At 41.8% G+C, this 72,089-nt stretch overlaps 1 protein-coding gene and 1 non-coding gene across 5 annotated transcripts; both read left to right on the forward strand.

Moving 5' to 3' along the window:
* The first annotated feature begins 2,966 nt into the window (after positions 1-2,966).
* KDR (kinase insert domain receptor) lies at positions 2,967-43,781 on the forward strand. Of its 4 annotated transcripts, XM_059670994.1 has the most exons (30): positions 2,967-3,338; positions 6,870-6,963; positions 9,129-9,325; positions 12,210-12,340; positions 12,578-12,746; positions 13,345-13,484; positions 14,117-14,294; positions 15,915-16,029; positions 16,121-16,284; positions 17,651-17,807; positions 18,731-18,854; positions 19,358-19,466; positions 20,124-20,444; positions 22,567-22,713; positions 23,051-23,182; positions 25,473-25,579; positions 26,001-26,136; positions 26,509-26,613; positions 27,991-28,104; positions 28,660-28,748; positions 29,349-29,502; positions 31,412-31,509; positions 33,753-33,875; positions 34,031-34,142; positions 34,391-34,490; positions 34,899-35,004; positions 36,067-36,218; positions 41,058-41,157; positions 41,660-41,745; positions 43,445-43,781. In XM_059670994.1, the coding sequence occupies exons 1-30, from the start codon at positions 3,272-3,274 to the stop codon at positions 43,665-43,667; spliced, it is 4,050 nt and encodes a 1,349-aa protein (XP_059526977.1). In that variant the 5' UTR covers positions 2,967-3,271; the 3' UTR covers positions 43,668-43,781. The 4 variants fall into 4 exon arrangements, with proteins under 4 accessions (XP_059526977.1, XP_059526952.1, XP_059526968.1 ...); XM_059670969.1 differs by lacking the exon at positions 33,753-33,875 and having other exon boundaries at positions 3,128-3,338; XM_059670985.1 differs by lacking the exon at positions 41,660-41,745 and having other exon boundaries at positions 3,128-3,338; positions 43,445-43,627.
* A 25,848-nt stretch (positions 43,782-69,629) lies between these two features.
* LOC132223446 (U6 spliceosomal RNA) lies at positions 69,630-69,736 on the forward strand. Its single transcript, XR_009450476.1, has one exon. It is a non-coding gene; the product is annotated as a U6 spliceosomal RNA (small nuclear RNA).
* The last annotated feature ends 2,353 nt before the right edge of the window (positions 69,737-72,089 follow it).

Here is a 72,089-nt window from a genome sequence, read left to right on the forward strand (position 1 = left end):
ACTGACCAATTAACTCATAAGATCACTCCTTTGCAGTGGTGCCCAATAATGGAAGGGTGTTGCACATGGAATCGACATTTAAAAACAGTAAATAACATACTTTGCCATCTTTCATGAATGCAAGGCATTTCTGAGTGTTGTGTGGGAGGGAATGTGGTAGACTGATTTCACTGAGACCCTGCCAAATTCTGGTCTTGCGGCCATCAAAGGCGCATCATTTCCTTCCAAGACTTCTAAAGGGGCTATTACCATGGCCTGCAGGTTCTGGATTGCATTCAGAGGAGACACTATCTTCTTAAGTGAGATGTGGAAAAGGAAGTGTCATGCATTGTAAATAAGGCAGAGAGAGAAGAACTGCTTGGAGATAGAGATGGCGAAAAACTGCCTTCTGCAACTCATGTTTCATCTCCTCCCCCTTATCCAACTTTGCCAGAGCCCATCCTGTTTTCTTTGCTAAGTTTACTAGCAGGAAGCAAGGAGTTTCTCTAGGGATACTCCTGCCTCTAACAAATAACTCCTAGGTTAAATATTAGTCCATGTATATGATGGGGCACCATGGCACTATTAAAAAGAACAAGATGGAGCCCTGAGGGTTGATGTAGAATGATCTCCAAGTTATATTTTAAAGTGAAAAAGCCAACGCTCAAACAGTATTAATACCCAGGCTACTCTTTGTGGATGGAGGAGGGTGATATAACTATACTGACACGTGCATAGAATTTGCTTGGGGAAAAAAGGAAGGTAGAAATGCTTGCCTCTGCCAAAGGAAGGGCTTCTCATTTATGGATAATAAAGAACATTATAAACTGATGAACAATAATAGATACAGAGGCAGAGCAGCATCGAACAGGCTGTCAAACTACAACGGGAAGGCTGGGGAGGGTTGCGGGGGTGGGAGTGGGTGGGGGGGGGGGGCTAGAGATCAACCGAAGGACTTGTATGCATGCATATAAGCATAACCAATGAATGCAAGATACTGGGGGTAGGGGAGGCCGGGGGAAGGTCAATGGGGAAAAAAAGGAAACATATGTACTACTCTTTGTAATACTTTAAGCAATAAAATAAAATAAAATAAAATAAAATAAAATAAAATAAAATAAAATAAAATAAAAAACCCATTTCACATTAAAATATTTTAAAACCAAATACATGCATTATGTTTCAGAATTAAAGTATTTCAATTGTTGCCCTAGCGGCCCCATGGTCGGCAAATTGCGGCTCGCGAGCCACATGCAGTTCTTTGGCCGTGTGAGTGTGGCTCTTCTTAAGCCTTAGGAGTACCCTAATTAAGTTAATAACAATGTACCTAACTATATAGTTTAAGTTTAAAATTTGGCTCCCAAAGGAAATTTCAATCATTGTACTGTTGATATTTGGCTCTGTTGACTAATGAGTCTGCTGACCACTGCCTAGCCGATTTGGCTCAGTGAATAGAGCCTTGGCCTGCAGACTGAAGGGTCCTGGGTTCGATTCTGGCCACAGTCACATGCCGGGGTTGTGGGTTTGATCCCCAGTAGGAGCGTGCAGGAGGTAGCCAATCAATGATTCTCTCTCATCACTGATGTTTCTCTCCCTCCCTCCCTCTCTGAAATCAATAAAAATATATTTTAAAAAAGGTATTTCAATTGTTAACCTGGAGTAAGTACAGAAAAAATTCTTTAAAATACTGATAGTATAACAAAAGCAGCAGTTTACATTAATTGTGTATTTCAGGAGGAAGGGTTTGGACTAGATGTAGAAGTAATTTTTCCTCTTCATTTTCCTTAAGGATGGTCCTTTAAGTTGTCATTGAAAAGCACCTGAGAAGTAGGAGACAGGAATCTGGAAGATCCCCACTGAATGATGTTAGGAGATATCTGATATCAGCCCCCCTCTCCCCCCATGTGGGGAGATACGGAAGGAAAAGAAGAAATAAATGTGTTCAGAAAGAAATCAGAGTTCTCCCAAGCTCCACAAAGAGCCCACATATGTGGAGAGAGTTGTGGGGTTTGGTGCAGTGTTCTGGGTGCCCAGGGTCTGGGAGCTTCGGCTTCACTGCTTCTCCAGGGTATCTTGGCTGGAAGCTGTGCTCTGTAAAGGGGCCTGGCCTAAGGCCCAAGAGGAGTCACACTAGGGGCCCCTGTGAGGAACACTGAGAGCCCCACTGGCCGGTGGGTGACCCTCACTCCCACTCCCGTGGTGGGTGTGCCAAAGCCCTGGGTACCTCCAGCTCTCTGGAGGCCTGAGGTAGGTTTTCGGTGAAAGCCAGATTGCAGGGGGAGGGGGGGGGGGGCATGTGTCTCAAATTTAAATGCGTTTGGGTGCTTGACAGGTAACTTTAAAACACATGAAGCCGCCAGGTAGAAGAGAAAATACCGGGAACTTTGGAGAACTGGGGAAGGGCATATTATGACTATTTCAGATTCAGATTTGTAAACTACAGCTGTGCTGGCAGAGCAGCACACCGTACTGGCTGGAGCCCAGGCCAGTTTGCGATCCCCGGAGCCCCGGCCAGTTGGCGATCCTGCGTTTCAGCTGAGGACCCGGCTCTCCCCAGTTGCTTTAACCTGCTGCTGATCCCCAACCTGTCTCCCAGCCACTGAGGCTCGCGTGGCACGGAAGACCTTCCCAAACTTTGGCGCGCATCCTGAGGGCGCAGTGCCCCTCGCTGAGCTCCCAGTACTGCTCCCCAGCACCTCGGCGGTCCAGCAGCCGACTGAACCTCCGAGTGGCTCAGAACCTGTCAGCGGCCACATTTTATTTCTGCCAGAAACTGGATTGTTGCGGCTGAGACGTCTGGGGACTCGGGTCAGGCGGGGTTCCGGGCCAAGGGAGAGATACGGAGATGTAATGGGCGATGGGAGCCCGGGACCCAGGCGGGGTACCGGGCTGAGGGGCGGGGCCGGCACAGGGTGGGGGGAGCCCTGCCCCGGGTCCCGCCCCGCCTCGCCCCGCCCCCGCGCTCTAGAGTTTCTGCCACAGGCTCTCTCTCCGCACTAGGTCCCGGGACCCCGGAGCGCAGGCCGTGCATCGTCGGGTTTCCTCTGCCCGCGCGCACAGCACCCGCGCGCTGCAGCAAGTCCGGAGTTGTCCCGCAGCCGGGACATCCTCTGCTACCGGCGCCCGCGGGCGACCCTGCAGCCGAGGCCGGAGCCGAGGCACCCTCGCCCTGCGCACCCCGGGGTCCTGCGCTGCAGCGCGCGGTCCACCTCCACGCCCTCTTGGCGGGGCGGGCCGGGGAGACAGGACCGGCGCCCCAATTCTGGGCACTGCGCCCGGCGCGGGGTGCGGGATGGAGAGCAAGGCGCTGCTGGCCATCGCGCTGTGGCTCTGCGTGGAGACTCGGGCTGCCTTTGTGGGTAAGGAGCCCGCTCCCCAGGAGGAAGGCTGAGAGGCCGGGTGCGGGCGGGGAGATGGGGATGCGGAGAGGACGCGGAGGCCAGACCTCCCTGGGACCTTAGAGCTGGAGAGTTGAAAGTGACCGGACGCTCTGTGTTCCTTCATTGATCAACGAGGCTCAGCGACTGGCCCAAGATTCCCTAGCAAGTTGGTGGGCTCCTGAGCCCGGTTCCTTTTCCACGACTCTGGTCTCGGACAGGGGCCTCGGCTGGAGGGAGGCGGGGTGGGAAGGCGCCCGAGGCTGGCCGGCAGGAGATGCTCCCGTAGGCGCAGGCGGGGAAAGCGGTGGAGAGAGGGCCCCTGCTCGCACCATCCTTGCTCCCGCGCAGGGAAGGGGCCTTGCAGGGAGCACCTTGCACTCAGCTCTGCCTCTCAAAGAGTCAAGCGGTGACGGGGGCTGCTCTTCCCTTTTGGCTCGAACTCGCTCACACACTCACTGTATGAGATGGGGGCGGGGGGGGGGGAGAGGGGGGGCATTTGTCCCGTCTTGGTGCAGGACGCCGTTTTCCTCGCAGAGAGAAGGGGGGAAATTGGGGCTTGGACTCGGGACTTTGACAGGTTCCCAAAGTGTCTTCAAGTAACAGTCACTTCCTATGAAAAACAATTTCAGATCTTTTAAAGCGCTTTGGTCCTTGCGGTAAGCGCATGGTCATTAGTTCACGTTCTGCAAACTGACTCTAGGGGACTTGGTACCTAGATTAAGCACACTCTCGCTCTCCTTGCCACCAAATATTTAGCTCCTTCCAGATTAGGAACACATATACTCTTGATGCAATAAATTCTCTTGCTTTTTTTTTCTTTCTTTCTTTCTCTCCCCACCCCTTGCCCCTATCTGTTTTCTGTAGCCACAGTTTACTGATTTCCAGATTTGCACTCTTTGGAGGGTGAGAAAGGGGACAGGGTGGAGAAAGCGGGGGTGGGTGGCGGTGGAGAGAGATATCAAATAATTCAGGGAAAAATTCCTTATATAAAAAGAAAAGCCTCGGGTGTTTTTTTTTAAAGACATATAAAGTAACAGATCATTTGTCTATAGTTATTGATTTTTTAAAATGATTTGGTTCATCAGGGCCAGCTCCACCATGGACACTCCTATGTCCATGACAAGCCCTCCCTCTCCCCCTTTATTGGGAGAGAATGAAGGTCTGGAACATGTGGTTTGTTCTGCATCTCACAAAGAAGTGAGTTCCTTTTAAGCCTGGGGTGTTTCATAGTGTAGCAGTAGTCAACTGGTAATCAGGTTGCCCTGAATACAATGATGAGGTTGCCCTTTCAGAGTGTGTGAGTTGCTTAATTGGATTGGACTATAATTGGTGCCATCAAGTTCTAGAGACAGAGGCACTGTTGTTTTTCCTTCCTGTCTTTGGAAGGGTAACAGTGCACAAATTAATTAATTTTGGTTATGGGATTTGAACATAGAAGGGCTTTTTATTGAGCAGTAGCATATGTACTGCTTATAGTTATTTCTTTAGAACTTTCTGAAGAGTAGAACTCAAAATTGCCAATGAAGATGAATGAAGCTTAATAGAGAAAAAAATTGAGTGTTGGTCTACAGATATGAGTTGAACGTTATCATTACTGATAGCCTTGTTGCATAGTTTTTTGTTGTTGTTGTTGATGTGTCCCTAGGAAAGTATAGTGTTGTTTTGGCTTCCCATGAAGAGTACTTTAAAAATGTTTTTAACACAGGGAAGTACATCTAGCGTGTGAGATAATCTGTTGAAATAATTAATGAAGATCTTCAAGAATCTCTCATTTTGGTGGTGGGGTGAGCAGAGCTTAGTCTTTACTACCATTGTGTTTTCTCTCATATGCATGAGCCTAAATAACGGGTTCTTTCCCATTTGGATAATTGTGCAAATTATATTAAGTTACTGTTTTTGATATGTTTCTCAACCTAGTGTTTATTTATCCAAGTAAATTGTTTTCATGTTCCTTCTTAGACAAAGTGGGACTCCATTATTAGAAGGTTTTCCTTTTACTTTTAAACATTTTGCTTTATTATTTGTCTTTCATAGTGTAAAGTGCTGTGCAAATTAACTGAACATGACCATCCAAGACCAACAGTTGTCCAAGAGTGACCCATAGACCATGTATGATTGAGTCACCTCATGTGCTTATTAAAATGCAGACTTGTAGGGCCAGGGACATTCTGACACAATGTAAAGTTCAACAAGCATTGTCTGAAACACAAGTTGGTACCAATGCCAAGTAGTTTATAAGATTTGTTGATATAAGTTGATTTTCAGATTTTTAAAGCTTTTTAAAATTATTTTTTAAGTATGTTACTTGTCAACAAATCTACAGTTATGTTAGCAGCCTATTTTGCACATTTGGGTGAGTGTGTGAAAACATGTGTGATCAGTTGCTCATTTTGCCTGCAGCTATTCACACTGGGATCCATAGATTCAATGCATTGGATATTTGCACTGAATATTTGCTCATACTCTGTTTGCTCATACTCTCTCATATTTGCTTATACCCTCTTATTTGCCCAACGAGGTCAATGCCAGTTTAGGCCTAGAGGTCATTTGTACTTAGTTGATGTGAGTTAACAATCATATTAAGCTTGGGTACTTAGCAAGCATTGATCTCTTGTTAAGATGGTGTTCTGAAGATCTGGATATTAGTTAAGACCATAGCATCATGGTCAGTTTTTTTTTTTTCTGATACTCTTCCAAAATCTGGTAGCTGTTTGCATTTAGTTGACAGAGAACTCAGTTTTCTTACGGTGGAGTAACCTAACCCACGGTGAGGAATATATCCTATGGTATTTTTAAGTAAAGTCAGATTTCTTGTGTTCCAAACTCGGTTTCAGGAGGAACTCAGAACTTTGATTGTTAAGCTGAGATTCCCCAAGTGCAATTCATTAACATTACACTTTTTCTAGTCCTATTCTCGGAGGAAAAGTATACTAATGGGCATATTATGCGACATTTTACTCAGTTTCTCTCAACTGGTTTTAATGTAATCTTTCAACTTTGCCAGTTTAGTTACCAGAAACCTGACAAAGGAAAGTGAGACAAGGTCATGGATATTCCTACCCCCTTCAGGGTACAGATGAACTATATAGAAATCTCTCTAAGCAGTATTTGTTAATCAGCAATTTAGGTGAATGTGTGCATCCTATGTTTTATAAGAAATGTCAGTGGGTCCTTTCCTCAGGGAGTGAGATCATCAGATGAAGGTTCATTGGGTTTCAATGCCCCATATCCTTTTGTAAGACCTTGAAGTTGGCAATGCAGGAAAACAGGAACTCCACCCTAGCTCTATGAATTGCAGAACTGTTGTGTTGGTTTATGACCATCTGCCCATTCTTCCTGTTATGACACAGCTTGTGAACTTTTACTGGGAATGGTGAAAAGTAAATTCACAGTTTAATGAATTGCTGAAGAGGTCTTTTAAAGTTATGGAGTATGCATTGTTTATGGAAGGTGTTTCCTATTGGGCCTGACTCAGTGGCAACTACATTCATTAATTTAATTTGTTTCTAGGTTTGCCTAGTGTTTCTCTTGACCCACCCAGGCTCAGCATACAAAAAGACATCCTTACAATTATGGCTAATACAACTCTTCAGATTACTTGCAGGTAAGGATTGATTTTAGATATGTAGATAAGTATTTCCTGTATTAAGTAACTCATTATTGAGCAAAAAATAATTTCCATACAGCATAATTGTAATAGATTTATAGTGATTGTTTATAAGTAGTGAGGTTTCTAAGAAATGACATAATAATGAAAAAATGAGAAAGGTTTTCTCCCCAAAATTCTTCATTATTTTGCTGGCATATTTTCTGTTGCCCTCTGCCAACACATTCCCCCCAATAACTAGTATAGAACCAGGCATTATATAGTTGACACTCAATAAATATTGAATGAATAAATGAAGTTGAGGACTTACCCTTAAGGGATAGGGTTGAAGAAGTTTTGGGCCATATTTATAACACAGCTTGTGAGCGGCTCTTGGGCATCTTTTTAGCTCTTTTCAAGAACTTTATGTCATGATAAAATTCTGACTGTGGTTGCAATTTAATATTCATCCATTAATATTACCTACTCTGCATAGGTAATGAACTTCATACTCTGGCTCAATATTCTGGAATGCCCCTCTTCTCACTTGCTAGCAAGAAGCCATACTATTATTGAGTTTTGTTAACTAGGAAAACAGGCCTCTATGACAAGAAGAAGAGGCCTTTAATTTTTGCCTTTTAGCCACTAACCCAGGAGGAGAAGGAGAAGGCCCTGGGGTTCAATGTAGTGATTATGCAGAAGCTTGTCAAGAACAGTGTGTTTTGGCGGAATGATGGGTAGAGGCAAAGTTGCCCTCTGAGAAGAGTGCTGGGGGTCCACCAACAACCTTGGGCAACTTATTGCCATTGTTTATGATTGCTGAATACCAAGTGTTCAACACAGTGACACAGATCTACTTTAAATTGCAGAGTGTAAAGGATACCCTAGTCCGTTATCAAGGGTAGGTCATCGATACCTAGGGGGAAAAATTACATTAACAGGTGCTATTTCTCTAACTTTGCTATTTCAATACACATTTCTCACTAGATTTGCCTCTTACCCTCAGCAACAAAGAATATTTAAAATCCTCAAAAAATTCATACTCCTTTTTAAAATTCCTAATAAACATTTCTTATGTTCTGAGAAAGCTATGAAGTTCCATGAATGTAACTGCAACTTCATGAAATTTCAAGTTCTTTGAAACAAGGATCAGTATGTAACCGTCTTCTTGACATTGACTATCCTCCTTGGAACTTTGTAGAGAAATGCTGCAATAAAAGTAATCTATGTTTTGCCGGGCTGCTGTGGCTCAGTGGTTGAGTGTTGACCTATCAGCCAAGAGGTCACAGTTTGATTCCCAGTCAGGGCACATGCCCCGGTTGCAGGCTCCATCTCCATTAGAGGGCGTGCAGGAGGCAGCCGATCAATGATTCTCTCTCATCATTGATGTTTCTAGCTCCTTCTCCCTCTCCCTTCCTCTCTCTGACATCAATAAAAACATGTTTTTAAAAAAGTAATCTATATCTTAATGTACTCCTTACAGGTCCTGCGAGGCTCTTAGACAGTTGACCCCTCCCTAACCTCACTTCTTACTCTCCTGCTCGCTCACTCTTATCTGGCCATTCTGGCTTCCTTATTATTCCCTTAACACTCCAGATATGTACCCACTCCAAGGCCTTTACATTTGTGTGCCCTCTGCTGAGAATACTGTTTCTTCTGATATTCATTTAGCCCACTTCATAAAGACTCTTCCCTCCAGAACTCTTCACTCTTTTCTTCGTATCATCTATATTTTGTTTGTAGTACTTATCACCACTGTGTAAAGAATACATTGTAATTTTTTTAAAAATGTCTGCTATTTTGAGGTTTATTTACTTTTTTATTGCCTGTCTCCTCCAATGTGACTGAGATTCCATAATGGCATTGATTTTTGTCTGATTTTTTGTCTGATTTTCACGGCTGTATCTCCAGTTGGACGTATAGCACATACTTAATAAATATTTGTTGAATGAGTAAATTAATAAAAAACTCAGGAATCCCTATAAGTGATTTCTGAAGCTGAGTCTATGGCTTTTTTTGTCATTTGTTGAAATCACCTGTCTTTGTCGGTAGAAGTCTGTGTGACTCTGTTGAGAAGTCTATATAAGTTTGAGAACCGGAACTTCTATTGATTTGTTTTTATTTAGAAACAGCTTCATAATGTGGCAGTTCACATTAATACTTTCCTGGAATTAATTTTTCAGGGGACAGAGGGACTTGGACTGGCTCTGGCCCAACAATCAGAGTGGCTCTGAGAAAAGAGTAGAGGTGACCGACTGCAGTGACGGCTTTTTCTGTAAGACGCTCACAATTCCAAAAGTGATCGGAAATGATACTGGAGCCTACAAGTGCTTCTACCAGGACACTGATGTGGCCTCGATTGTTTATGTCTACGTTCAAGGTAAGTGGTTAAAAGGAGTTCATTTCCCACATTGATTTGCCAGCTATAAAACACAATAGGCGCAAGAAAGAATCAGTACAACAAAAGGCTCGCCCTAAAGGCTCTTGGCCAACAGGAATATACAAAATTCTTCTCTCCCAAGGCTTCCTCTGAGCATAAGACTCATTGATTTGTTCTGGAGCTTGGGGCTCGGTTACATCTCTTTCGCCAGTTAGTTTCGTTCTGATCTTTGTTTCTAAGGGAAATCTGTGTTCACAATTGGCTATGGAGATTTATAAAAAGCCTTCTGATGTTTGAGAGAAAAAACACACACACCAGAAATACTTGAAAAGGAAGATTCAGTGTGAATTATGGAATGGTTTCTGTGGAGAGATAGGTTATCTACAGCAGTAAGAGATTTCCCCAAGAATGCACAGGGAAACAGCCAAGGAATCTGGCGCTCTTTTGTTCATAGGAACTTTTCCCTCTTAAACTTTATAGTCAATTATTCCCATACTTTGGTGCAAATGGAGATGCTGCCTCAAAGGGCCTTTGAGGACAGTGTTTCTCTCCTTTGTGTGGTCTGAGATGGTGGGTGATATGCTACATCATTCTAGATTGACACCATGGTGGCCAATTAACACCCCTGCAGGATAAAATACAATGTTACATGTATTCAGTATTTATAATATGAATTCTTTCTTTGCATTTCAAAACTCTTCTACTACCTGAATTTCCCTGTGAAAACCTGACTTTACTAATGAGATACTTATCATATAATTTGGAAGAATGTAACTATTATATAGTATTTTGCTTGGATGTACTAATTTTTTTTCAGTGTAGATGACTTTTGTAGACATTTTATTTCTACATTTGTACATCTCTTTAAATACCAGAGGACTTGAGGTAGGTGAAGATGGCTTCAACTTTTTTTCCAGAAGCATCTTTTATAGCACAAGAATTTTGTCAGCTTGAAAAATGTATTTAGAATATATCCACTTGCATTTTGATAATGCAGTTTAGTCGGTGCAATGGAAAAGTGGAGAACACATCAAAATAACATGTCCTCCTGGATTGTATAGTATTTGAGAATTATTTTTTTGTCCAGGTTAAGCATGACCCAAGGTAGAATTCTGTGCCTCCTCTCTGCAGAATGTGAAAGAGACAAAGCTCAGATCTTTGAGAATTTCTGGCTCCTTTTGATCCGGCAGTCTTGGGAGACCAGGCTTTCTCAGAAGATTGTGAGGATTTCCTGCTTTCAGCCTGTCTGGAAATAGACTACACGATGAACCTCTCCCATAATATCTCCTTATTTCCTTCTCCCTGGAGTCAGGAAACCTGGAGACATGTGAAAACGCATTTCATGAGTTTCAGTAAATATTTTATTTTGAGAGGATGGGTGGTTGTTTGGGTTTCTTTTGTTTATTTCCCTTTTCATGGGATACTGAAATACAATTGATTTACCGAATAGCTTTAGTCTGACGTCAAGGGGTTAATTTAGTTTCCAAAGGCTTCTGTAAGCAAGCTCTATAACATTTCCTACCATATGGATGAATGGTAGGCAATGTTAAGAAGTAGCAAGCCCTAGCACTGTTTATTTGTATATTGCTCATCTTTTGTATATCATCAAATTCGGCTTCCTGTTGACGAGGTAAGCTGTTCGAGATCGTGGTCATGAAGCTTAACAATGGGAAAGAAAATGCTGGACAGCCCTTTAATGTCCCCTCTGGTCTCCACCTTACTTCCCTACTCTTCTGACCCCATTCCCTCCAGCAATGGATGGAGCCAGGAAGTGGGCCCCGGCCTGGCAAGATAATGGCTATGGCATGTGGTGGGCTGGATTGGCTGCCTTTCTGTGCTTTCCAGCTGGGAAGGAAATCTGATTTCTGCTGTTGAGAGAATTAGTTGCCTTTGTCCCCTTTGGTTTAATTAACTCTTCCTTCCCTTGGACCAACCATCTTGAAGAGCTCTGACAATGCTAAGTCGGGTGTGTGGGGCATAGCAGCTTGAACGATTATCTTTCCGAGGGTTCAGGCATGATTTCACTCCACATCAACTCTATCTCTGGGGAACAGAGGAGTTTCCCACCAGCGTATGAACATTGTATGAACAATGTTTGAACGGCATTAAAATCTCTTTTATTTTCTTCTCACTCTTTGCTATGGTGGCTTTTCAAGTTTTGTCATTGAAGATATTAATGACTGCTGAATCTTAAACTAGACACAATAACTATTAAACATTATTTTATAAAGAATCTCACACTGAGTCTTCACAATTTTAAAATACCCATATAAAACAATTCAAAAATTATTAATTATTTCTTGCTTATTTTAAAGTTCCTTTGGGATTTGTTCATTTATTTTCATGGCATTTACATTATTTGCCTAAAGAAAGAGAGCATGAATTTTTTTTTAACATCAATAAAACTCAGTAGGTAAAGTGTAAAGATTTAAATTTACTTTAAAATTTATATATGAAAAATGTAATGTATATGAAAAATCTATATGTGAATATGAAAATGCATATGAAAAGTGAAGAAGTATACTCATTCCTTTTGAAAAAATTGTAATGATTGGTCTATTTAAATGTGGAACCTATAAAATATATTATTCTTATTGATGATCCTTGTGAAAGGAGTCAATTCCATTCTGTGATTTTTCTTTCAGATTTTTCACACACACACACACACACACACAAACACACACACACACACACACACACACACACACACACACACACACCCCCTTCTTGCAGAATACCCTTGGAGCCAGATATGTACCAGCAGATTGACCTGTGGATTCCTTCCCCTAGTGTGAATGTCAATTCCAATCCTTCTCAGAACCTGAAAGATAACCAACTTTTCCAGTAAATTCCATTAAGTAAACAGAATTAAATTTTCTTTTAGATTACAGATCTCCATTTATTGCTTCTGTTAGCGACCAACATGGAGTTGTGTACATCATGGAGAACAAAAACAAAACTGTGGTGATTCCATGTCTTGGGTCCGTTTCAAACCTCAATGTGTCACTTTGTGCAGTAAGTTACATCTTCAGTCTTCTCTTCTGTTGTCATAATCTTAAACTACTAAGATGGGTAGCTTGTTTATAATATAACATCAAGAATGATATTTAAAGATCTTATAGGAAGAGTCAAAATGACAATAAAGAAAACCAATTTGTATTCTTAAATTGTCAATTTTTTAGTGATCATTTTACATGATTTTGCTTTTGGATAGCACTTGATTAAATATTTGATATTTCTCTTTCTACCCAGAGATATCCAGAAAAGAGGTTTGTTCCTGATGGTAATAGAATTTCCTGGGACAGTAAGAAAGGCTTTACTATTCCCAGCTACATGATCAGCTATGCAGGCATGGTCTTCTGTGAAGCAAAAATTAATGATGAAAGTTACCAGTCTATTATGTACATAGTTGTGGTTGTAGGTAAGAGAACAGTTCCTTTCTATATCATTATTGTCACACACAAAGATTGGCTTCCTGTATTAACATCCTGGAGATTTAGGTATAGAGTGAAAGACAGGGATTTGAAAAATATATTAACTCAAGACACAGTATTGGGCAACTCATTAATATCTACTCTTTTTTTTAAAAAAAATCAAATAAACCCATGTGCAATCAAGGTTTTCTCTTTTCTTGCCAAGACCAAGGATGAAAAAGAATACTATTAACTGAAGCATATTTTATGGAAAATTTAATGTTCAGAGCATTGCTTGGCATCTATTATTTTAATTATACCTATTTTATGGAAAGTTCAGCAATTTACTAAAGCTGGCCCCATTGGCCATTTACTCAAATTTTACTACTTTTCTCTCCACTGGGCTCCAACATCTTTGAGATCCCCGAACGTTTGCTTTGTAAATCTCTACTGGCCATTTTTCTGAGAGCTCCCAAATATTGGTGAAACCCTCAGAGAAAGATGATGTGACACATGTTAATGTTGCATCATTTGGGGGAAAGCTTGTGCCAACTCATAGATTTGTTTTCCCTCTCACTTTCTGTTTTTTCAATTTACTTGCTCCAGGGTCAAAGATTTATGATGTAGTTCTGAGCCCCGCTCACAAAGTCGAGCTGTCTGTTGGAGAGAAGCTTGTTTTAAATTGTACAGCAAGAACTGAACTAAATGTGGGGATTGACTTCAACTGGGAATACCCTTCTTTGAAGGTAACACTAACAATTTAAAACCAGCCCTCTAAATACTTTGCTAATCAGCTCCAATGGCGTTGGCTGGAGAGAGATAAGGACCTCTCTAGCCAGATAAAATGTAAATATCTTCACACACACACACACACACACACACACACACACACACACACACTTTAAGAGAATTGCAGAACAGGCAACATTAATGGAAAAGAAGATGCAATGCCAAGAATTCTCTGTCCCACTCTGCTACAATCAGGCTCTGAAGATTAGTTTTCTCTGGATGATCCCATCTTCCCAGGTTGTTTTATTTCTCTGTTCTGCAAAGTCTTTGATCTGTTTTCCCTTTAAGAGAATTTCTCTCTTCAAGAGGTGGCATGAGACACACTTCTCCTTATACAGTGATCCTATTTGCCTGTTTCTGCAGTTCATACCCATCTCATTCCCACTATGTGAGGTTTTAAAAATCCTTTTTCATTTGGTTCCACTTATTTCTCCTGAAACCAAATATATTTGTTGTCTACATATATTAAAAGTTCTGAAATCTCTATTATCAGCATTAAGTAATGTCCACCAAGAGCCAAGACTTGATGTTGTGGGTATCTAGAATCTACTGGGTAATGTTATCCTGGACTTAGCAAACTGTTTTACAGCATCAGCATAAGAAACTTGTGAACCGGGACCTAAAAACCCAGTCTGGGAGTGACATGAAGAAATTTCTGAGCACCTTGACTATAGATGGTGTAACCCGGAGTGACCAAGGGTGGTACACCTGTGAGGCTTCCAGTGGGCTGATGGCCAAGAGGAACAGCACATTCGTCACGGTCCATGGTAAGCTAAGATCTCCTTTGGAATTACTCTGTGCTTTGGAATGTGACATAATTTAAATAAATTCAGATCAGCTAGTGAACCCCATTTTGATCATTCAGAAGATACTAGACGCCTGATGCACGAAATTCGTGCAAGACCGGACTTCCTTCCCCCGGCTGCTGGCACCAGCTTCCCTCTGGCACCCGGGACCCGGGCTTCCCTCACAGCCCCAGCTTCATCCGGAAGGTCGCCGGAAGGATGTCTGGTCTAATTAGCATATTACACTTTTATTATTATAGATTTCTGAACTCTTGCTAGGGAGGCCACATGACCTGGAGGCCCAGAGCATAGCTTGGATTCAAAATCCCAACTTTAATGGTGAGATGAGCCAATAGATGATTAAAGCTCACTAAATAGTACTTGTTGTAGTTGTTGTTGGTGCTATTATTACTATAATATGCAGAATGTTATTATCTAAGATAGTTTTTAGATTTTCATTTTATTGCAAGGCTGAGGGTCCCACTTGAGTAAGCATGGGCTTTGCAGTTGGAAAAATCTGGATTGAATTACTTTCTGTGGGGCTTTGAGCAAATAACTTAATTTCTCTTTCACTCACATAAATGTCTCAGTTTAGATGATAATTTATGTGGCACCCAAATTATGAGCCTTGGTAAGGATTTGGGGTTTTATAATATGGGAATGCAGAGCAGGGTTTTAAGCAGGGAGAGAGACATGTTCTGGCTTATGTTTTTATAGGATTTTTATCTTTTTTTTATATGGGATACTTTAAGGAAGTAAGGGAGGAAGTAGAGAGACCAGTTAGGAGGCTAATCACAATAATCCAGTTGGCAGATGGTGGGTGGCTTAAAAAAAGTGGCGGGGGTAGAAGTAGTGAGAAGTGATCTGATTTTGGATATATTTTTGAAGTTAGAGCCAATAGGATCTGCCTATTAATTCGTTGGCTGTGGGGGCGTAAGAGAAAAAGAATGGAAGATGACCTTTGAGTTTTTTTCATGAACAACTGAGTGAGTGGTGATTTTACTTCCTGAGATAGGGAACATTGATGGAGGAGTAAGATTAGGGGAAACGGGATTGGGTGTGTTCATTTGAAGATGCCCATAAACATCCAAAAGGAGATATATACCATATAAACCTGGAGCCAGAAAAGTCAGGGCGAGGGGCAAACATTTAGGAGGATGTAAATGGACCTTTTGCCTGAGACTAGAGGAAGGTGTTGATAAAGAGAAGAGGTCTGAGGATGAGTCCTGGGGCACGTGGTGGGGTGTGTATAGGGTGTGATGGGAGCAGAGGAGAAGGAGCACCCAAGTGCTTGGGGAACTTAGAGAAAGCTTCACAGAGGAAACATTGCTTGAATTGAGACCTGAGCAATTATTAGGCTTGCAGGGGTGGGGGGGGGGGGGAGGGGGGTTGTGGTGGTGGGGGGGGTGGAGAGAATCAAAGGCAAAACTTGGACGTGTGGGAGGGGCTGGAATGTGACTTCCAGCAGGATAGTATGGGCAGTCTCTGAACTTAGACCCCCAAGGCCTTTGACTCTTCACTTGAAATGAAATAATAAACCCAACGACCTCTTACAATAAGTTGACATTTATGAGAATAATCCTCTTTTTTTTTTTCTTTCAGAAAAACCTTTTGTCGCTTTTAGTAGTGGCATGGAGTCTCTGGTGGAAGTCACGGTGGGAGACCGGGTCCGAATCCCTGTGAAGTACCTTGGTTACCCTCCGCCAGAAATAAAATGGTAACTCTCAAAAATAAACGCAAAGCATTGCTCCACATGAAAGTCGATCCGAGATTGTATAATTCCTGTTTCCCCCCCCTCTCCCACATAGGTATAAAAATGGAAGACCCATTGAGTCCAATCACACAATCAAAGTGGGGCATGTATTGACGATTATGGAAGTGAGTGAAAAGGATACAGGAAATTATACTGTTATCCTTACCAATCCCATTTCAAAGGAGAAGCAGAGCCACATGGTATCTCTGGTTGTGAATGGTGAGTCCATCCAGTTTTCCTTTTCTGCCCAGAATTTATTATGAAGTGTATGGTTATGTTTTCCTATTCCTTTGTCACCTGCTGCTTCACTCACATCCTGAGTGGGCTCCTATGTATAAAAATAGTCCAGAGCCGTGGCATTGAAATGAGGTAGAGGAGAGTGTGCTCTGGACATGTTTGCGAATGAACTGCTTGGTGGTCAAATGCAAGGTTAAAGTAGATGCTATCCTCAATGGCTAAATGCTGAGAATGCCTGCGGAGACAGTTGACAAACCTAAGCTGCACCACTTTTGCACCCGTCTCATGGACTTGTGCACCTGGCATTGCCAACATGTAAGACTCTTCTTGAATTCTGTGGGAAGCTTTCAGGTTGACACTGAAGTTGATGTGCCAGTCATGCTCAGGGAGGAAAACACTGTTGGCTGGTGGAAGCTTTTCAAAATTTTTTTAAAACAGGAGTCGAGGATCTGACTCTGAGGCTATAAAGGGAAACTATAGAGTGTTTTCTTTAAGGATGATTTGAACTTTATTTTTTTCAAACTGAAATATGTAAATAAATGTTCTGTGTCAGGGGGAAAAGGGGTGTCATGGTCAAGTAAGTGTGGGAGATGCTAAGTTGATATAAAACTTTATTGCAAGACTTCTCAGGGCTTTTAATATGCAAATATATTGCCATTCTCCAAGGGGAGAGACTTAGAATTTTCAAGGTTTAACAAACGTATTTGACCAAAGCATCCCTCCCCAGTAAATCCATTAATACCTTGCTCCAAACACCATCTATGGGAAATGCTTCTCTGTTGTAATTCTTTGGCAGGCATAGTAACACTTCAGGATCTTCTCCTATGACATTAAGGTGCTTCCCCATATATCCTGACACCTCCCTAGGTGTCTGTTGAGGTTGGCTCTATTTCTTTGCGGGGACATCAGCTTCAGGGAGGTAACAGTTTCGAGAAAGTCCCTTAGAAGCCACTTGGGAGTAGGAGATTGAGGCGTGGAGAGAAGTTGGAAAGCTGATAAGTAAGGGAGAAGGAAATGAATAAGAAAAAAAAGATATAAAAATGGACAGCGGATAATCCCATCTCATTAATTCATGAACTCGCTTAACATATGACTTGCTCTAGCATTTACCCTATTATATAAAATCAATATAAAAAAGAAGTGTTATTGTTATTAGTGGTAGCAGGAGTAGTACTAGTACTATCACAAGAAGTCATGTCTCCTATGTCCAAGTCTAGATATTCTTTGAAAAACGAAATGGGGGCAAAATCATCTGCTTTGAAAAATGTAGGCTTTTATTGCCGAAAGCGTCAACTTTTCATACCGTAACGCCAATTGACAATTCAAAAGTGGTTTTTCTTATCTCTAGTCCCACCCCAGATTGGTGAGAAATCTTTGCTCTCTCCTGTGGACTCTTACAAATATGGCACCACCCAAACGTTGACATGCACGGTCTATGCAGTTCCTCCCCTGAGTCACATCCTCTGGTATTGGCAGCTGGAGGAGGAGTGCACCTACAACCCCAGGTGAGCAGAGCCACGCCCTCTTTCTTCCTGCCCTTGGCATTTCTTATAGCCCAGCTCCGCCATGACTCCAGCCTAAGCCGAGAAGGCTGTCTCTAATAAGAAAGCTGGCCCTCAGGTGGTGCTCTTAATCTCCATCCATCTTTCTCGGTCTTGGGTTTTAGCAGTCTTTCTGTGGGGTATCCTGCCTTGACATTAGCTAGCTTTTTCTCCATAGGTCAGCCCTGATGTATACCTCTCCAAATGCAGGCTCTTGGCTCACTTTGCTAATTGCCAGTCTTTGGTTTTTCTCCTTATTCCAATTAACTGGTGAATACCACTTCTCTCCTTATCCGGGAGAAGGTTCATCTCCAGGAAGTGCTGCTGGAGTCAGGGAGCATTAGACCTCGCTGCAGCCAGCCTCAGAGGCTCGGGCCCAGCTTATCAGGTTCTAACACAAGTCCAGACATCCTTAGGAAAAAAAAGCCACACACACAAAAAACCCCTACCACAACAGCCACCTACACCACCCTAAGCAGTTCACTTCCTGTTGTTGTTTTTGAGATGGCCACTACTAGATTCTGCCTCAGATGCTGACCATTTCCTACACAAAGGCCACAGTCCCACAGAGATTACTCTAAGAAGTCCAATGGTTTCTTAGTTTCCTTTGAACTAAATTAACTTGAATTGTCTTGTCGATCCAATTTATGAATGGAGGTTTGTTCCCAGAATAGCTGCTTCCCTCCTGTATCCTGAATGGATTTACCTGGAACCTCTTCCCTGGTTGCTGAGGCCTATTTTTAATTGGCATCAAGTCTTGTAACCAGGCAGGGTACATTGAAAGTTATTTCTAAGAACATAATAACCCAAGTCTGACTCCTTTCCTTACTATTGACGTGCATTAAAGAAAAATGTAATCATTATATGATCTGTTATCTCTCTTACAGTCAAGCTGTCTTAATGACAAATCCATACACCTGTAAAAAGTGGAGAAATGTGGAGGACTTCCAGGGAGGAAACAAAATTGAAGTAAACAAAAATCAGTTTGCCCAAATTGAAGGAAAAAACAAAGTGAGTTTGAAGTTCTTTAATTTGCAAATATGTCTCTCTCTTTTTTTTATGGAAGGCTGGCATGGAAGCAGGGTATAATAATATGTGAGGAATATTGGAGAATGATAATCAAATAAATCGGATGATAAAACACTAGCATATTAAGTCAGCTTGGAAACACCATTGACTTTTAGAAGCACCACTGACTTATTAATAGCTTAGAGTAAAATAAGACACAAATGCCATTACATCTAAGCATCTGTTATAAGGTGATTCTGGTTTTACAAGTATGAAAATGAGAAAATATGTTATATTAAAGCACAAGGTTCCCCAAGCCCATTTTGTGCACTGTGTGAGCTAAGCCAGCATAATATACTTGCATGCATTTGTGAGTGGCCAGTGTAGTAGAATGAATGCAGTAGGCAGGTCACAGTGGTTATGGGGTGGCTTAATTTTTTAGTCTGAATGCATGTGCATAAACAGAGCCTCCATTGTTTACGGCCTGGGATTTGTTTTTCTCACAGACTGTAAGTACCCTTGTCATCCAGTCGGCAAATGTGTCAGCTTTGTACAAATGTGAAGCGGTCAACAAAGCCGGGAGAGGAGAGAGGGTCATCTCCTTTCACGTGACCAGTAAGTGCTGCTCTCCAAGGGGTGGGCTGGATCTCCCGCCAGGTGGGTGCTAAGCTGTCTGAGACTCTGTAGCCCTTGCTATTCCTGGGAGTAGCATGGCGTTTAGGAAGAGGACTTGGACTGGTAACTGATGCTCTGGTTTATAAATTGAAATTGCTCAGGTACGTCCAACGTCACTGGAGAGATCATGGTTTCACACAGGCTTATAATCACAGGCCCTGCATCATATTTATGTCTCCGTCATCAGAGTCCAGCACAGTGCTCGGCTTGTTGGGGTTCAACCAATACTCGTGGGCTTGCTGCTGGCATGTTGACAAGGTTGGGTTTTCTGGAGGCAATTGTAATGACATAGGAACAGTGGCCTCTAAATGCTGCTGATTTTGTCTGTTCATCTGAGTTTTATGGCCAAGCTGTAGCTGATATTTGATAAATATTCGTAAAATTGTATTTACATTTCCAAATAACCTATTTTTGTAAAATAATATTATTTTGGACCTGACTTGTCCATTTTGGCTAGTCTCCTTGTATTACGTTGTGTGGGATTGCTAGAGCTTCACTTATCTTGGTGCTGTACAGCAGGTCTGAAGGCAACAGGAAGATCATAGGGGGCCTCCCCAATTGAATCATCATCTTCTAACCACGGGTTTTACATTTCAGAGGGCCCTGTAATCACTCTGAAGCCTGATACCCAGCCAACCGAGCAGGAGAACGTGTCTTTGTGGTGCAGCGCAGACAGAACTACATTTGAGAACCTGACATGGTACAAACTTGGCCCCCAGGCTCTGCCCACACCTATTTGCAAGAACTTGGATGCCCTTTGGAAAATGAATGCCACCATGTTTTCTAATGGCACAAGTGACATTTTGATCATGGAGTTCCAGAATGCATCCTTGCAGGACCAAGGAGACTACGTCTGCTTTGCTCAGGACAGGAAGACCAAGAAACGGCATTGCGTGGTCAGGCAGCTCACAGTCCTAGGTAAGGAGGCAACTCTGATCTTCTGGAGGCTGTTGAAATGCCTTAAATGTAGTGATTTGAGAAGCTGAGTGAAGACTCCTGCCCTCTAGGAACTTATAAAGTCAACTGGTGCATATTTATCTTATTTACTGAGTCCTTGAGGCAAAAAGACAAATAATGGTGAAGTGATGGGTTAAGAGGAGAAAATATCTTGGTTCTTTCCAACCCTAAAGGTGCAATATCTCACTAGTATCTGCTAGGGATTAGCCTGACCCAGGGAAACTTCTGCCATATTCTTGGGCACTCATTTATGTAAGATTTATGAAATTTCTAGTATGAGCTAGGAGGATGCCAGAAGGTCACAGTGGTGAACAGGTGGACAGGATGAGAACACAACCAACCACCCGGCAGCCATATACAGTGAGGGCTCTGTGTCTGTGAGGACAGGAATTGTTTTCTGTTTTACTTCTTGCTATGCTGCATTGAACATTGTGGCACATGCTAGGTTCTCAGCAAGGTACCTGCTACATGAACAGTGCAATGGTGGGGTCTTTTAGGATCTGTGAGAGCCTGTGAGAGTGGTGCTGCACTCAATGCCTATACCTCTGTGTCATCCATGTGGTCCTGAGTAGTTCAAGGTCCCTGAGATAATAATTTTGGTGAGCAGATAGCTTTGTGAATTCTCCATGAAGTTCCTCTCTAAATCTCATCTATCCTTAGGCCTTGCACAAATTCTGTGCAGCCATGGCTCTGTCTCTGCGGAGATCAGGCAAATTTGGCGAGTTTCTCTTCATGTCATCTCCCTCCATTTTCTCCTCTCTTTAGTGTCCCTTCCCAGATTCTAAGATGCATGTGTTCTGGTGTTTGTTGTGTGTATTTTTTAATTGTTAGAAAGAGCAACAACTTTCCACATAAACTAATCTATACCAATGTTTTAGAGGAATAATATCTCAGAGGCCTTGGCATATTTTAAGAGGTATCTTTAGACCAACATTAGGAGGTGTTTTGCTAGTGTTAAGTCTTAGGTGTCAAAAAAAGAGATGTTTTTTAGGTGAAATCATCCCAGGGCTCTTCAAAACACATAACACACCATATTTTCTGTTCACCTTGGTAACTGGTCTGGTTTTAAGCTATTGGAAGAATTTAGAAAGAGATGGGAAAGGGGTTCCTGGCCTTGCCACGCCCAGGAAATGGTGCTCACAATGAGCTGGTTTGCTTCCCTAAGGACTCCCACCTTGTTTCCCGAAACGTATTCTTAGAAACTGACTAGAGGTCAGGAAATTGGCTTAAACCCCAGTGTAGTTCACTGTTGAGGTAATCTCATTTTGCTAAATCTTGAAATAGATTCTTTCAGTGAGATTCCTTCCGATATTTAATTGGTTTGAATAAGATATTTCCATAGCGCTTTGGTGATTTATAGGAAAAGGGTAAATCTGAAGTTTTTCTGTATATGCAAACAAATACCCATGGGCTTACTTTTCTTTGAATCTTTGACTTTCCTTACGGTATTGGTGTTTTGTTTGTGTTTTAGTGGGAATAGCAATGGACCAGACTATTAGGTGCACCAGATTCTATTAGTTCACCTTTTTACTGAGTTATAAAGACTTGGGCAAGTTGTTTAACCCCCTGAATCACAGTTATTTCAGCTGTAAAATATAGCTAATACTCCTATCCTGCCCATCATAGGGCTGAGAGTAAACAACAGAAATGGTATAAATGAGTTTGTACCAAATAAATACAAGGCACTCTTTGTTTGTTGCATTATACTGAAGCTTTGCAATTTCCGAAAGAAGCATGGCAGAATTTTAGGGTGTCACCAGCTACTTTTCTGGGAGGGAAACCATGTCTGATCAGAGGAAAAATCCACAAAGGCAACAACCTTTATCCTGTGAAGTGATTACCAGCTTGAATCACTAATATGAATGTTCAAAGAGATGCAGTAACCTGTCTGAACAGTCCTGATTTATTGATTCATTTCACTTTACTCAGTGACCAATGGTATTGGTATCACCCTCTGTGTGTTTTCAGCTTAGTAAATCAACAGTGTATTGTTTACTAAGTTTAAATGGTAACACAGTTTACTGATACTCAAACCATTTCAAAAGTTGTACCTAAATGTTCTATTTTCTCTCTGTGTGCAAAGAGCGCATGGCACCCATGATGACAGCAAACCTGGAGAATCAGACGACAAGTATTGGTGAAACCATCGAAGTTTCCTGCCCAGTGTCTGGGAATCCCCCTCCACAGGTTTCCTGGTTTAAAGATAATGAGACGCTCGTGGAAGACTCAGGTGAATAGAACATGTCTATCTCTCCTTGGCTGCAGAATTTTCCTGGAGATATTGTCCAAAATCCATACTATGTTTAATAATTTGTTTGAGGTAGAAAAAGACAACAATCTAAGTGTCCATGGTCTGGCTCATTTCATAGACTCGGAATCACAGTATTCAGAGCCTTCTTGAATTCTTCTGGAAGCCAGGTGTGATGAGTCAGCAGTTGATGCTGTGGACTCTTTGGAGTTAGATAATAGCCAAGATAAAGGGCAGCATTTATATTTTAAATTTTTTTCCTGAAAAACTCCACTAGACCACATCATAAATAAAAGCCATACTTTTCTTCTTCTCTTAGGGATCGTACTGAAAGATGGGAACCGGAACCTAACTATCCGAAGGGTGAGGAAGGAGGATGAAGGCTTCTACACCTGCCAGGCATGCAATATTCTTGGATGTGCAAAAGTGGAGGCATTTTTCATAATAGAAGGTCAGTGGAACTTCATAGACACATCAGATGGTTTTAAAAAATTAGTTTATGTCTTATACTCATACACTTTGGGCGGGAAGATTATAGTTGATTTTTAAATATTCTTTGTACTCTGTAAATTTTCTATTATAAGTATTTATTATTTTAATCAGGCAACATAATTACTGTTATTTTCATTTTGTTTGTATCACATTTCTGTCCCTTCAATTCTCACGGTGGAAAAATTCTTAGCCAGGCAGGTAGAATATCCACCTTTCCCTGATTCTTTTTTTATTTGAATGGCTCAGTGAAACTGTTATGAAATTATACTTCTATATTTATTGAGAAAATCATTAGAATTACTGCCTAGTCATGAAAATAAATGCTATCCAAATAGTCACAAATATGTTCATAGTTTTCATTGGACTAAAAGCAATTAAGATTCATTTGTGAACAATAGACCATTGCTTTTCTGAAATGAAACATTTGGGGTTCTTATCTGAACTTGAAAGGAAACTTGTCTGTGTATGCAGGAATGATGTGAAATCTGGCATTTTCTCAGATGGGAAAGGTAATTTGTGCAGACTATTTTATCTTCAGGAGTGTATTCCTCTTTTTTTTGTTAATAACCATCAGAGGGACAATGAAAGCATATTATGCGGGTGAAGGAATGGTATGCAAGGGGGAGAAAAAAGGGTGGTGACAGGTGGAGGAACTGATGGATTTTTATGAACTCATCCTACCTTGTCTCTCAAAGTCCAAATTATAGTCCCTTTAATCTATCAAATCTCTGTTGCCAAGTATTGCATCTCAGTACCTTGACTTGTTTTCAAATCTCTAGGCTTAATACCGTTTCATAAATTGCACTTGCAAGTAAAGATTTCAAGTGCGTGAAATAGAGATTTCAAGTGACATGGTGGTTTTGTCACCTTCTGAGTGCTTCATGTTTGGGGGAAATTCTAATGGAGACGTCCATTTCTATCCTTTGCTCTGCCTCACCTCGGTTGCTGTTTGTGGTTGGTTACCAATAGCTAAGTAGGTAACATTGGCACAGGGATTAGATTTACTTCTCACCCAAGGAAAATACTAAGAAAGGAAGAGATAAACATTTAATTTTCCCGCTAAATTCCCAAATGTTATTATGGGAATATTAATACACAAACTTATATTGACAATTGAATCTTTGAACTTTTTACCATGTATAAATGAGCTTTTAAATCTCTAAGTTTAAATAGAGAATTACTTGAGGACATCCACCAGGGAAACATAATCTACTCCCAAGCATCCTTGGTGCTCACCTCTCAACTGGTAACTCTTACTTTGCTAACTAATTAATTACTTGTCTTTCTGCCTTCTTGAGGCTGCCTGGGCCACTCACAGCTTGTGGCGGGTTTGATGCCAGCTGCCCTCATCCACTGGGGCTTGAAGTGATAATTGCTTCCTTATCACCTCTTTGCTAATCACTCTTAGCAGAAAGCATCCTCTGGGCTCAATTTCTCCCACTCAGAGCTGTCCTCGGGAGCGATGGGCTTCTGCAGCTTTCCTTGTCCACCGTTAGTTTTTTCTCTTCTCCTTCCTTTCCTGAGAGCTTTCTTTAAATATCTATTTTTTTTTAATTTTTTAGTTACAGTTTACATACAATATTGTATTAGTTTCAGATGTAGAGCACAGTGATTAGACATTGATATAACTTATAAAGTGACACCATTCCTTGTTATTACAACGTTATTGACTATATTCCCTAAGCTGTTCTTTACATCCTGTGACTGCTTTTATAACTGACAATTTGTATGTCTTAATCTTTTCTCCCTTTTTACCCATTTTCACCAACCTCCTCCCATCTGGCAAACATCAAAATGTTCTCTATGGGTTTGTTTCTGTTTTGTTTGTTCGTTGTTAGCCCTCAAAACTATACAGATCAAAACATAGATTATCAGAGTAAAACCAGACATTTACTTTCCTCCATTAGAAGCACTTTTCTTCTCTATAGAACATGATCTTTTTTTTTTCCATCAAAGTCTTCTCTTCTTTCAAACACTTTCTATGGCTGTCTTTGAAGACATTGCTATTTCTACCCTTAATTACTTTAGAATTTTATTGTTGGAAGTTTTCATGAGCAAAGTTTAACAAACTTTAAATTATCCATTAATAATAGGATAAACTCCGTCCAAGTTAGAGATGTGTGACTTTTTATTCAGGATTTTTCCATGTTGGTAAGCTTGAGATCTTGCTTTAGTGTTGAGCTTTGTCATCTTATATCAAAATATATGAGTTTCCAACTGTTGATGCTCATTCAATTATGTCTTTCCAGGTGCCCAGGAAAAGACCAATTTGGAAGTCATTATTCTAGTAGGCACTGCTGTGATTGCCATGTTCTTCTGGCTACTTCTTGTCATTGTTCTACGGACTGTTAAGCGGGTAACAAAATAGTTTCTCTTCCATCCCATGCATGTTGGTTTTCATGATTAATGAAAGCTGACTAGGGCTCTCCGAGTTGCTTCTTCCCATTGCTTTGGCTAATGGGCACAGTTTATTTCAATACAATAATATCTTGCCCTCTTTCTTTTGGCTGAACCACTGGGCTTTAATTGATAGAAACCACTAGAGGAGAAAAGGGCTTGGACTGTCTAGTGTAATTAAAATTTAATAACTTAATTCTGAGCTTATTTGGGAGTTGAGGGGACACTGGAAACAGGATTATAATAGGACTACTCTCAAACTCCATGAGTGTTATTTAAAAACTAGACATCAGGAATGGGGCTTCTATCAAAACAATAACAAGCACACTAAACAACAGCCAAACAGAGTGTGTGTGACTTAAAGGAGTAATGATTTCCAGGCCAATGGAGGGGAACTGAAGACAGGCTATTTGTCCATCGTCATGGATCCAGATGAACTCCCCTTGGATGAACACTGTGAACGCCTGCCTTATGATGCCAGCAAATGGGAATTCCCCAGAGACCGGCTGAAACTAGGTATGCTTTCAAGTTATATTAATTTAATACTGGATTTATTAAGCCATCTCATCTTTCTTTAGGATGGTGACAAATCTAGTCTTTGCAAATGTTGGATTCTAATTCAGAAATATTCATTTCATTGCTTGAATTTGAATAATTACCCTTTTAGTCACTTAGAAGTAGGGTCCCTCCCTTATAATCATCTAAAGCAGGACATTTAGAGAGTGAAGGGGGTAAATACTGAATAATTAAGCAGGACAAGGAGTAAACTGGACTGTTCATGTTAAACTGGAATGTATGGTCACTGTACCTAGTTGGAATCTCTGCATATCACTTGAGTGGTGTAATAGCCCAGATCTGTTTTATTGTTGCTGTCACTGTTGACTGTAGGTAAGCCTCTTGGACGTGGTGCCTTTGGCCAAGTGATTGAAGCAGATGCCTTTGGAATCGACAAGACAGCAACTTGCAAGACAGTGGCCGTCAAAATGTTGAAAGGTAAAAGCAAAATTATATGGTGATGAAACCCTCTATCTGTTTCTTCTGGTCTTTACACATGATGGAAAGGCTTGTATCAGTGACTCTGTGGTTAGGTGGACCCACTAGCCAAGCATGCAGTCAACTTATATACCTTTGTGAAAATTGGAAATAAAGTTCTCCTTTTATAGCTTCATGCCAGGGTACATGGCCAGGGAGGCAAAGTTAGGGATGAGTTTCAGCAACAACCCCTCCCTACCTTGCCTGGGAGTCCTTGTGCAAGACACAGCTTGCACAACTGTAATGAGTGAATGACCTGGCTGGGGGTGGGGGGGTGGGGGGTGGGGGGAGCATTGGGAAACACCTTGGTTACATAAAAATTGTTTCTTACTTTATTATGGTGCTTTAGTAAAATAATTATAGACCATCAGAACATGAAAATAAATTTGATATAATAAATAAAAATTCTATAGTAGAGTACAAAACCAGCATGCTCCCTAGAATTATAATATGTTAAATATTTCACATATAAAAGATAATATAAAAAATAAGGATGGTGTGCTAGGATAAAAGGATTATGGGTGATATTTAAAAATTTAACAACTTTGTGAATAATTGTTAATCCTAATAGTAATGGAAGTCTGGTCTTGCTATTTTAATTTGGGGAGGTGATGCATGCAAAACCCTTTGCTCCAGTTGTGATGTGCTTTCATTGATGGAGATGATGCTACCTACCCTCTGTCAATAGGTCTTGATGGCATTTCAAAGCCATCTCTCTCCTTTTGCCTGTTCTCTCTCGTGGCCAAAGGGATATGTAATTTTGAGGTGGCTTATCAGGACCTGAGGTATGGACCATGTCTGTGAATTACAGGGAAGTGTACCGGTTGGTGCTGGATCAAACTTACAGTCTTAGCCTCATCAGCTTCGTGTGCCAACTGGCCTTGCCAGCTGGCCCTTGTTAAGTTTCCTGCTCAGCAAAGATTGGCGGGAACTTCAGCATGGCCCCGAACACATGAGGATATTTAATCCATGGTATTGCTTCCTTACGAGGAAGCACGAAATAATCAGGCCCCAAGAAGCATAGTAAACCTGGTAAATGAAAATCCAATTTTACAAAAGAATAAAATCTGGGCACAATTCCATTTGCAGATGTATTTTCCACTTTGCAAAAGAGTCCACAGTGGGTTCCTTTAAATATCAAACATTCTGAGTGCACGTAAAGGAAGATTTTGATTTGGAATTAGAAAATGTAATTTATACTTGACTTCCAGGGGAATGCACTAGTTTGCAAATAGGGCTACAGTTGTATCATCGCGGGAGGGAAAGTGGCAGAGCTTCATCAGTCTTCCCAAGGCAGTGGCCACACTCCTGATTTCCCTCTTCCCCCTGTATTTGTAGAGGGAGCAACACACAGTGAACACCGAGCCCTCATGTCTGAACTCAAGATCCTCATTCATATTGGCCATCATCTCAATGTGGTCAATCTTCTAGGCGCCTGTACCAAGCCAGGAGGTGAGTCTCTGTGGATGGTTCTGGTTGCCCGATTTGGGCATATTCATCTCTGCTGGTCTTTGAGGGAAACTCTTGTGGCCTTGATTTCCTTAATTTAGGATACTTTGCGAGATTTTCAGATACATATAAATATATTTCATGGAGGTTAAGTGGGCACTATAAATAATTCTGGATCTTCCTATGAATTAAAAAATGTCACATCACTATAATGCAATTTGCCACTTGTGCAATAGGTGTTCAGATAAGAAAAATAAACTTCCCCCCAGAATTAAAAACAAAGGACCTTAACAGTAGTTTCTCCTAAAATGGAGGCATCTTAGGTGATTGTATAGAAAAGCAAGCGGGTGGGTTTTTATTTTTTATTTTAGTCTATCTTGTGGAATTGCCTTTTGGAAAAAGCAAAGCTACAATATAAGGGGATTATGACCAGCTGATTCCTATCATCCTATCCCCAGTGAAAGGTTGTAGCATTTCTCTGGTATTTTCTGATTCAAAAATATATTAAACACTTCATGAGAAATATTTTCCTTTCTTGACATTCTGTGCTGTCCACAGGCCCACTTATGGTGATTGTGGAATTCTGCAAGTTTGGGAACCTATCAACTTACTTAAGGAGCAAGAGAAATGAATTTGTCCCCTACAAGGTATGTCATTTCCTAACTCAACTCTGGCTACATTGTAAAATGGAGGGCAATTCAGAGCGGTACAGATTCAATTTTTTGTTAAAATTCTGTGAAAAACTTGTGAAGAATCTTCTTGAATTACCTCTTGCGTGTTGTAACCTCCTCTTTCACCTTCTGGGGCCTGTAATCTTCTCATGTTTTATTTTTGTGACTTTAATCTACTGACCCATTATAGATGGGGCCTGAGGAAGGGGGAAGGTGGGCGTAGTTATGGATAGGGACAGCTCTGGATTAGTCTCTCTCTCCCCTATTTGACCCTGGTGAGTGGAAATCGCTCTGTAAAGAGCAATCTAATATTAGAAGTGTGTCTGAGTGAAACTTGAAATAAGGCATTTAGCTCTGTGAGCTAAAAAAAAAAAAAAAAGGAGCTAGACTTTGTGGAAGAAAATCTATTATGTAGAACACTTGTCTAAAATTTTCATAATCTTGACATTGATGTCATTCTGGTCTGCTTTTTAATAGTTACAATTGTTTCCAAAGCTTACTACATTTTGGAGATCCATTTTGTAGTCAAGGAGTTTGTTCACGTGTTTTTTTGGTGTTTTTTTTTTATTTTTACAGACCAAGGGGACACGATTCCGTCCAGGAAAAGAATACGTTGGGGAAATAACCATGGACCCTAAACGCCGCTTGGACAGTATCACCAGCAGCCAGAGCTCAGCCAGCTCTGGATTTGTCGAGGAGAAATCCCTCAGTGATGTGGAGGAGGAGGAAGGTACCCGCCATTGCTTTCTCCACACTTCACTCATGCTCTTGTAGGAACAGACAAGGTGACAGGGTGTAACGAGAGATTTTGCCAAGGGAAAAGTCCAACACTACCCAGTATTTGAATTTCTAGACTGGCTCCATTTAGTCTCGGAAAGGTGAAGTGTGGAAGTCTAAATAAGCAGCAGGTTAGGCTGTAAAACAAAGCCTGGCTAGCCTGAGAAATCTCAAACCCCAGGAGAACTGAGCTGTGGGTAACTGTCAAACCAGTGCTCTTAAAATATTGGCAGGAGAGACTCAGAGCTGTGTTCTAGAAGGGCCAAGGAGGCTCTCTGGTGGCTGATGAGCCTCCCTGTTGCCCAAAGCAGTTCAGCCCCACACTGATTACGTCACCAGCACAGTGGAAGTTCAGGTAGTTATACCCAACCTTCTCCTAGGCAGTGTAGGGGCCATCTGTTGTTTCTACACCACCCTACCTGGCTTGTCAATGCTTCCTTTCATCCACACTTCCTCAGAGGAGTCTTGGTAAATACACCTTTCTTCACCCAGTTATGCTTCCTAGGATAACGTAGGGCTCTTTTTGAGTGGTGCTGTGTTCCCAGACAAACTTCCAGGATTTCTTCTGACTCCAGCATACACCATATATCTGCTTCCCTCAGAAGGAGCAGAGGGAGCTCCATGGATATAGAGATAGGGCTTCCCAACATCTGCCTCCTCTTGAGGCATGAGCTCTAAGTAATCTAATCATGAAATAGTGGGAGACACTCACTATTTCCCTTGACCTGAGGCCATGGGTAGTACTGAAATCCAACTTCTTTCCCTTAGTAGCCTGGCAGGCATTGTGAGGCAGTGAGGCTGGAAGGTGGTCTAGAAGAGTATGGGACGATTGTCTAGACCTCACGTAACCGGACCCACCCTGAGTGGAGCCATCTCTGCCCTATCCTTCTCTCTCACAACATGGTAGCCAGTGAGCTGGAAACCCAAGGGATTGAGGTAGTAAGTTGGAGTAGAAGGAGTGTAGGATTTTCCCTCCATTTCTTCATTTGGAAAATGAAGGGTTTTCACTAATTATTCACAGAGAGTTCTCTGGGTCTAAGTGTAAAAAGTCATTTGAAAAAATGGTTTGAAGCCCTTTTGATACTTACAAGGTTATTACAGTTGACTTTTCATTTACTTTGGTAATTGTCTCCAGGAAAGTAGCCATGTCTTATCTTATCTGATGAAAGTTAAGAGATGTTGAAACACCCATTAATGTCTTAGTGTTTATTTGTACCAGTTGCACGGATGTAAATACCACCAATTTACGTAAATTTGTCATTTCTCTTCACGTTCGTATTATCTTTCATTCATATCCTTGAAGGAAGAAAGCATCCTTGTAGGCCAGGTTTATTGTGTTTACAGCACTTTCTCATATTGAAAGTGAGAGAAGTAAATATATTTCTGGTATTTTTAGTTATCCGTTGTAGATTATAATTTGACCTTTGTTCTTTGTCCCAGGACAAAGCCTGGAGAGAAAAGATTCAGTGACCCTGAATATTGTTGTTTTATTTTTAGAGTTCTTGATATGAAACTATTGTTTACCCCTCTGGGTACATGAAAAAAACAACAGTTTAGAACAGTACATTTGAAAAAGTCCTCTTTCACCCTGTTATCTGCACCAATTTCACCTCTATTCTGTCTCCTGGATTTGCTGGTTCAATTTGGCTGAAATGGAAAAACTGTTTTTGCTAAGGGGTATGATGAAGGGTAATAATACTGGTGTTCAGCAAATTTACAGAAGATAGGGGCATTTCCTTTCTTCTTGTATTTCCCGAAATTTAACTCCCAAGTTATAAAATGAAGATTATTACTCTAACAAACTTATAAACAAATAGCTTCTGGTGGAAATACTGATCTCTGTCTCCTGCACCTTCTGGCAGTTTCTGAAGATCTGTACAAGAACTTCCTGACCTTGGAGCACCTCATCTGTTACAGCTTCCAGGTGGCTAAGGGCATGGAGTTTTTGGCATCTCGGAAGGTAAGGTGTTCAAGGGGAAACAGTGCCTCTTCAGTTCATAGATTTGGAAATCAGACCTCCAGTGCCAGGCTTTGGTGTTTGTTCGGGACTGTAATTCATTCACTACTCCTGGGATCATTAAGAGACTCTATTGCAGAGGCCCCTTTTTCTGCTTTTTAAGGGGATATAGAGATTTCACGAAATTAATTTATGTGATTTTTGAGCCTCTGATTATTGAGCATCTCCAAAGGGCAAGCAGTCTTCTAAGCACTAAGGATACTGTCTGAGCAAGCAGGCAAAACTTCCTAGCTTCATGGAGTTTGCATTCTCCCGGGTTGAGCAAACACTAAATATCAACAGGTAAAATACATAGCAGGTCTGATGGGAGTAAGTGCCGTGGGGAAGAATAAGCAGAGAAGGTTATGGAGTGTGCAGGAGTGGCATACTGTGTGCACATGCTCCTATGTTTGTGTACGCCAATTTCAAACAAAGTGGCCAAGGAAGGCTTTATAAGTATATGACACGTGAGCAATGACCTGGAAGAGGTGAGGGACTGAGCCTTGCAGATATGTTTATTTTTAATTTATTTTACATTCATCACCATCCATCAAGAAGTATTTGTTAGTGGTATAATTAGAAACCAGGAAGGACAGGCTTCAGATGAGAGAGATTAAAAGAGCTAAAATTAGAAAAGTAGGCCAAACAAAGGCTGAGGTGGGACGTGACAAGTTACAAATATTCCAAAAGTTGTAAACACCAAGGAGGGAGCAAGGTTGGCTGAAGTCACCTCTCTGGCAAAAGGTACAATGGCTGGTTTGACATTAAAAAAAAAAAAATCAAATTAAGTGTCAAGAAAAATTGTTGGTTGGCAAAATGCATTTGCTGCTGCAGCCTCCTGGGGGAAGAAAGACGAAGTTTTGGGGTTTTTTGGTTTGTTTACTTGCTTTTTGTTTTTTCTAAATTAGAGTAAACTTCCTAATCCACTTATTTTTCTGAAATGTAAAGGTCATGACAGCTTTCGGAGCTTCAGGATCTCAGCTATGTCTGCGGGGAGCTCTTGTCTTCCCTCCCACAGGGAAGGCAGAGGAGTGGGATCTTACAGGATTTTCCCAAAGACGAAGGCCCTTTGCCCTTCTGATTTTTTAAAATTACCTTTTTGAAGGCCAGAGCCTGCCATTTAGTCAGGGCTCCTTTCAGGGACTGGGCAGGGAATGGGGAGGAGGGAGGTCCCTTAGCTTCCCTTGCATCTACCCAGTGATTCATTGAATATCATTGGTTGTTGGGCTGAAAAAGGAAGCTCTTAGGTTGGAAAGAAAGTAGGGAGGGTTGTCTGTTTTTTGGAATCTCCTGTTGCTCAGGCATCCAGACGATGTGCTTTTAAATATGCCTCATTCAGAGGGAACAACTACACTGACGTGAGGTGTGAGGTGCAGGGTGGCCAGTAACACCTGTGCACTGGCCTAAGAATTCGCATATTCGCATCTATGCCTTTTATTCACTTAAAAATGTTCCCCTTGACTCTGATTCTCTCACAAATTGACCAGGTGGAGCTAAAGCCGCTCAGTAGTAGGAAGTTAGATGAAGTTGGGGGGATATAGAGAAGGGAGAAACGGGAGCGGAAAAGAATAGAAGGAAAGCCGAGGAGGGTTGGTTTTCCTTTTCAGTGCACCCGAGAATCAACCTGGCTAGTGAGAAGCTGGCATTGCTTCTGTGGGCCTTTATGATAACCCTACACTTTGAAAACAGGATGAGCCCCACTGGGAACTGTTTATCAGCGCCAGTGCAGCTTCAGTTACATATGGAATGGGGAAACCAACAAAGGCACCCAACCAGTGAGAGCCCCTTGTTTCTGGCTTCCGTGCATTCATTCAAAATAAACCCCATTCTGGGGCGTCCCTTAGAATAACATGTTTCAACCATATATGGAGCCGGGCAAAAGGGATGTGTGGATGTGACCAGAAACACATTCTTAATTGTGTCCAAGAGAAGTCTATTTATGACTCCCTCATCATACTATAACTTAATTATTTAACTCCAAAATCTGGGGCTGTTTATGGAATAAGCAGATGTGCATCTCAACGAACCTCAGACTTTTCCCCTGAAGTGTTGATAAAAGATATTAACCTGGTGCTTGTTAATCAGTTGGTTTTCTGATGTGGATGGGTTTTTTTTTTTTTGGTTTTTTTTTTTAAGCATGAGGTCACAACAGATGTAGAAAAGATCAGCTGTGCTGAAATCTAAAGCACACACGATTCTTTTTGCAGTGTATCCACAGGGACCTGGCGGCACGGAATATCCTCTTGTCGGAGAAGAACGTGGTTAAAATCTGTGACTTTGGCTTGGCCCGGGATATTTACAAAGACCCTGATTATGTCAGAAAAGGAGATGTAAGTTTCAAAGATGAACCTAGTGACCTGTTAATCTGCAGAATTCAAACTCCTCTTTGCAAACTTCAGGACCTGTGTTCAGGAGGGAAGGAAGTGTTTTTCCTTTCAGAAACTTGCTAAGTTGGAATCTGATTCTTTGTCTTCTACCCGCTTAGGCACGCCTCCCTTTGAAATGGATGGCCCCAGAAACAATTTTTGACAGAGTGTACACGATTCAGAGTGACGTGTGGTCCTTTGGTGTCTTGCTCTGGGAAATATTTTCCTTAGGTAAGTCACTTCTCCTGGTCCCTCCACCCAGACTCCAAATAAAATGATAAATCAGTGGCCCGCAATCACCTTTCCCTGTCTTATATTCAACCTTTATTGGGTGAAACTTACTCGCAAGCTTTGTGTTGTAAAATCTTTAAAAAAGGATGAAAAAATATATAGGTGATCAGTATGTTCAAGAAGCAGGTTCGGGGCTTTCTATAAGAGAAAATCAAATAACAAATACCCCAATTCCTGTCTTATTCTAGGTGCTTCTCCATATCCTGGAGTAAAGATTGATGAGGAATTTTGCAGGCGATTGAAAGAAGGCACTAGAATGAGGGCCCCTGATTATACCACACCAGAAATGTAAGACCTTAATAGTATCCTTTGATTCTCTTTCTTTTTTCACAAAATCTCCCTGCCTAGAAGACATTATATGTACCTCTTCGTGGCCCAGTTTGTGCCCTACTTCTTTCTTGTAGTCCCGCCTTAAAAATCTCAAGCACAAAGCTATCCCTTCTTCTTGAAATGACAGCATGATATATATACCATTCAATTAGTTTTTTTAAAAATTATATCTTGATCTGTAATTTTCCTTTCTGTACACATCTGATGCTCCAAGTGTAGGGGAGCACCAAGTGTCTTTTGTATCCCTATTGAGCATCCTGGCTCCTGGTAGACTCTTTGTAACTGTTTACTTATTCAAGTGCTTGTTTTCAGCATCAGATCAGGAGGAAAGAGGCAGTTAATAACATCAGTGTTTTGCTTTTCTAGGTACCAGACCATGCTTGACTGCTGGCATGGAGAGCCCAATCAGAGACCCACTTTTTCAGAGCTGGTGGAACATTTGGGAAATCTGTTACAGGCTAATGCTCAGCAGGTTTGTGACTTCCATCCAATAAACTTCTTTAAAGAGTACTTTGGTGTCTAGGACTTCTCTGCTGCCTAGACCTTGTCATGGCCACCATGCTGTATTCTCAGCCACTGAATAAGAAGCTATATTCTTTTCAGCTTCTAGTCCTAATTCATATCCTGGGAGCAGACCACTCTTATTCCTACCAATGCATCTTTTTAAGCCTTCAGATGCTCTTCTAAAGTAACAACAACAACAAATTTGTAAAGTTAATGTAAAGAATATCAACAATGGGTGGAATTTCAAGGAATTTTTAATACATTCTGCAGGCAAACACACATAGCTTTATTTTTCCCCCAGTAAAAGTCCGAGGCCTCCATAACTTCCATAGGAGGATTTTAGACTTGTAGCCTTTACCACTAGAAAGCTAATCTGCAGTCAACACCTCTTACTACAATGAATGGAAGCCAATTTCCTCCTGCTTTTCTTTTGAACAGCTGGGGGACAGTGGATCAAATCTGTCTTTATCATGACCCTTTCAAACATTTAAAGGTATCATCTTGCCCTTTATTTCTTTTTTTTTTTGATGAAATAATGTTAAATTGTGCAACCTTCGCTTTTAGAAGACCTGTTTTCCTGCACATTTATTGCTTTTCTCTAGACCAAGGTCAGTTTTTCCATTGCCTTGGAATGTAGAGGCTAAAATTGGACAGCATGCCCTTTAAAGGTCCTGGCCTGTGTGGGCAGGGCTTTGTGAACAAATGATTTCTCAGCTCTGCGGGGCCCTGCGTGTTCTGTTGCTGCGTCTGTGCCCACAGCCTGCTTGGTCTTCACTGTGGCCACAGCGCTCTGTGTCCCCTTACCCATCTGCTTAGACATGAGCTCCTTGCGTATACTTTCATGCGCACATCCCTTTCAAGTGCCCTTTTGTTTTGACAAGACATTTTTAATGTTGTCTTAAAGGTTTACATTTCCGACATGAAGGCAACAGACCCCATAACCAAGAAGCTCCCTCGGCCTTTGTTTTTTTCATGAAAAGGCCCTGGGAGGACTGCAGCCATAACAATAGCACTCTGTTTATTGTTTCAGGATGGCAAAGACTACATTGTCCTTCCGATATCAGAGACTTTGAGCATGGAAGAGGATTCTGGACTCTCTCTGCCCACCTCACCTGTTTCCTGTATGGAGGAAGAGGAAGCGTGTGACCCCAAATTCCATTATGACAACACAGCAGGAATCAGGTACTATATATGGCCAACCTCCCCTGTTTTTGGGAGAGGGGGGTGCTTCAAGGTCACCTTGGGGAGGGGGTGGAAGGAAGACATTTCATAAAGCTGCTGCGTCCCACTTCCACGTTAAACCGTAGCCCTGAGGCTAATAGAAAGAGAAGTGCTCCTTGAAGAGGGCCCGGGTAGGTGTGTTTCCGCCCATCTGTAGCCCACATTGCTGCTGTAGCTCTTCCTTTTCAGAATTGTAAGCCCTGCAGCTGCAAATAGCTGGAATGCCACAGTTTGTTAATCTCCAGAAAGAGAGACCAATTTTACAAAGACATCTGTATTTAAATTATCCCCATGTACTCTTTTATTAATGTGAATTAAATGGCTCAGGAAAGACTCAGGAAGGAGGAGTTCTGTGCCTATATGAAAACACACTTGTGCCTCTGGGGCTACGATGCAGTGTGCCAGGGGGATGTGCCCTGAATTAGACCGGACAGCACATCTTCAGAAACCCCTCCCAAGTCTGATTTTCAGGGTTTTATTTGCATAATGAGACTTCTGGGCTTATTTAAAACACGTGCACTGCAGTCCCACCCTGATTTGTAAAGGGGTTCCGAAGGCAGCTTTCTTTTTTCTGTCTCCCAGCACCTGTGCATGAGGAAAAAATTGATATGGTTTTCTACATTCTGATATGAAAATTGCCCTTTACTAAGCCCGGGACTACTTCCCTTTGCCTTGTTTCTTCTCGCACCACTTTGGGTGTTTTCCTCCTGCATCTGGACCCGCTGACAGCATGGGCCCAAGCTGCCCTGGTGCTGTGCTGTGGCTAAGGGAGGGACACAGGCCTTGAAGCCCTTGGCCAGGTTGCCACATAGAAGATGAGGAGGCACCTGGACAGTTTGTGCCATGGAATCGCACTGGGCAGCGGAAACTCTATTGAGAGAGAAGAAAGCTCAGAGGGGTTGGAGGCCAACAAGTGAACCGCCCATTCCTTTTTGTCAAGGACTCTTGGCAGTTTTCAAACAGCTTTTCCTTCTATTTTCTGATTTTACACACGTGATAACTCTCAGTGTTAGGCAAGGTAGAAACTGGTACCTTTTTTTGATGTAGATCTTGAATGTGAGGCTTAGAGGGATTACCTGGAGGAATACAATATTGTGATTCAAGATCCAGATAGAAGTGGCGTGGACGCCCAGGTCAGCCCCTTAGCAGCTGTGTGCCCTGGGGCAGATCTTCACTGGGGCTGAGGCCAGATCCCTGGTGTTTGAAAATGATTGTTTTGAGAATTACCGATATAACGTATTTCCAAGGGAATACACTGGCACTTAGGGAGCACTCCATAAATTATAGTTCTTACGTGAGCTGCTTAAAATCACATCCCCAGGATGAATCCAGTTTCTCTGATATCGAACACAGTGCCGCTTTCTCCCTCACCAAAGAGGGGCTGTCAGAGAGAACGAGCAATGGAATGAACGCCTACAGTTCCACTCCCGAGTTTTAAAAAAAAAAGTCCTAGTTCAAGTTCAGCTGGCCTTCTGGTGTGGTAATTATTCCCGCAACACTATTGCCTTCTCGTTGATCGGAAAGCCATTTGATCCTGAAGTCTGTTCCTTAGGTTTTCTGTGACCAGGTGGAATGAGGACCAAGTCGGCAGCATCTTGGCTGGCGTGGGCGCTTTGCATATGGTGCTGAGAGTGGATGAAGTCATGTTTGTGTAATGGAAGTGCCAAACGCGGTGCAGGATCTGAGACAGGGCTGCTAACATTTATCCCCAGAAGCGTGGACAAATGTGACATCACACTCCAAGCACAGGCCTGGCTTCTATTTTCTGCCTGTGATTTTTGAATTGGCCTTTCCAGTTCAGTTTCTCTTTTATCCAGCCATAATTTGAAAAATAAAATGGAAATTGGAATCTTTTGTCTGCATGCCCTCCCAACCACCTCCACCTCTTCTCCTTTTATAAAAATAAGACTCCACGGTCACATTTTAATCATTTGGGTTCAAAGAAAGGCGGAATGGAGGCATCTGCACACGGCACACTTCATTTTGTGCTTCTGCTTCCCTGGGGAGAGAGAGCCGAGGCGGGGGTACCTCTCAGCGGACTTGTTTCCTCCTCTCCCAAATTTCCAGTCAAGTAGAAAAGCTGAGGAGTCTTTCTCACTTGCTTCCTCCTCTACTTTTCAATTCCATGGCATTATAAGTAGAGCTGGACAGAGGCATCATTGTGGGAGCCAACCTCATGATTTGCTGCCTGGTTAAAATATGTGTTCAGCATTTATTTAGAGAGAGGCTGAGAGGTGTGCGGGGGGAAGGGTGGGGAGGAAGGACCACCGGTGGCTAGACTTAGCTTTGTCTCTCGTTTCCCCTGCGGATCAGCTCTGGCCCCGAGTTTGCATGCTTCTTGCAAGAAAACACATATTAATTGCACTCATCTTTCTTTGAAGGCAGTTTGGAGACCATCTGCGGTTGCTCCATCATTTCCCCTGGTAGTTTCACGTCCCACTCCAAGCAGCTTATCAAAGATTTCTTTTCAGTTCTCTCACAGAGAAAGGTTTTGGCACACAGCATCTTCTTCATTTTGGTTAATTGCTGGTGATGACTAAATGTTCCTTGAAGATTGATGCTTGGGACAGTCTGCTAGCTAGAGGTTTCTGAATTTGGCTCTGATTTTAGACAGCTTGAAGCAAAACTGTCTTTTTTCCATCTTTTGTCTATCTTATACCCCACAGACCCCTTCTCCCACCAAGTCTCATCACACAGTCTGGCTACACATGGGAGAGAGCAGTGCTGTGCACATACTAGGTGCTTAATAAAAACCTGAACAATCAATCATATGCACTGCTCTTTTCTTCTTTTTCCTTCCTGGTACTTTTCCAAGGGAGTTAACGTAGAGCAGGGTAAAACAAAACAAAACAAAAAAGCTAACAAAAACAACAACAAAATACACCACCTCCATGGGCTTTAGTGTCTAATACCTAAGTGTGAATCCCAGTTCTAGCCATTTCTTCCCTGAGTCTTAGCTGCCTCTCCACATGGGAAATAACACACACGCGCGAGCGCGCACACACACACACACACACACACAACCTGTTTTGTAGTTTTGGGAGGAGAAAATGCAGCAATATCCATGAAAATGCCTTTTAACTGTGAAGGACCATCAACTTTTGGAGTTACTGGGCTCAGAAGTCAAGGAGCTGCCCTCTCTAAGGAAGCGGCGTTATTGCGCAAGGTCACCAATTTTAGTTGATTCTGTATCCTGAATATCTCTTGAAGCTGTCCACTTCTCCCAATCCTGTAAGCGTCACCTTTCTTTAGGCTCCTCTTCTTTCTCCCAGATGAGTGGGGTTGCCCCCTCATTGGTGTCACTGGCTCTGGTCTTACCCTTCTCAACCCTAGAGAGAGGTGCATTTGTGAAGATGCCACGTGACGATGGTTGAGGAGCATCTAGCACAGTGCCTGGCACACGAAGGGATTCCTGAATGAGCGAGTGAATGAATGGTTGACTATGCTTCCAATAGTTTTGAGCAACTGCCACTTTTTGGGACTGAACTTAGGAGAAGGGGGCTTTTTCTGTCTCCATGTATATCATGTCTTGTTTCTCGTGGAGTTTCCTGAGTGAGGATGTCACTGTGAACTTCACTGGCTCCTCTCTAGGAGGAAGAACCAGCCTCCTGGGGCAGGAGAGGGACACTCGGTTTCAATTCTCTTCCTTTGGCCCAAGCGAGTCCTCACTCCACTCATTCACAGAAAACATAAGGAAACACAAGTTAGTACATCCAGAAGGTTGCCTATGGTGGAAAGCACGCTAGGAAAAGAGCGAAGAGTGAATTTGTTGTCCCTCCCTGCGAAAAGGGCTCTCCTGCTCACCACTCAGGCTGTCAGTGATGTTAAACGGATGGCTCAGACTCACCCGAAGTCACAAGGCAGGGAAGGAGCACCCCCTGGACACGGGAGATGTTGTCTGACAAGTCCCAGTCTTTGGGCTCCTGAGGGAAACTGGCACCCTTTTGAATACAAAGGAGGAAAAGAAGCTTTGGTTAATAGACCATCATTCTTTCTAAGAACACTTACCATGTACCATTATTTACCACCTCATTCATCCTCCTTATTCATCTTTCTGATTGATGGAGGGAAGGCTATGGCCAATACATTTTAAAGATGAAGCAACAGAGGCATAGATATATTTATGACGTTCTCAAGTTTGTGTAGACTTTGAAATAGACAAAATATCTCGTGACTCTTGTATCACTGCCCTTTCCTAAGACCAGCAGCTCTGAGGGCTAGAAATAGGGGACAGTGAGACTCAGCCTGCCCCTGTCTGCACATGAAGCTGCTATTATATGTAGACAGAGGTGATTATCTTCCGATCCTGCTGGGTTCAGCATCCTATAGTGACATCTCAAGGCGTTTCCCTTACCCATCTTCCATTGGACGTTTGCTCTGTAGACATTATCTAGAAACATTTTCCTAGGACATGGCCAGGAAGCTGTGAAACACTCTCTCATACGGGGAGAACTCAGCGCAGCAGTTGCATGCAACGAGGAAGCCAAGCAGAAGGCAGTCAATCACTTAATTTGCTGCTGTTGTCTTTAGGCCAGCCCTGGACCTCAGAAGTATAATTCAAAGGAACAGGGGCGCATCTGGGCCCCTCAGTGAGATTATACTTTTAAATGGACTTTCACAGGAAATTAAGCCTTTAATGTGTGCTAGCAGAGAAAGATTTTGTTTTGTTTTTCTTTTCCAAAGGATGTTTTGAAGGTCACGGTTAGACTTGTGGTTGAAAGATAATGAATTTAGGTATCACTTATGGTATCTGTAGCCAAATATACCACCACTAAAATATAAATATTTGTTCTTTTACAGTCAGTATCTGCAGAACAGTAAGCGAAAGAGCCGGCCTGTGAGTGTAAAAACATTTGAAGACATCCCATTGGAAGAACCAGTAGTAAAAGTAATCCCAGATGTAAGTACATCTTTGAAAAATAGTCTTAGAAATAATACAAAGGACGAAACATTAGCTAAATAAATATTAGCCTAAGCATGAGAGTCTTGGAAGCTCATTATAAGGCTTTCCTTGAGGGTCTGTCATGGGGTCACTACTGAAATGAAACTTAGGCCCCCTTGCTTTTTCTATAAGTAAAGCTCCTGGTTCAAGGTTCAAGATATTCCACCTTCATGCCCAGTTACAGTCAAATGTAAATAGTATCACTGAAAAAGAGGGATGGAAATGGGCCCCTCAGCTTCTTTTTCCTAAATTCTTCTCCTTTTCCCGGTTTGGGTCTACTTCTAGGATGCAGTTGCTCCCTCTTTCAGCTTGCAAATTTTCTGGCTATGACACCTTTACCTCCCTCTGCAGAACATTGGAACATGTTGTCTGATAAATGGGTTAAGAAATCGGTTTAAGTAAGTGGTAGGTCAGTGTACACACTCAAATCAACTGTGGCATCTCATTGTCTTTTAAAAAGGACAACCAAACGGACAGTGGTATGGTTCTTGCATCAGAAGAGCTGAAAACCTTGGAAGACAGAAACAAATTAGCTCCATCTTTTAGGTAAGGTTCAGCCAAATAGAAATGACAAATTTCAACAGGAATTGTAGGCAGGAGCCTAGAACTTTCAATGTAGGTGCAGAGTTTTCACGTTTTGTGTCTTTGTTGGTTGGGAAAATTTGCATCAACCTAAATAAGAATTTAAACAAATAAAACAATTAAAATAAGTGGTAAGTCTAAAAAAGAATTTGAAATAAATTAGAGGATTTTTAGAAGATTTGTCTGGTACTGGCTAAATAACAAAGAGGCCATTATTAAAATCTTGTGGACTCTGAAGAATTTTCAAACCTGTATATAAATGGTGCATCTGTTCTTAAGAAGCGTGTCATATAAATAAGGTAATATCAATTTGTTTAAGATACTTAACTATTATTGGCTGAGTTTGTCTACATAATTGCGGGGAAAATACTAACTTTTGTTTTGAATATCCTTTTCTCCATGTAGTTCCCTAGGAACTTGTAGTTGTTTTACATAGATGTGCCTAACAGATAAATGAAAATCTGTATTTAAAAGAATAATAGGCTGCAGAGCAGTTATTTATTTGCTAGAAAGAGTAGAGAAGATTTTTATCTACTTATAATCTGTTGTATAAAATGGGAACACCCCTGGGTTATTGAGTGATGTTCATGTTGAAAAAAACCCCACACACATTAAAATGTGCAATTGTGCTATTTTGTTTGCCTTAAGGCCAAGGTAAGAAATTGTGAGAGCCAATCATGTTTTATTCACTGATTCAAAATATATTTATTCAGCAATAACTATGTGCCAGTTACCATGCCATTGCCTGAGACACTAAACTTATTTTATTGGGATTGGATTGAAAGAAAAAATTGCACTTCTAGTGATTTGAAATCACTTTTATGCCATATACGAGCACGTAGTTAATAAAATCCATTTTGCAACTTTTAACGAGAATAATTTGGTAAAGCACTTATTGAGGGGAAAACCCACATCTCAGAATGGCTTGAGAAATGTAAATCTTGACATTTTAGGTCAACATAGCCTACACGTCTCAGCTTTGACATAATTATCATCTGTCATGATTCCACACCATTGAAAACATTCTCTTCATGCTGCTGAGTGATCCAGGTCCTCAGTCCTTCCAAAGAATGTGATTTTGATGAGTAAAAAAGCAGTTTCTGACATGCCTGGCTTGATTGCACACACACGCACGCGCGCGCGCGCACACACACACACACACACACACACACACACTTCAAGTTATTAAAGTTTAATGCTGCTCGAGAACTCTATTGACACCATACACATGCCTTGTAATTCCCTAGTTGACAGTGTGGGGAAAGCACAAGTGGACTTTCAGAACATCCCAATTTCCTTTTATATCATGAAAGAGCCCCTTTGGTTCCTATCATTGTATACAAACCTGTCACTCCACAAGGCCATAAAAATGCTCCATTGGTTGGAGCCTTTGCATAAGTCAGGAGACTGCCTTTCATCTCATCTCAGGCTTGAAAGATTCGGACCTGAATAAGAGGACTTATCTGCAAGGACAAATTCATGCTAGTACTGAAAATAGACAATGTCTGAGTAAACCTGATACGTTGATTAATAAGTGGGAGAGATAGGGGCTGGTGTCTCCAGGGAGATTACAGCCCACATAGGGGTGGTAATGGGGTTTGGGGAAGAAGCCAAAGAACTGCCTTCTCTCTGCCAACTTATACAGCTGCCATTTTTTCCACAGTGGACTGATGCCCAGCAAAAGCAAGGAGTCCGTGGCATCTGAAGGCTCCAACCAGACCAGTGGCTACCAGTCTGGGTACCACTCAGATGACACGGACACCACCGTGTACTCCAGCGAGGAGGCAGAACTTTTAAAGCTGATGGAGATTGGACCGCAGGCTGGCAGTACAGCCCAGACTCTCCAGCCCAACTCTGGGACCGCACTGAGCGCGCCTCCTGTTTAAAAGGAGGCACCCGAATCCCCTACTCCTGGAAATCACATGCGAGGTGCTGCTCAGATTTTCAAGTGTTGTTCTTTCCACCACCAGGAAGTAGCTACATTTGATTTTCATTTTTTTTTTTTAAAAGGACCTCAGACTGCAGGGAGCCAGCCCTTAGGCATTTCCTGACAAGATGCCTGTGACCCAAGAATGTGTTGTGTCTTCTCCCAGTGTTGACCCTATTCTCTTTTTCATTCATTTAAAAAACATGTATGATGCTCCGTGTTGTGGGTCTCCCCCAGGTTATAACAGGAGAAGTTCAAGAAATGGCTTCGTCCTCCAACAAGTAGCAATACCTGGGGAGTTGACACCTCTGTAAAACAAGAGCTGATCCAGGCAGTGGAAGTGCTTTTGGTGTTGAAGATGGGACAGACCGTTAGGGTTGAGGCCATCTGAGAAGCTTTGTTTAGGATGTGGGTCCTGAGCCAAGTGTTACCTGTGGGGTTTGGACTGATAGAAAGGAAGATGTCGGCTTGCTTTGAGAGCCTACTGGAGCCTGAAAATGCATTGTGTTGGCTCTGGTGGGGGTGAGCATGGGGTCTGTAAGGGAATGTAAAGGCTTCAGATGAACTTACTGGTTTTAGAAGGTTGCGTGCTCTTCCCGGTTGGGCTAAATGAGAGTTCCTTGTGCTGTTTCCGACTCCTAATGAGAGTTCCTTCCGGACTCTTACGTGTCTCTTGGCCAAGCCCCAGGAAGGAAATGATGCAGCTCTGGCTCCTTGTCTCCCAGGCTGATCCTTTATTCAGACACCACAAGGAAGGACATTCAGAAGAGGCCCCCTGTCGTGTTGAAGGATTCTGACTGTACAGACCAGCTTCGGGTTTCTTCTGGATGAATACCCACATACTCTCCCGACGTGATACGCCTGAGCCTGAATGCAGCAGGTTCAGTGTCAAGCTGTGGTGTCAAGGCCTCAGAAAGGAGTTTACCCTTCTGTTCCTCTCTCCCCCCGCCCCTCCCGTTCACCCCGACTAGTCAGTGTTTCAGTAATTTGGCCTCTACACCCTAGTCAACACTAATTTGGTTTGTTCACTCTCTGAATAATTATTAGTCAGATTTCAAAATTATTTTATAGCCAAAGTTATAACACCTATTGTATTGTGTAGACTTTTAACATGTAAAGCTATTTCTACTGGTTTCTGCCCTTGTTTTTTCCTTCTTAAAAAACAAAGTGTATTTTTCATTTGGTACCATAGTGTGAGATGCTGGGAACCATGACTCTAAAACATGCTATGGCACATATATTTATAGTCTGTTTATGTAGAAACAAATGTAATATATTAAAACCTTATATTATATATAGGGAACTTTGTACTATTCACATTTTGTATCAGTGTATGTAGCATAACAAAGGTCATAATGCTTTCAGCAATTGATGCCATTTTATATATATATAAAAAAGACACTGAAAAACTTGAAGGAATCCATTTGCAAGGTTGACTGTATCTATCATTTCTCTCACTTCTGAAATGAAGAAGGGGAATCAGACCTAATTATTATGTGGTGGTTTTTCATTTTTACTTGTTCCCTTATTCTTCTTATAAAGGATATTTTCATAAAATGTTTATATACTTTATAAACCAATAAATGTATTCTTAGTAAAAACATACAATGTTATAATATTATCCTAACTATTTTGAGGCCACATACTTCTTCCTGACCCTCCCTTTTCTTCCTCAGGACACAGATAACTCACGCACATGTGTGCTCTCATTGTATTCCAAGTACTTTTGAGAATCTGAAAATATGGACTGGGAGATATATGTGCTGAGTTCTCTAACAGTATTTGTGGCCAACCATGAAAATCAGAGGGTGAGAGGCCCCGAGATAGGTGGCCAGACCCAAGCAGTGCAGGGAAGCATGGGGCATATGGATAGTGTTCCATAATATTTTACTCTAGACTTACAGTATCAGAACATCAGATCCAATGATGTCATTTCCAATGATTAATTTTGCCTGAATTCAGTAAGTGGAATTACCTAACAAGTAATTGACATCAATGAGTATCCCTATTCTTTGTAATACAAGATTTTATACAAGATTTTTATACAATGTTTATATAGTCAAATATGCCTATCTTTCTAAAATGGTTTCTAGGTTTTTTAATCTTATTGAAGGTTTTCCTAATTCTAAAATAACCCCAAATTCTAAATTTTCATTTTTTTTACATTTAAATCATTTGGGATTTATTTTTATATATGGAGTGCGATAGGGGTCTAGCTTTGTTTTCTTAAAGCAGTTATCAACAATGGCAGCACCATTTATTAAATACTAGAGGCCCAGTGCATGAAATTCATGCACAGGGGGCAGGGGGGTCCCTCACCCGGCCTGCACCCTCTCACAATCCGGACCCCTTGGGGGATGTCCGACTGCCAGTTTAGGCCTGAGGATTGGACCTAAACCAGCAGTCAGACATCCCTCTTGCAGTCCAGGACCGCTGGCTTCTAACTGCTCGCCTGCCTGCCTGCCTTCCTGATCACCCCTAACCACTCTGCCTGCCTGCTTGCCTGATCGCCCCTAATCATCTCTGCCTCAGCCCCTGCTGCCACAGCTTCATCAGGAAGGATGTCCAGAATGACGTCTGGAAGGTTGTTCAGCTGTCCAGTCTAATTAGCATATTATGCTTTTATTATTATAGATTCCTCTTTCCCCTCCAACCCCCAGGGTTGGGAAAATATATATTGCAGCACTTTTCAACCCTATCATCTCCCTGAGACATTCTGCACAACTTTATGGTTAAGAGGGTGGCTATGTATGTGTGGTTCCTGGGCACAGCACTTACAGATTGGGCCATTGTCTGGGGTTAGTGGATTGGGGTCTTCTGACAGATGTTGTGAAACTGTAGGTCAGGCCTGGCCTCTCCTTTTGCGTTATTACAGTGTCATCCAGTAAGCGAATAGGAGAAGAGCCTAGGTTATTTAAGATAGAGGAGGCCACCGAGAAAAACAGAATTTTCTTCATTTTAGGAAAAAGAGATTTTGTTTCTCATGAGCGGCCCCTGGCACTGTTTCCAATGCCAGGAATTTGGATGCAGTTAAAACTTCACACTTTATAAAGAAGTACTTCCAGCACCTCGGGCAGAATGATTAGGAGGTGATGTTTGGCCTTCTCCTTCCTCTCTCTTCTCTCTTCCACGCCCCTTGTTCTTAGCTCCTTTTTTCTCCTCATTCACCCCATGTGTTAAGAGAACTTTGTGACTTTCGTATGTGTTTCCTGCATGGTCCTATTTTCAAAGCTGGACTAGGCTTTCCTATTAATGCACATTTTTTTGGGTCCTCTTCAGTGAAAGGAAAGAAGAAAAGTAAAAATCTCAAAGCCACAACTTTGTAGTTAACGGAACCCAATTTCCCTGTCTCCTTTAGCTTGTCTTTCTTTCTGCCTCTTACTCAGATAAGGTTCACCAAGATGATAAAATGCAGGTAAAGCCTGAAAGCTAAAGCCCTGAAACAGTGGTTTCCATACATCTCTCCACATCTGCATGCTCTTCTCCCTTAATGGCAGTAGAAGCCACGGCCATGCCCTCCTGAGTGTGTAGTGAGCAGGGCTCAAGCGGGGGTTCTCATCTCTTCTTACAAAATTGCATTTGCTACATGAATCTCTTCCATGTCAGGGCTTAGACATAAGTGAAAATCTAGGCAGTCTTCGTGAAAGAAATTTTAAGCCCCCTGTCTTTTTTGGGGAGGAGGAGGGGTTACAGAATGATCTTAGGTGAGTAATTTACTTTATTTTGAATGAAGAGAAGTAGAGGAATCTGGGAAGACCAACCCAGAAAGAAATTTAGCAGCCAAGTTGGCCTGACATTCTGGAGGGAAAGTCGTAGGACATACAAGCCCAGCAGAGGTCTGGTTCAGAGATAAGGATGCTGAGTTAGGAAAAAAGTTCCCTAAGAAAAAGGAAGACCACTGATAAGACAAGTGTTACAGTAAACTGTGATTAATATCAAGTGAATGTTAGTGAGAAGACCTCTAATTGTACCGTTCTTCACAATACAACACAAGGCCTTTATATAACTGCTAGACACCTGTACAGCAGCATTAAATTCAGCAGCGTCACTCATTTAGTTAGTTAGTTTGTTTGTTTAAAAATGAAAGAATAGAAATATATGGTTTAGTTGTTTATTTTGGCCCCACCCATCAGTAAGTCCAGGTACTTGAGAACCTGTGCTCAGTGTACTTACCTGTAGCTGGTGACAGCGAGCCCTCCTACCTTTATTGTTTGACACTCTCAGCGTTTAGATACATTGCAAAAGGAAAATGGCAGGGAATAAGAAAACTGGACTTGGCTCTAGTTTCGACCCATTCTTTGCTCTGCGTGTGCTGTCCCTTTTTCAGAAAGTAACATTTTGGGGGAATAAATTCAGGAAAGTGGGTTGAGTTCTTTAGTATTGAATGTACTCTCACGGCTGGACTCTCGGCCCCTGCACAGCTCACAGGATATGGGTGTGGAATGACTCACCAAGAGCCCTCTGAACTGCTGCTCCGAGGAGAAATTTAATGGGAGCCTGGCGCTGTGCTGTGTGGGTGATCTCTTTAAGCTGAAATGACTTATCCTGACAAAGGGGATCGAAAACATTCCACTCATTGCCACAGAGAGAACATAAATGGAAATGAAAATCCAGATGCAAAGTAGAGAATTCAAGCTGGATATACAGCGACTAAAACCATCCCACACTCATCCCCCAGGTTAACAAGAAAATTAGCAGACAGGATCCTGCAGCACATATTGGGAAAAGCAAGGCCTTCCATAGAACCAAGTACCAAAGACTCAGCCCTGAATAGCAAACTTTAAGTGAGTAATATTTTGTTTGTTTGTTGTTTGTTTATGTTTAATTCTACTTACAAAATGCTTACTTATACAATGTGCCAAATACTCTTTTGAAAAACTTACTAATATTAACTCAGTTAATTAATAGGTACCCTAGCTCTAACTGGTTTGGCTCAGTGGATAGAGAGTCGGCCTGCGGACTCAAGGGTCCCAGGTTCAATTCTGGTCAAGGGCATGTACCTTGGTTGCAGGCACATACCCAGTAGGGAGTGTGCAGGAGGTGGCTGATGGATGTTTCTAACTCTCTATCCCTCTCCCTTCCTTTCTGTAAAAATCAATAAAATATATTTTTTTAAATATAGGCACCTTAAAGCAAGACGTAGGTAGCACAGTACACCAAGCCAGAGTAGGATACATAAAAGGATCCTCATTGATGGTTTTCACAAGTGTTTGTTAGGCATTTACTATGTGCCAGGCACCTTAGCAGGCAGTGGTCAAAATTATTTCCTTAGCTACACGGGTTAAGGGTTACCAACAGAACTCTGGAGAAGAAAAACGCCAATTTTATTTCAGAACTCTGCATATTCTTATCATCTTATCAATGATTGAGCATAGTTCTCATTATTGACTCATTCTTTATTCAATCATTCTTGACTAAAGATCTGAGTTCAAGAACCCTTCTAGATATTGTAATACATAGATTCCACCATGTCGGCACTTAATCTCACTTTAGGGTCAGGATGCAAGTATTAGAAGCCATCTCACAGAAGATTGAGGAAATTAGCTTCTTTTTGTCTGGCTTGCCTTATGTGGCAAAGCAAGATGTAAAGCAAGATGAGATTCTGATAGTGCTCCAGAAGAATTCCATGTTGGCACATGTTGTATGGCAACACAGAAGGAATCTTTGGTTTTATCGTAAATAACATAGTGTCGTCCTTGACTTACTCGTCTACATTTGAAACTTTTCCAGTGGCTGCAAATCCAAAGCACAGAAAGAATAAATTCCATCATTGCCATTAGTTTTACGAGGAATTCTTTAGTCGGGATTGGTCTGCTATTGACTTCTCCTTGGTCATTTTAAAATGTTACCATATGCCATGCAACATTTCTCCAACACATCCTTTTCACAAATCAAAGTGTGATCCTATGTAAACCACCTTGAGAATCTTTTAAGCAGACTGTACTTCAAATCAATAGAAATGAATTTTCTTTTAGTTCAATCATCGTGGATAAATCATGATATATTGCTTTGCTTTCCCTCCCTCCCCTGTCTGATATGGTTGGAAAATTGCCTTGAGGACCTGTCATGAAGAGAGAAAAAGATCCTCATTCTTCTCTTATCCCCCGTACTCATCAGTGAACTTCAGTGTTCTGCTCAGCTTTTATTCTTGTGGTCTTTTGCACTGGAGGACAGCTTATTGCTTCTTTCACTGAGTGGCAAGACAAGAGGATGTCATGCCAGAAACCATCTCTGAGTCAGACCTTACAGAATTTGTTAATAATTTTCACTTTAAAAAGGTGTCAATGCATATTAATTTTGGATGACATATATTAGCACAGGCTTAATCACAACATAATAAAGTTTTTTGATAAATATATATTATGAATTTAACTTTCATTATGTTTCTATATTTCATGGTGATAGACATTGCAAGAAGCTCTATAATCACTGATACCTGAGCAGCTTGAAGGGAAGAGAACCAATAATCATCTACTATATTCCAGGCATTGAGCGCTGCACTCCTCAGATAGTATCTCATTAAATTGGAGATAATATATGAAGACTGCATAGTTTAAGCTGAAACTTATGCTCTCCCTAGTCCATTAAGTTTAAAGACTTGTGCAAGGATTCTCTTAGCATCACAAACAAAGTGCTGGATGGCATGTGACTGGGAAGAATATGGTGTGATACAGTCCAGATTCAGAAAGAGCTCACATGTGCATTGCTGCTAGGGTCGCAAATTGGTGCAGCCACTATGGAAAATGGTATGGAGTTTCTCTAAAAAACTAAAAATAAAACTACATATGACCCAACAATCTCAATTCTAGGTATCCATCAGTAGACAACAAAAACAGTAATTTGAAGGTATATGCACCCCTATGTTCATTTCAGCATCTTCACAATAGCCAAGCAACCTGTGTCCATAGGTAAATAACTAGATAAAAAAATATGTAATACAGCCCAGACATCTGTAGGGAGCATGCACCGCCCGAGTGAGCTCCCACACCAGGCTTTCTCACCAGCCCTCTGGGACCCAGCATCCGAGGATCCAGCTCCAAGACCCCGCAGTGAGTGCAAGCCAGGGGGAAACCTGTGCCCCATCACCACCCTGGACCCCAGAATCATGCTGTTAGTCTGACCCGGAGCCACCCAGCACCCACTCCACCCCAAGCCCTGGGACCTGCTGCCAGGGCAACCTGGAGCAACCCAGAGTATGCCCCATTCTGGGAGAGCACAGACTGTGTGACCCAGAGCAACCGGTGCCCACTCCACCCTGGCCCACTTGAAAGCCCTACCAAGCCAGTAATGCAAGAAATGCTAAAGTGACTGTTGTAAAAAGAAGAAATAGAAAGGGTAAAAGGAACACAGCCATAAAGAATAAAAATGGATACAAACAAGTACCTATTAATAATAACCTTAAACATAAATGGACTAAATGCTCCAATCAAAAGTCATAGAGTGGCTGAATGGATAAGAAAACATGACCCATCTGTATGCTGTCTACAAGAGACCCACCTCAGAACAAAGGACTCACACAGACTGACAGTGAAGGGATGGAAAAAGATTTTTCAGGCTAATAGAAATGAAAAAAAGCTGGAGTAGCAATACTTATAAGACCTCAAAGTGAAGGCCCTGATGAGATAAGGACGGCCACTTCATAATACTAAAGGGATTGATACAACAGGAGGATATAACTCTGGTAAACATATATGCACCCAATGCAGGAGCATCCAAATACATTAAAAAACAAAAAACTTCTAGAAGATATCAAGGGAGAGATCAACCGCAATACAATCATAGTAGGAGATTTTAATACTAATTGACATCACTGGATAAATCCTCCAGACAAAAAATCAGCAAAGGAACAGAAATTCTTAACAACTCAGTAGATCAGTTGTACTTAATCAACATCTTCAGAACATTTCACCCCAAAGCTACAGAATATACATTCTTCTCAAGTGCACATGGAACATTTAAAAAAATAGACCACATATTGAGACACAGGCAAAGTCTCTCCAAATTCAAGAAGATAGAAATCATATCAAGCATCTTCTCAGATCACAATGGCATAATATTAGAAACAAATTACAATAAAAACAAGCATACAAATTCAAACACTTTGAGGCTAAATAGCATGTTATTAAACAACTAGTGTGCCTGGTGCACGAAATTCATGCATGGGTTGGAGGTTGTCCCTGAGCCCGGCCTGCACCCTCTCCAATCTGGGACACCTCAAGGGATGTCCGACTGCTGGTTTAGGATAGGATACATTAAAAAACAAAAAACTTCTAGAAGATATCAAGGGAGAGATCAACCGCAATACAATCATAGTCTTGCAATCCAGGACTGCTGGCTCTTAACTGTTCACCTGCCTGCCTGCCTGATCGCCCCTAACCACTCTACCTGCCAGCCGGCTCACCTTCAACTGCCCCCCACCAGCCTTCTCATCCCCAACTGCCCCCCTTACTGGCCTGATTGCCCTCAACTGCCCCCCCCGCCAGCCTGCTCACCCCCAACTGCACCCAACTGCTGGCCTGGACACCCCTCACTGCCCCCCTCTGCCAGCCTGGTCACCCCTCACAGTGCCCCCTGCTGGCCTGATCACCCCCAACTGCACCCCCCTGCCAGCCTGGTCGCCCCTCACTACCCCCTCAGCTGGCCTGGTTGCCCCTCACTGCCCCCCTGCTGCCCTGGTTGCTCCACACAGCCTGCTGTTCAGTCATTTGGTCATCCCTCACTAACACCCATGCCAGCCTTGTCACCCAACTCAGCCTGTTTGGTCATCCATTCGGTTGTTTCAGATATGACAGCCCCTGGCTCTTTATAGTATATATAGATAATAAACTCACAGAAAGAGAAACAAACAAACAAAAAAACAATCCCATTTACCATTGCACCAAAAAAATTAACATACCTAGGAATAAACTTAACTAAGGTGGTAAAAGACCTGTACTCAGAAAACTACAGGACATTGAAAAAAGAGATAGAGGAAGACATAAGCAAATGGAAGAATATACCATGTTCATGAATTGGTAGAATCAACATCATTAAAATGTCCATACTACCCAAAGCAATCTATAGATTTAACGCAGTCCCCATTAAAATATCAATGGCATATTTCACAGACCTAGAACAAATGCTCCAAAAATTCATATGGAATAAAAAAAGACCCTGAATAGCCTCAGCAATCTTGAGAAAGAAGAACAAAGTTGGAGGAATCACAATACCAGATATCAAGCTATATTACAAAGCCACTGTTCTCAAAACTGTCTAGTACTGGCACAAGCACAGACATATAGACCAATGGAACAGAACAAAGAACCCAGAAATTGACCCAAGTCATTATGCTCAATTAATATTTGACAAAAGAGGCAACAGCATACAATGGAGTCAAGACAGTCTCCTCAATAAATGGTGTTGAAAAAATTGGACAAATACATGCAAAAAAAAATGAAACTAGACCACCAATTTACACCATACACAAAAATAAACTCAAAAGGGATAAAGGACTTAAACATAAGAAGGGAGACCATAAAAATATTAGAGGAATCCACATGCAGCAAAATCTCAGACATATGTCATAGCAATATCTTTACTGATACAGCTCCTAGTACAATGGAAACTAAGGAGAAAATAAACAAATGGGCCTTAAACAGAAGACAGGAAACCATAAAAATCTTAGAAGAATCCATAGGCAGCAAAATATCAGACATATGTCGTAGTGATATCTTTACTGATATAGCTCCTAGGGCAATGGAAACTAAGGAGAAAATAAACAAATGGGACTACATCAAAATAAAAAGCTTCTTCACAGCAAAAGAAGCCATCAACAAAACAACAAGCAAGCCCACTGCATGGGAGAACACATTTGCCAATGTTATATATCCCATAAGTGCCTAATCTCCAAAATTTATAGGGAACTCATACATCTTAACAAAAGGAAGATAAACAATCCAATCAAAAAAATGGGCAAAGGAGTTAGACACTTTTCAAAAGTGGGCATACAAAAGGCCAAGAGACATATGAAAACATGCTCAAAGTCACTAATCATGTGAGAGATGCAAATCAAAATGACAATGAGACACCGTCTCACATCTGTTAGAATGGCTACTATCAACAAATCGACAAACGATAAGTGCTGGTGAGGATGTGGAGAAACAAAGGAAACCTCTTGTACTGCTGGTGGGAATGCTGGCTGGTGCAGCCACTGTGGAAAACAGTATGGAGTTTCCTCAAAAACTTAAAAATAGAACCCCCATTTGACCCAGTAATCCCACTTCTAGGAATATATCCCAAGAAATCATAAACACCAATCATAAAAGACATACACACACCTATTTTCATAGCATAACAATTTGCAATAGCTGAGATTTGGAAACAGCCTCAGTGCCCATCAGCAGATGAGTGGATTAAAAAATAGTGGTACATCTACACAATGGAATACTAAGCTGCTGTACAAAAGAAAGAACTCTTACCATTTGCAACAGCTTGGATGGACCTGGAGAGCATTATGCTAAGCGAAATAAGCCATTTAAAGAAAAATATCACATGATCTCCCTCATTTTTGGAATATAATGAGCAACATAAACTGATTAACAAAAATAGATCCAGAGACAGAGAAGCTGCGAACAGACAGACAAACTTCAGAGGGAAAGCAGGGGAGGAGGTGGGAAAGAGATCAACCAAAAGGGCTTGTATGCATGCATATAAGCATAACCAATGGACACAGACACTACGAGGGTGAGGGCATGTGCTGAGGGGTGGGGGTGGCTGGGGAGAGGTCAATGGGGGAAAAAGGAGACATATGTAGTACTTTAAACAATAAAGAATTAAAAGAAAAAGTGATACACACACACACACACTCACACACACATGAGGAATATTACTCAGCCATAAAAAAGAATGAAATGTTGCCATTTGGAACAGTATGGATGAACTGAGAGGTTATTATGCTAAGTCAGACAGAGAAGGATAAATACTGTATTATTTCACTTCTTTGTGAAATCTAAAAAACAATCATACAAAATAAAACAGAAACTGACTCATAGATACTGAGAATGAACTGATGGTGGCCAGAGAGGATGGGGTATGAGAGAATGGGGGGAGAGGAATAAGTACAAACTTCCAGTTATAAATAAGTCACAGGGTTGGAATGTATAGCACAGGGAATATAGTCAATAGTATCGTAATAACTTTGTACAGCAACAGATGGTTAATAGATTATCATGGTAATCACTTTTCAAGGTACATAAATGTTGTACACCTGAAACCCATATAATGTATGTCAACTATACCTTAATTTAAAAAAAAGAAAGAAAGAGCTCACTGATCAGGATTCAAAGTTTGACTCAAATTAATTTGATTTCTCTGCACAAATTTTGGGATGGGGCACGATGGCTTTAGCAATGGCTTCAAACTAACAAATATCAGTTTGCCAAGATAAATTAGGAAATGACCAATTTGCCAAAAATCAGTTTGTCAAATGATCAATTTGCCCAATGAATAACATCAAATTAAATTCATCAATAAACCCAAATTGTTAAGAATTATTTATAAACTTTACAATTTGTATTGACATTTTCTGTGCAATTATAATGAACTGATTCTCCGTCTGTCTTCCAAGCAGAATTTTATGATATGTTCATTTTTCAAGAGATTTAAATCTCTCATGAATATATTTAACCACTGTCAATGATTCATTCAAATTCATAAATTTCAGCATAAGATTATATTATATATTTGCCATTAACATGGAAATTCCACACCAATCACATCAATATGAAATGTTGATTTTTTTTTCTTACCAATTGCTAGAAATGTAAAATTAAGGCTTACTTGCCATTTGAGGCATTGTTAAAATCACATTCAAAAGAATAAACTCAGAAGTGTCTGGAGCAATTCCATTATACTAAGAATGTTAGCTCCATCAAGACAGGAATTTTTGTCTATTTTGTTCACCCTTAATTTCCAGTGCCTAAGACAGTGCCTGACAATAGTAGGCACTCAATATTTCTGGAATGCAACAATAAAATTGGCCACTTGGCAAATAGAATTTCAGCCAATTGCCTCTCAGCAAGTTGATTTTTGGCATTTTAGCCTGCTCTCCTATGCACCAGCAAGAGCACAAAAACTCAGGGGCTTTTGTTGACTGTGTTTTCAGGGTATTTTCCAAAGAGGTGAGGGAAATTTTAAGCTTTGTAACAAGATAAATATGTGGAGATCAAGGGGAAGGAAGATGTCCCATTGTTTCCAAGTTGGTCAGACCCACTTGAATTCTGTCACTCCATTCTTGTAACCACATTTAAGAGATAACTTGACAAACAGCAGCATACCAGGAGGGGGGTGACCAGATGGTCTTACAGAAAGAATGGTTGGGAAGCTGGGATAGGCTAGAGAAGATTTAAGGCATATGTCAAATAAATGAAGAGGCTTCCATGGAAAGTACTGTTCTCTTCTGTCTTCCCAAAAGGCAAATTAGGTCAATAGATAGAAAGCATGAGAGTGGCAGACTCTGGATCATCTGATTCTGAATCAGGTTCTCTTTTCTTTGTGACCCATGGATTCCTCCTTCCCTAGAGCAAGCAGAGATTGTTCTGTCAGGTTGTGGGAGAGGAGTTAAGAAGTTGAAAGGAGCTAAGGAGACAGAGCAACAGTTGGACCAGGTAGTCTCCAAGTTCCCTTTCATCCCAGCATATTAGAGATGGAGAAGTAGGCTCTTGAGTAAGACATACCCATGTCTGGATCCATGTTTGGAGCTGTGTGATCATGTGGAACTTACTTGACTTCTCTGAGTCTCAGTTTCCGCATTCATAAGGTTGAAGGATTACTTTAATGGATGTAAATTGCTTAGTACAATGCCTGGGACAGTGCACTCAACAAATGCCTTACCTATTATTATTATGAATCAATTAAAAGGAATGTACTATGTTTACTTTTCTTTTTTCAAGAGGTAATAACCAAGGTTTCAGTCTCAAATAGTTAAAGTAGGTGCTTCTAAATGCTCACCAAGTTCTTCTGAGGGCAGGGAAATTACTTTTTTGTTTTCAAAATAGCTGCTTCCACAGATGACGCCCAAATGTATACACAACACTTCAGTCTTTGCTGTGGACTCCAGACTTCTGCTTTGTTCAGGGGTCTGGGCGGAATGGAGACAGGAAGAGGCTCTGAGACACAGGGACCAAGGAGCTGGAGTCCAGGCTGGGTTAAGCAGGGAAGTTCCTCCTTGAGTCACAGGCTGCAAAGCTACAGCAGGGCCCTCTGGCTCTAGGGCTTCTCACACCGGGAGACATTTCCTGTTCTTTGCACTCTCTCCCACAACCCCTTCCCCCCACCCCGCAAGGAGTTCCTTAAGACAAGGTCTTTAACTGAATTGTTAGAACCCAAGGGAAGGAGTGTGTTTAGTGTCTGCTGAAGCTGGGAATCTCCCTGGCCTTGAGAAAATTGTTTCTCCTGCTGGGGCCTACTTTGCCATCGGAGCAAAAGGAAGCCATAGCATTTACTTGTTTCCTCCAGAGTTGGAGGCTGTAGCTAGCCAAGTGGTACTACCGAAAGAGTCCTGGAAAAAGCAAAAACTTCCCTTTGACTTGGGATAAGGCGCCCCATAATGCCCTGGGATTTGCACACTCAAGCTCCACGCTGCATGGAGGTCAACACAGGAAGTCCTGGTCACCTGGGAGGAGGAGATGATGTGGGTCGTCCTGTGCAGGCTCAGCCTTTGGCAGGTTTATGGAGGATGGAAGGCAGGGGACACCTCCTCCCTTGGCTTTGGCCTCTTGGCTGGATCAGGTTGGAGCTTGCTTCAGCCTGCAGACTGATTAGGTCCCAGACTTTCCCGGGGTCATCTGGAAACGCACAGGCCCTCTAACATATGGCCTGATAAGGATCTCCCTCTCAGAGATAAGGCACTGTTTAAGGGGACCTGAGGAAGCCCGATTTTGTTTCCGTAGAGCTGCACAATGTAAAGTGTAATCCCTACACAGATGTAATTAGCTGCTAAACATATTAAGTCCTGAGGAAGGGGTGCTCTGCCAGCCCATAAATTACTGTGAATTTGCCCCAGGGGAACCGAGGGCAGGTATCTTTTCCTGCCAGATCATTAGCTGGGCCGTGATGATGGATCAAGAGGCTGAGCTTATGGTAGTTTCAGCAGCCCCTGGGCTCCACAGGAAGAAGGACCTTTGTGGGAAGCCGCAGCCATAAATGACCAAAGGCCCGTGGGCCTTTTGTTTCCCTCCATCTGAGGGGGCGACAGAGTGGTCTCCGAGAAAGGCTTTGAAGAAGTCACATCAAGGCTTGATATGGCAACCAGCTCACTTAGTGTTCTCTGCTAACACAGGGTTTGGCACTGGGGTAAGTTGCCAGGTGATGTTGGTGAAGGCAGAGTGGCCCTCCCAAACTGCCAGGTGGGTGCCTGGCAAGGCATTGAAGCTGAGTCTGTCAGAAGGAAGGAGACTCTAAGTCTCATTTCTGGCCAAGTCACTACTAAATGGCCCTCACCTTATGTGCCAGTGGCACCTCCATATTCCTTTCATTGAATTAATATAAATAATAATAACAGCAACACTAATAATCAATAATTATTAAGAGCTTACTCCTTGCTTGGCAGAGTACTTACTACAGTTATATTAGTATATCTATTATCTAATGTATGTCTCATAATGTATGTGTATGAGCTAGGTACTATTATCACCAGTTTACAGATGAGAAAACTAAAGTTTAGGCAGATTAATTTATTTGTACAAAATTATAGTTAATGAGTAGTGGATCCAGATTTTAATCCTAGAAGCTAATTCAAGAGCTTAAACTCATGACAAATACTTTAGGGCTCATTAGAAACATCTCTCCATACGTCTTGTGGAGAAATCTTCCATTCCTGACTCCAAAGATCAACCAAAAGCAAAGTGTAGTAGATGAATATGTTGGTAGAGCCTATAACAATATGCTTTTTTGTATCTTCTCTCGTTGTCTGCCTGGACTAGCCTGATCTTCAGAAATTCATTTGGGCTTCTCTGTCGTAGCTGACTTCATGTTGTTTGGGAACTTTTTTGGTGAAAGAACAAAGCAATCGGTGAACAGCATCTGTGATCATGCCTTTGAGTGTCTTCAAATTTTACAGAGACAGGGCTTTTCAGGCAAAAAACCAACAGTTGGGGTGGGATGCTGGGGAAACTGCTGCAATTCAAATTTGGGTGTGTTTTTTTAGAGACCTAAGCTGTTTTTATTTTTCCTTTTTGATTTTTTTAAATTAGAGTTAAAATTTAATATTATTTTATGTTAGTTTCAGGTGTACCACATAATGGTTAGACATTTATATAATTTATGAAGTGATCCCCCAATCAGCTTAGTACCTACCTGGCACCATACACAGTTATTACAATATTACTGACTATCTCCCCTATGCTGTACTGTAAATCTTCATGATTATTCTGTAATTACCAATTTGTACTTCATTTAAAAATATGCTTTTATTGGCTTTAGAGAGAGAGGAAGGGAGAGGAAGAGAGAGAGTGAAGCATCAATCGGTTGACCAGTGACCTTTCAGTGCATGGGAGTATGCTCAACCAACTAAGGCACACCAGCCACGAACCAATTTGTGCTTCTTCATCCCTTCAACTTTCTCACCCAGCTTCCTCAACCGCCTTATCATCTGGCAACCATCAATCTGTTCTATGTATCTATGAGTCTGTTTCTATTTTGGTTGCTTGTTTATTTTGTTCTTTAGATTGCACATGTAAGTGAAATTATATGATATTTGTCTTCCTCTGTCTGAGTTATTTCACTTAGCATAATACCCTCTATATCCATCTATGTTGTCACAAATGGCAAGATTTTATTCTTTCTATGGCTGAGTAATATTCATATATATATATATATATATATATATATAATCTTCTTTATCTAATTGTCTATGGATGGGCACTTAGGTTGCTTTCATATTGTGGTTATGCTGCAATGAACATGAAAAAAATTCATATAATTTATTACCAAAAGAAAAAACAAACAATCCAATTTTAAAAAATGGGCAGAGAACCTGAATAGACATTTCTCCAAAGAGGACGTATAGATAGATGGCCAATAGACATATGAAAAAATGCTCAACATCACTAATCATTGGAGAAATGCAATTTAAACACACAATGAGATATCACCTCACACCTGTCAGAATGGCTATCATCAATAAATTAACTACCCTAGCCTGTTTTGCTCAGTGGATAGAGCATCGGCCTGGGGACCAAAGGGTCCCAGGTTTGATTCTGGTCAAGGGCACATACCTCGGTTGCAGGCTCCTCCCTGGCTTAGGCCCTAGTTGGGGCTCTTGCAGGAGGCAACCAATCGATGTGTTTCTCTCACATGGATGTTTCTCTCTGTTTTCCCCTCTCTCTTTCACTCTCCCTAAAAATCAGTGGAAAAATATCCTTGGGCGAGGATAAATGAAATAAAGTGAAATAATATAAAATAACCAACAAGTGTTGCTGAGGATGTGGAGAAAAGGGAACCCTTGCACATTGTTGGTGGGATTGCAAGTTGGTGCAGCCACTATAGAAAACAGTATGGAGATTTCTCAAAAAATTAAAAATAGGACTATGTTATAAGACCCAGCAATTCCACTTCTGAGTATTTATCCAAAGAAATACAAAACACTAATTTGAGAAGATATATGCACTCCTGTGTTCAAATTTGGGCTTTTTAGGCAAAATCTAGAGTCTCTTTCCTTAGAACTGGCCAGCTAGCAATACAATAATCAGGCTCTCCGGAGTTAGTGTGCCCCCGCAATGTAAGATGCTTAAGGGTGAGGGGCTGGCATACTGCGCTTGTGGGAGTTGCCATTCCCTTTCTCTTCTTGTCTCCTCTATGCATCTTCCAATCAGAAATACTTGAACTCGGAAAATGTCTGATCTTAGACTCCAGTTTGCATTCACTGCAGAGGCACCTTGCCATGTGCCTGCTTAGTGATGCAGCTGCTCTCTTTCAGATGCCGGTTGGATCTTTGATCCACTGACTTGTGATGGGAACTTTCTAGAGACTGAATCACTCTCAGTGGAAGCTTTAATGACTTCTCTTCAATGATAAGAGATTCTCCCACCAGGCACTTAATTAAAAGTGAGTCCCAGGCCACTACTGACTTCAGCAACCTGCTGGGGTTCTCATTCCACAGTCTTCCTGGGGCCCTGCCCTCTAACGTGTTGAAGGGAACACAGTGTGACTCCCATAAGCATTCAGTGCACCGGATGACAGAGTTTGTGCAGTAGACTTCGGATGGCAAGAAAGGAAGTGGCTTTGTGGCCAGCAAGGACCAGGTGGGACTGGAGTCAAGAGTGACCAGGTCAGCCAGGCTATGCTGAGACAAAAACACAGCTTACTCCATATCTTATCAATAGCCATTTTGTGTGATTTAAGACAGCCCAGTATGCCATTTTTTAAAAAGTGTGTGTGGGTGGAGTGGGGCAGGCATGGACAGAAATCTAAATGCTGTGGTAACTCACTTCCAGAGTCCCCAGGAGATAACGTCCCACCAGCAGCTGTGTGGGGGCACTTAGGGTAGCCTTGCCCTAAGACAAAATAATAATCACAAGGCGATCTTTACATTTTCTGATAAAGCTCTCCGTCTCGCTTACCGGCAGGAGCTGATGAACATCACATTGGAGTTAAGGGCTAAAAGCAGCAGGGAGTGTTGAGATAAACCATTGCAATTATTAACTCACTTGCTGTTTAATGGCACGGAAACCATCAGTAGTGGGGTGGGCCTGACCGGTTCCCACAGTGATCCTGCCATCTTGCGGGCCTGGCTTGTTCTGTTTTATTGGCAGCCAGCAGCTTATGCTCATTGTACAGCCATCTCCATGAAAGGTGCAGAGTTGGGCCCCCTCAGACTACTTCGCTTCCAACACCTGGTGAAATAGAGTGGTGGGCCAGTTTGAAAGTTGTCATTCTTTTTTGGGGCTCTGTGATTCCCCCCCCCCACCTTTTATCCCATGAGATTCCCGTGTCAAGCCCCCTCCCCTAATGTTCCCATCCACTGCTCAGACATGGTGCTTGTGAAGTCTGTGTTAAAGATTTCATTTCCCAGAGCTGGTGGAACTCTTTTAAACAGGTGCTATTTATAACAGCCTCCTTGCTGAGGGTGATTTTACAAATATACTTGCATGAACCAAACTCTTTGAAGCTCGCTGGCAGTTGATGAAAATGGAATATATGAAGATGCTAGAGCCCTGTACTTTCCACAATCTACCAACCGAACACATAAGATATTCAGACATTGTATTCACTTGGTAGTCACACCTAAACTCAGCAGTTACTAACTTACAGTGAAACTGCCATGTTAAAGGTAACGTTTCACAAAATTCTTTTTGAAAGCATAAAATAAACTTTTTATGAAATGATTGAGGAGGTTCATTCACATCCTCGATCCTTAACGTATTATGAATATGCAAAGTCACATGAAACAGGCTTTGGGTGGGTTTTGTTAGGTCCCCAAGAAACAGCTGTCACTAATGGTGAACTTCCATCTCAAGAGGAACCTCTGTGAGAAAGCCCTAAAGCAAATGCCTGCCTGGAAGGTTTAAGGAAAGCAGCAATGGGAATGGCCATAAACGTGTCTCTATCAGCCAAAACAGGTGCAGATGGGTATGTTCCTGAAGATCCTGACTTTACCTTAAAATAACACGGGGGTCAGTTTTTAAATCTTCTTAGAAACTCGGATACACAGTGAAAGTTAAGAACCACTGGTTTAAACAGTAAGAAGGTTAATAACCTCACACGCCAGGAAGTGGAGAGAGGGAGTGGGCTTTGGCAGCTCTGTGATGCCACTGGGCATCCAGGTAGTTTCCATCTCTCTGCTTTTCCAACCTCAGGACAGTTTCAGTATTTTATGCAGGAAGCAAGATACCGCAGTTGGCGCAGACTTGATGACGGATGGAAGAAAGAAAAGGCCGAACCTCTCAATAGCAAGCAACTGATCACCGGAAGCCCATACCCCAGACTTCACCAGATGGCTCAGTGCTCAGAGTTGGCCCATTTCTGAATCAATCACTGGAAAGGAGAATAGGCTAATCCTTGGATCAATCAGGAACCCCCTTGGAAATGCGGGTAGGATGGCCAAAGCCCATGGCTTTGCCACGAAGCACACGACTGTGTTCCTGAAGAAACCAAGGTTTGGCAGGAAGGAAATGGAGTACGGGTGAGGCAGGCCACTCAATTGCTCACCAGAGTACCAGTCACTGTGAGTGACGCGGTGACCTGCAATGACACATTTGGTTTTCTTTTTCTTTTTATTGCTTTTCTTTTCAGGTCACAACAGTATATGTTCTTTATGCAAAAATTTTTAAGTTCAGGAAATTAAAATCACTCATTACTTTCTACCTAATAATAATATTATTTGGCTTTAACTATATATATCTATATATCTATATATCTATATATCTCTATATCTCTATCTCTATCTCTATCTCTATCTCTATCTATCTCTATCTCTCTATATAAAGAGGAAATATGCAAATTAGGCTGGGACGCCATAATGGGTCATGACCAGACAGGAGGAGTTTGCACACGCAGGTGAGGCCCAGAGCAGAGAAGGAGACAGAGATGGGGGTGACGATGAGCTGCCGCAACCCCAGCTCGGGCCAGCCACCAGAGCCAGAGTGGACACAGGCAGGAACAGGGGAGCTGGCCCGCAGCCTCCGCAGCCGAGCGCAGGCCTGGAGAGGAGACTGCGGGCCTGTCTCCCATGGCAGCAGCGTGGGTCCCTCAGGCCTCCCGCAGAATTGGTGTGGGTCCCTCCTGGCTCCTGTGGAAGTGGTGCGGCTCCCTCCCGGCTCCCATGGGCACCAGTGGCTCACTTCTGCCTCCCACAGAAGCCGCATGGCTCCCGTGGAAGCGACGCGGCTCCCGGCAGCGCACTGCGGTTCCTGACGGCTCCCAGGAAGCAGAGGGTGGCCTACTGCAAGCAATATCATGCGATGGGCTACTAGTATATATATATATATTCTAGTAATATAATCAGATACTATTTTAACAGCCTCCTTTCTAAGAGTAATTTCATAAATGTACTGGCATAAAAATTATTATCCTATCTAATAAAAGAGTAATATGCAAATTGACCATCACTCCAACACACAAGATGGCTGCTCCCCATGTGGAAACAAGATGGCCGCCACAAGATGCCTGGCAGACGAGGGCAGTTGTGGGCAATCAGGCCAGCAGGGGAGGGCAGTTGGGGGCAATCAGGCTGGCAGGCTAGTGGTTGGGAACCAGCAGTCCTGGATTGTGAGAAGGATGTCTGATCCACCGGGATTGGGCCTAAACGGGCAGTTGGACATCCCCCGAGGGGTCCCAGATTGGAGACGGTGCAGGGTGGGCTGAGGGACACACCCCCCCCCTGTGCACAAATTTCATGCACCGGGTCTCTAGTATCCTATCTAATAAAAGAGAAACATGGTAATTAGCTGTACCTCCACTACCCTTCCCATTGGCTAATCAGGGCGATTTGCAAATTAACTGGCAGCCAAGATGGCGGCCGGCAGCCAGGCAGCTTGAAGCGAACATGTGGCTTGCTTGCTTCAGTGACGGAGGGACTCCAACATTCCCCGCCTGCCACTGCTAGCCTCTGAGCTTGCAGTTTGAAACATTGTTACAAATATAGAAGCTAAACAAAATCCCAGAAACCTGCTTTCAGCCAGCCGGGATCTCAGAGCTGGAGTTGAAACAGTGTTTCGATTATAGAACCCAAACAAACCAGATACCTGCTTTCAGCAGCCGAGGCCTAAGAGCTGGAGCCAAGCATCAGAGCTAAAGCTGGCCCAGAATAAAAAAAGAAAAAGAAAATAAGGAGCGGTTGGGAACTTCAGTCACCCGCCAGCCTGAAAACAGTCCTCAGCCCCTCACCCAGACTGGCCAGGCACCCCAGTGGGGACCCCCACCCTGAAGGGTGTGTGACCAGCTGCAAACAGCCATCATCCCCTCATCCAGGCTGGCCAGGAACCCCAGTGGGGACCCCCACCGTGATCCAGGACACCCTTCAGGGCAAACCAGCTAGCCCCCACCCATGTACCAGGCCTCTATCCCATATAGTAAAATGGTAATATGCCTCCCAGCACCAGGATCAGCGGAGCCGCGAGACCTCCCGGCACCGAGATCAGCGTGACGGGGGCAGCGCCCAAACCCCCTGATTGCCCTGCGGCTCTGTGTGTGACAGGGGGCGGGGCCACAACCTCCCTATCTGCCCTGCTCTGTTCGTGACAGGGGAAGGCACTCCAACCCCCTGATCAGCTCTGCTCTGTGTGTGACAGGGTGCGGCACCCCAACCCCCCCTCCCCCCACGGGCCCTGCTCTGTGTGTGACGGGGTAGAGCCATAACCTCCCCATCGGCCCTGCCCTGAGTGTGACAGTGGCGGAGCCCCAACCCCCTGATTGGCCCTGCTCTGTGGGTGATAGAGGGCAGCGCCCCAACCGCCCCCCACAGGTCCTGCTCTGTGTGTGACAGGGTAGAGCCATAACCTCCCCATCGGCCCTGTCCTGAGTGTGACAGGGTGCAGCACCCCCAACCCCCTGATCCTCCTTGCTCTGTGTGTGACAGGGGGCGGTGCCCCAACTCCCCTATCAGCCCTGCTCTGAGCCTGACCAGGGGCTGCACCTAGGGATTGGGCTTGCCCTCTGCCACCTGGGAGCAGGCCTAAGCCAGCAGGTCGTTATCTCCCGAGGGGTCCCAGACTGCGAGAGGGCACAGGCTGGGCTGTGGGATCCCCCTCCCCCCTGAGTGCACAAATTTTTGTGCACGGGGCCTCTAGTATATAATAATAACCATGTTATCAGGTAAAAAGTAATAAATAAATATATATTCTAAATATATATGTATATAATATATATATATAGTTAAAACCAAATATTAATAATGTTATCATGTTGAAAGTAATATAATTTTATTTTCATATATATACACACATACATATGTATTTAGAATATCTACATATACTGCATTTATATGTATATGCATATATATTTAGGATATACATATACATATATTTAGTTAGCAGTCAAATATTAATATTGATAACACACACATATATATAGTATGTATATGTACATATACTTTACATATATATATATATGTCCATACATATGTAAAGATATAATGGGATTATAATATGCATCGTGTTTTGTAGATCTGCTTTTTCACTGAAAATATACTATGAGCATTTCCCTGTGTTATTAAATACTTTTCTAAATTCTGACTTTTGACGTTTATATAATATTCTGTTCCATAACAAATAGTCCCTGTTGTTTGAAATGTGTTTCTTTTCCAAGTTTTCTTTATTACAATTAGTAATCTGATAAACATGATTGTGTCATCCTTTTCTTTCTTTTGGAGACTTATTTATAGAGATGGAATAGAAGACTTGAGGTTAAGAACATTTTTAAAGCTTTAATAACTATTGCCAATTTATCAATTGATATGAGTGGTACAACACCTTAGGGAAGCCAATTACAGAATGTATTTGGTCAGTTTTATTGAAAGCCTTAAAAATATTTATGCCTATTAATCCTGTTCCTGGGAATTTATACTAAGGAATTAATCTAAACTAAACAAAAGTAGGAGAAGGCTATCCTTGCAAAGATGTTACTGCAGCATCCTTTGTAAACAATAAACTTTTGGAAACAATCTAAATGCTTTAGAAACACATTACTGGAAGGGCTCTTAGAGATTATCTAACTTTCATTTTTCAGATGTAGAAAAGTAACATCCAGAGAGTTAAAATGACTTCCTAAGATCACACAGTGAGTTGAGGTGTTAGGACTCTCATTCCAGACTGTAGCAGGTGCCTTCTAAAAGTTCAGCTTATACCTTATAAAATGTTACAGCCTTGGCATCATGAATCCTCAATTCCTATTAACTAAATCTTTTTTGAGGATAATAGAATTTTCAAAATATAGTTTAAACCTCCTTGCACAAATTAACTTTACAAATGTAAAGTCTTATCAGATATTAAAGCAATGAAAAATTACATTTTTTATATGAGCTTAGCTATACAATACCTACATGACATTATTACTTTTAAAATTAGAAAACAAAAGTACTTTTTATATGAAAGGATACTTAAAAACAATGCTATATAAGAAAATCTACCTGTTTTGAGTAAAGTAAAACATTAATCACTATTTTTAGCTTCCTTTCAAGCAAAATAGGAATTACTTTTAATTTAATTTTTTTTAAATTTTAAACTACAGTTTACAATTAGTATTATTTTATATTAATATCAATTATTCAGTACATCTATTCTAACATATGAAGAAATTTTCATAGAAGTGAACTTTATAAAATAGCTCAAAATCAGTGTTTTAGAGCACTACTTGAGCAACAGCTATAGATATTATGTTGAGAGACAGATGCAAGTCACAAAAGGATACCAATGGTTAGAATTCTTATAGTTAAAGTTCATTTATATGAAGTTCAAAAATAGGCAAACCCAATTTATATTGTTTTGAGATATATGTGTAAATAGATAGATATAGATATAGATATAGATATACGGATATAGATACAAATATAAAACAAAGACCATTACTCTTTATCACTATAGATTAAATAGTGATTACCTCTAATGAAGAAGCAGAGGAACCTATGTGATTGGAGAGTGTCATGTGGTGTCTTCTGGGATGCTGACTATATTCAATTTCTTGAATTATGTCATTGTTCTCAGAAGTGGCTCTCTTGGGATTTGGGTATTAAGATAAACATTAACTTTGTAATTGTTATTTTAACTATATGTTTTGTGGATTATGATATATTTCCTATCAAAAAGTAAATATATAAGAATTTAATTTTATATTTTGATCAATTCTTATATCTAATGATATGTGTTTCCAGGGATAGAACTGTAATTTATAATATTGAACCTCTATGAGCATGAGAGTCTACTTTAACGTTTGGACTATGGCCTAGAATTCAATCACTTGTCCTAATTCAGGTCCATGTATTAATATATATTCATTTCTTTTTTAAATTTTTTATTTATTTATTTTTATTTAATTCTTTATTGTTTAAAGTATTACATGGGTCTCCTTTTTCCCCATTGACCTCTCCCCAGTCGTTCCCCTCCCCCTCCCAGCACATGCCCTCACCCCCTTACTGTCTGTGTCCATAGGTTATGCTTATATGCATGCATACAAGTCCTTTGGTTGATCTCTCACCCCCATCCCCCACCTTCCCTCTGAGGTTGGATGGTCTGTTTGATGCTTCTAAACAAGAGGCCAGCTGGGTAGAGAAGTTTTCAACATGAAGGGGAACACTCATGGTGGTGGTGGATTGCATGAAAGACACATTTTAGGTATTTCCTGATTCTCTGCAGGATGAGCTTCTCCCTCAGGTCTATGGCTCCTATGTCCCACATGGGTACTATTCTTGTGCTTGTTCAGGGATGGTCATGAGAGAGCAGGGACATTTATACATGCCCAGTGTTCAGACAGACCTTCAGAGGGGAGAGAAACACGGCTCTGTAGTGTCCATAAAGGACTTGGAGAAACTACAAACCCCAGGAGTGTTCCTCTCCTGAGAACAGATATTAAAACAAAAACAGGAAAACATCAACAACTAGCTATGCTGGGGCAACTATTTCTACTAGAGTAGGTGGAGTTTTCTGGTTGGACAAGCTTGTATTTGCCAGAGTGAGGAAGGGTGAGGAAGAGAGAGTCCAGAGGCCAGAGAGGATGTGTTTCCTTCCTCCTTTTAATTATTTAGGCAGTTACTACACACACACACACACACACACACACACACACACACACACACACACACCATGGTCTACAGTAGGTGTTTGCCAACAGTCAATTCTCCATATATGCACACAGGGGAAAGCAAACTAATTAGATTCTAGCCTTTCTAAATGTACTTTTGTGTTGTGTTGCATAGAACACTTTTACCTTCTGCTGTGCTAGGCATTATAGTTAATACGTTTTGGAGTCAGGCTGCTTATATTTGAATGCTTTGGGTCTTCCTAGCAGTATATCCTTTGGTAAATTATCTTAGCTAAGCAATGATTTTCTCATCTCATTCTTACCACTCAGGATTATTGCAAAGCATGGCAACAATTAGTAAGGCGCTGAACATCATCCCTAGACTTATAGCATTTGCTCAATAAATGGTAGTAGCAGTAGCAATTATTGTTTTGGTTGTTCTCTTGCTGGGGAAACATATTAACCATGTAGACAAAGATATAAAATTATATATTTAATCAAGACCTTGCTGGGAAGTTGTTTCCACTGGTGCTGAGTAGAGAGGGCAGCTGAAATGTGTGGATCATTTATCTTGAAAGTTACCCTAAGATTTCCAATAGGAAGGATCTTACTTCATTTATTTGTTTGTTCACCAAATATTTAACGGGGCTTTACTTTGTGCTGGACACTGTACTGGAAATAAAATGGTGAGCAAGACAAATACGTCCCTACTTCCATGGGGTTTATGGTACAGGGATTTTCCCCCTTTGTGTCCTTTTTAGGGCCATTAGGAAACATTCTTTTGGCTATATTAGAATAACAAGACCCTTTGAAATATCCATTGGTAGGCCTTATCTTCTCAATAGATTTCTCAGTCTTAGTGTTTTGGGGAGCAAATGTTTGCTGCATTTGGGAGTCCCTACCTCAATCCCAAATGGGCCACCAACCATGAACAGGCCATGGCAAATTCAGGCAAGGAAATCTCCTCCAACTTCAGGAACCTGGACATTTCCGATCTATTCTGGAAGGATTTGAAAGCCACTTAATATAGATATCCTGTAAAATTCCATTCGACTGGGAATGGAATAGTCGGTTTTTACAGAAGCATTTTCTTCTGTCTATAAAGCAAGATTCACAGAAAAGAAGGGGCAACTCCCTAATAACTCACTCTCTGCTGACCTGCCCCTTTCTCCTCTTCTAAATAAGTTTTTGGCTTTTTAAAAAAAAATTTCCAGTGCTCGCTTCAGCAGCACATATACTAAAATTGGAATGATACAGAGAAGATTAGCATGACCCCTGCGCAAGGATGACACGCAAATTCGTGAAGCGTTCCATATTTTTTAAAAGAAAAAAAATTTTTTCAGCATTTTACTATGAAAAATTTCAAACTACATGATAGCTGAGAAAATTTGACAACAAACACCTGTACACCCTCCACCTAGAGTCTTCTATTAACACAGAACTATATTGCTTTATTATGTATCTATTCATCCACTTATCCCTTTCCCCATCCATTAATTCATCTTTTCTTTATTGCATTGCAAAGAGAATTGCAGACATTAGTATGCATATATATATACTAGGGGCCCGGTGCACGAAATTCGTGCACTGGGTGTGTGTGTGGGGGGGGGGGGGAGTGTCCCTCAGCCCAGCCTGCCCTCTCTCACATACTGGGAGCCCACAGGTGTTGACCCCCATCACCCTCCAATCACAGGATCGGCCCCTTGCCCAGGCCTGACTCCTCTGGCCTAGGCGTCCGGCCCGGGCAGCGGGGACCTGCAGTGGCAGCGGGGGGACCCGCGATTGCGCGGGCTCTGCCCCTGCCCCTGCAGGACGCCTCTGGCTGCTCCGCTTTAGGCCCAGGCAAGGGACCCCTAGCTCCTGGGACTGCCAGCTTCGACCATGCTCAGCTCCCATCGCTGGCTCCACCCCTACTTCCTGATGTCACTGGCCAGGGCGGAAAAGGCGCCTGATTCTCCGATCATGGCTGGGGGGCAGGGCAAAGGCGGCCCCAGGGCCGCCTTTGCCCTGCCCCCCAGCTCTTAGCTCCCCCCTGGGTTTCCGATCACTGTCAGTGGCAGGGGGCTTCTTCCTGCTTTCCCTTTCACCTCCCTGCATTGTGCCTACATATGCAAATTAACCGCCATCTTGTTGGCAGTTAACTGCCAATCTTAGTTGGCAGTTAATTTGCATATAGCCCTGATTAGCCAATGAAAAGGGTAGCTCGTACGCCAATTACCATTTTTCTCTTTTATTAGTGTTGATATGCTGAATAACATCAAGTAGAGTTCAATATTTGCAGTTTTTGATGTGAAGTATACAAACGAAAAGTAAATCTTAATACATCTGAAGTATATATTTGTTGATGTTGACAATTCACGAACCTGTGTAACCCAAACCTCTCTCAGGGTACTGGACAGCACCATCAGGCGCAGGAACCTGGTTTATGCCCTTCCCAATCAAACTCTGCTAACCCCACTCCCACCAAAGTCAACCATGGTTCTTATTTTTCCCACCATATTAGTTTTCCCTGCTCTCGAATTTTGTATAAATGGAGTCCTACAGTGTATACTCTTTGTGTTAGGCTTTTTATACTGAGCATAATTTTTTAAGATTCAGTCATATTGGTGCATGCACCAATAGTTCATACCGTTATATTACTGAGCAGTATCATTTTATGAATATGACAGTTTATCTGTTTTCCGAATGATGAACACCTGGACTTGGTCTGGTTTTTAGATAGTATAAATAAAGCCACTATGAACATTCTGTACAAGCCTCTGGTGAATGTATGTTTTTATTTCTTTGGGGTAAATACCTAGGAATGGAACTGCTGGGTCAAAGATAAGTATATTTTTAACTTTGTAAGATATTGCCAAACTGTTTTTCCAAAATGGATGTACCATTTTACACTTCTTAAATAAATGCATCAGAGTTGTTTTACATTGTGGGTTGGTAAACTTTTTCTGTTAAAGGCCAGAGAATAAATATTTTAGACTTTGCAAGCTATATGGTCTCTGTTGCAACTCTGCTATTGTTTTGTGAAAGCCATAGACAATTTATAAACATGAGAGTGTGGTTGTGTTCCAATAAAGCTTTATTTACAAAAACAGGTGGTGAGCTGGCTTTGGCCTGCCGGCAGTAGTTTGCCAATTTACCTCTGTCTTTGCCAGCGTTTGGTGTCAGTCGTTTAAATTTCAGCCATTCTAGTTAGTGTGAAATGGTATCTCTTGTGGTTTTAATTTGCATTTCATTTTTCTGATGACTAATGATACATTTTATGAGATGTCTAATCAGTCTTTTGCCATTTTTTTAGGATATCCAGGCCACTCTACCAGAGACAACAGACCACAGGAATTCTGGGTGGAATCAGACATGAGTGGGAAGAAGTCAACTTGGAGTCTTGTTCAGTCTGGCCTTCAGATGATTCCAGACTAGCCCAGTCATTATCTAATTGCAATCCCATAAGGGACCCCAAAAAGAACCACCCTGCTGATGAGCCCAATCAATTGACAGACTGTGAGAGATAAATTATTTTAAGCCACTAGGTTTTGGATTAGTGTGCTACTGCATAATAGATAACAGGAGCTTTTCATGGCTGATAGTTCATTTCTTTTTAGCACTAAATAATATTTCATTATTAGAATATACTACAGTTTATTTGTTCATTCATCTGCTAAAGGACATCTTGCTT

The sequence above is a fragment of the Myotis daubentonii genome, chromosome 1 (assembly GCF_963259705.1).
Source record: "Myotis daubentonii chromosome 1, mMyoDau2.1, whole genome shotgun sequence".
Taxonomy (NCBI): domain Eukaryota; kingdom Metazoa; phylum Chordata; class Mammalia; order Chiroptera; family Vespertilionidae; genus Myotis; species Myotis daubentonii.

Coding starts and splice junctions, on each gene's coding strand:
- KDR (XM_059670994.1), top strand. CDS start 3,272: ATGGAGAGCAAGGCGCTGCTGGCCATCGCGCTGTGGCTCTGCGTGGAG. Junction 6,964..9,128: donor ACTCTTCAGATTACTTGCAG/GTAAGGATTGAT, acceptor TTAATTTTTCAG/GGGACAGAGGGACTTGGACT. Junction 16,285..17,650: donor GGTATCTCTGGTTGTGAATG/GTGAGTCCATCC, acceptor TCTTATCTCTAG/TCCCACCCCAGATTGGTGAG.